A 72,089-nucleotide genomic window follows, 5' to 3' on the forward strand; every position below is an offset into this window, starting at 1 on the left:
ACCATGTTCAAATGCACGGCAGTAAAATGACCTGAGTGTGATGGCATTATCCCGTCCTGGATGTTAGCTTCTGTGAAGATGATGATTGCTGACATTTTCTGAGTCTGTTATTTATCCTGTGACATTTTCCTGTATGTCTGTAGACATTCCTTGTGCTGAGGTGCTTGAAACTGATGTGAGGTTTGACAACACTGAACCTGAAAGAAGGAAGGAGAATTGGAATGTGCCATTAAATTCTCGTGTTCGGCATAATGTGTAAGATATTTCTAGCATAAATCGATTGAATGTGGAAACCTATGGTGATCATGAAACCTCTTTTCCTTCCAAATCTATCCTTTGGTGGAGAGGAGCCCTCTTACGTTATGTGCAAATGACCCCTCTGGACCACGCTTGGCATGGCACTGCCACGCACAGAGGAGCTGTGCCAAACCCACTACACTTAAACTGTTCCCCTTCACACCAGCATGTATAAAAATAGGGAGCAGAAGAACCCTTAAGTGTACTCATGACTAAAATAAAATCAAACTGTATCACTGAAAGTAGTTCTCTTGTGGATTAGTCCCAGGTAGCTTTTTTCCATCAATGCATTTCTGTGAATCTCATTTCTTGGCTTACCCACACACCATCTGCCTTGTGCTATAGTTGTCTGATGGATATGGAGTTCCAACTCACATGCTGAGTGGGCAAAAAAGGAAGACAAAGGAGTTTAAAAATCGGAGTGAGGTACTCACTGTCCAATGTAATTCTAGTCTGAACATAACATTTTTGTTTATTGGGTCAGTTGGGTCAGTTCTTAATTGTCATAATAGAATGGAGCAATCCAGGGGTTTCAGGCACTCAGTTCTATCTGCCCTTGCTTTTACACAGAAAGTTGACAATATATTCTTTCTTTTGTCCTACCTCTTTCTGCTCTAAGAGTAGAGTGGATTTTAACCCTGAGAGGCAACAAAATCTTATGTGAACACTAAGAAGAAAAAAAATTTTGGTCAACAGAATCTGCATATTAGTGGAAGAACCATGTAGTTCAGCTATAGTAAATGGTTCAGTGGCAAGCTGCTGTTAGTGATGATAATTTGAAATGATAATGTGTCATGCTTTCCCTCACAGGATATTAAATTACTGTGTACTTTAACTGCTGAAATATCGCATCCCCTTGCTGGTAAAAGTAAAGTATGTTTTGACCATTTCTCAGCTACAGAAAAAAAGTAATTTTTTTTTTTCAGTAGGGCAGAATTGTAATTTCCAAAGACTCAACACCTCTAAATAGTGAGGCTGAAAGACTGAGGAGGTCCACACCTAGAGCTCAAGCTTTCTGGGCACATGGCTCGTGTGTTGATACAGGCTAACTTACATTTTTTTCTATTCTGAGTACAGTATTCCTCTATGTCAGCTCTCTGTTACCATGCAAGTCCATGATTGTTTAACATGTGCTTTATTCTTTTTTTTTCCTACTGAAATATTGACCAGTAATACTAAGCAATAAGCTACCTTTCATCTTTCCTTAAAGAAAGCTGAACTTTGAGGCTTTCTGATGAAAACAGCTGTGACCTATCGTACTTGTCACTGACACAGGCCACATAGAAGAGAAACTCTTTAGTCCTTTACCGATTTTTGCATCTGATTAGGGCTTCTGGACTTCATGTGGTAGTGGAGTCTTGTGATTTTGAAACCTGTTTATTCCCAACAGGCAATAACATCACATGGATAAGCTTGATTGACAACGCTATTGTTTCAACTGTTGGTCTGGTTTCACCTTAATGAATTTTTATTTGTTGTACTGATGATTTTCTCTCTTCTGGGTATCAGTGTATTCAGATGTGATGGCCATACAATCCTCTTTTTTTTGAGACTCATTCTCGACAGGCAACCTTATGAATCCTATTAGAAGAGTTCTTGTATGTAATAAACACTGATGGTTTGGGTTATCATTCAAACTACGCCTACAAAAACTGTTGCACAGTTATTCTGACCAATTGTTTAGAATCAATTTATAAGTAAAAGGATATTTTATAGATTTACTTAGGGAAAGCGGGAATTGAGCTCAAAGTAGGTTTAAAAATTCTAGCAATAAGAAGTCTATTAATGTAACCTGAAAGAAAGACATTCCGCAATGTCACTATTATTTGAATAAATATAGAAACAATGAGCAAGCTCTTATCCGGGGGGGGAGGGGGGGGAAAAGCCTTGAGGGAAGTTGAAGGAGAATTGTGGGGTTAAGCTTAGTTTGATAGCTACTGACTGAATGAGTCAATATCATTTCCAGGTAGATGACTAATAAAAAGTCCTGTTTTACCCAGCAGTGTCAATAACAGCACTATTTTTATTTGGCAGATGAGAGGTCAAATTCATAGATTTTTGTGAAATGTTAGAAAGTGAAAAATGGACCTCATATGGATGTCTGCTTGCAATTTTAATCTCCCTTCATATAAAAGAAATACTTACTTATAAAATGTCTGTTATATTGATGTTCATTACTATTATTTTCTTCTGAATCTTGACGTTGCCAGAGTTGCCATATTTGTAAAAAACAGATGTTTCATGCTGCTACAGATGATATACTATAGCATCTGACTGCCTTGTTATAATTTAAAATGCCTTGATAAATGGTACATGTACAAAAGGAAAGAAAAGGAAAAGGGAAAGAAAAAACAAGGGAACAAATAATAGATTGCCCCTGGTAGAAACGTGTTAACAATTTCCTAAAGATTTTGTAGGCAAGCTACTTTTTAACAATGATTCCAAAAAATAATAGTCAGCATTTTATGCAAATAGTTCATACATAATTTAATGAACCTCCTTAAATGTTTTGGATAAATAGTAAAAATATTTTCTCTGAAGGAGAAAACATACACCTCTGTGACACTAGCAGGAACAGCTTGTGTACCCACCCACCTTAACAGCAGTTTTGGTTTGCATTTACATCAATCTTGCGTTATATTCAGGGATCATATCACACAACAAGGACTATCAAAATAGAATACTTAAACTAGAAACTTTTTCTGTTGTAGACAGGCATAGGCAGTCTATTTCGGGTGGTTCTGGGTTTTATTCTTGTCAGCTCCACTGAGGCATAATAGAAAGCAAATACCCTCAGGGATTCAGTGCCACCCCAGCTTCATGGCAGTGATTTAATGAGTAGTTCTGATGAAGGGCTGTCAGTGGAGAATTGCTTATAGAGAACATATAAGCTGCAGAAAAAGTTCTTTCCATTCTTCTCACCCATAAGCTGATGTTGTGACCAGTTGTATTGGATACCACAAAGTTGGCTAAGAAGCAAAGGAAGTTCCTCTGACACCAATCGTTTATACTTCAATTCTCTATGTATTATTTAGACTTCCAGGATAATCAGAAGTTCAGCTGTATTATATCACACGTATGTTAGTGCTGCTGCTGGTAATGAGAGGCAGGCACACTGCTAAGAATAGCTACAATGAGTCAGAGCAAGATTAATATCACCTTTGGCAATGGGTAAGAGAGGATACCTAACAGACTATAAGAACAGATTAATAATATGCTGATCCTGGTCCTAAATATGCTTCCAAACTCCACCAATGTGCAGCCGAGGGTGTGCCTGGGCTAGAGGAGCTTTTGAACATCCTCAACAAATTTCTCTTCTCAAGTTTGTCTGGTTTCCACTTGAACCATTTAAAGTTTTAATATCCACAGCCTTCTGTGGCAAGGAGACCCACAACTTAGCTACCTAATACATGAAGAAGTTCCTTTTGTTTGCTTTAAAATTGCATGTATGTTGTTAGCCCCTTTGGATGCCTTCTGGTTCATATCTTGGAAAAGACAATGAACAAATACTCCCTCTTTGCCTTTGTCATGCCACTTGTCATTTTGCAGATGTCACAGCTGGTATATGCCTCTCGTAGTGTCTTTCCCTTACTCATGAATATTAGTCTGTTTAATCATTCCTTCCATGGGGACTGACCTACAGCTTTTGCCATCCTTGCTGCCCTTCTCCAAAGCTACTCCAGTTTTAGTAAGTACTTTTTGAGAGGGACTGAACAGGATTCTACACAATATCCACACTTTGGATCCACACTGTGGCATAATTATATTTGTTATTTGTTTATCAGTAATTCCTAACATTGTTTTCTCTTCTGACTCTTTCTCAGACTCACAGAATCACAAAATCAGAATCACAGAATCCCAGGTTGGAAGGGACCTCAGGGATCATCTAGTCCAACCTTTCTGGGAAGAGCACAGTCTAGACAAGATGGCCCAGCGCCCTGTCCAGACGACTCTTGAAAGTGTCCAATGTGGCTGAGACATCCACTTCCCTGGGGAGATTATTCCAATGGTGACTGTTCTCACTGTGAAAAATTTTCCTCTGGTGTTCAATTGGAATCTCCCCAAGAGCAACTTGTGTTTATTCCCCTTGTCCTCTCCATGTGACTCCCTGTAAAAAGGGAGTCTCCATCTTCTTTGTAGCTACCCCTTAAGTACTGGTACATGGTGATGAGATCCCCTCTGAGCCTCCTTTTCTCAAGGCTGAACAAACCCAGCTCTCCCAGCCTACCCTTGTATGGCAGGCTTCCCAGTCCTCTGATCATCCTGGTGGCCCTTCTCTGGACCCCTTCCAGCCTCTCCACATCCTTTCTGTATATCGGGGACCAGAACTGTACACAGTACTCCAGGCGTGGCCTGACAAGGGCTGAGTAGAGCAGGATGATGACTTCTTTATCTCTGCGGGTGATGTCCTTTTTGATGTAACTCCCACAATGCTTTCACAGAAAGATATATTGAAAGTCCAGAGAGACACAGAAAGGTCAGAGATAAATCGATATTGCATTTTCTTGATTTTGTGATGTCTCCTCACTTAGTATATATTTTTGCCTCCATCCTCTACCTAGCTAAACTTACCAGAGTGCAAGAAAAATGGTTTTATGAACAGGGTACAAGAAACAGTAAAATGGAAGTCAGATAGTTTGGCCTCCAGAAATGAACTAAACGTTTCAGAGATGTCACTATATTTTATTTGAACCTTTATAATGAAATTTTTTTTTTTCAAATGGATAAAAGCTGACCTTTAAACAAAAAAATAAAAGTATTTTATTTTGATTCAAAACACGTAATAGTATTTTTGCTAAGAGGTACTGCTGCTTCTTCAGAAGGTTGTAGTTTCATATTTTTAAAACTTAGAAAGTCTAAATCATTATAGTTGAGTGGTCCTGTTCTGCAGAAGACAAGGTTGTGAAAAATGAGAACCACATTTCAAACTAGCTAGACAGAAATCATGAAAACATTTTGAAACTCTGGAAAATTTCACTTAAAAAGTATCACAGAGCATTAAAATAACGGGTAGGAGTAAATCCAAAATATGCCTCCAGAGAGAAGAGCATAATGAACTCATTCCTTCGTGGAGTACTCACACCTTTTGCATATTTGTACTGTACTTTCCTATAGGCATTAATAGATTTTATTGACAAAAACTTTGTGTCATCATTCCATATGGCTGTGAAAGTCAGTGCCACTGTGTCTGCCTGCCTCTTGCTTGACAAAAAGGTGCTTACTTTGAGACGTCTTCTTGCATTCTGTGAAATGCAGCTGTATGAGTTTCACAGTGGATTTTTAGTTACCATTTTGTAAATAAAACACCTTAATGAACACACTTGAAAAGGTAATAATCTATAACATTGCTTAGAGAATGTATTCATTTTTTTGGCTTGCAAATTATGTCCTCTGGTTTCTAAACTTAAAACAAGTACTCATAACTGCCGTTATTGAAATCACCAACTTTGGAAAAAAAACAACTTTATTTTTATTGGCACCAACTACTTTTTTTTGTGTTTGGAATTGACTCAAGTCACCTTAAAAACAACCATGATTTACCATGTGTTTTTGTGGGGTTTGGGTTGTTGTTTTTTTTGGTTTGGTTTTTTTTTTTTTTTTTTCATTCTATATGATGAATCTTCCTTATAATAATATACTCATTATTATTCTGGAAGGGAACTTCCTATTTGTACCATCACTCTTTCTGATAGTGCTTCACTGGCTCTTAGAGATCTCATTTCCATCCTCTAGGGCTCATATCAGTGACAATTGTCTGACTCCTGGCTGTAACATTAGAAAGCAAAGTAAAGCCCATAGTTATAATGATATCAAAGCAATTAATGACACTTTTCCAATAAAAAGCCCCCAGAGTGGGATGAGAAAATGGACACCACATTTTTAGCTAAATTTGCTGTCACTAGAATGATGATTGCAGCTGGGCTTATGGGGTAAAATTTAGCAATATTCTTGACAACAGCTGAGGACAAATCATCTTGTCACATTCAGAGAGAGACGGAGGCTTTTTTAGATTATTTAGTGATGCCAGATTTAAAACACATTGTATCAGTCTTCTTCATGGATTTGTGAAAAGTGTAGAATTCTGACAGTCAGAGAAAAGCTAGGTCACTCTCTTAACGCTGCAAGCTTATTTTCAGCAAAACAAATGTTCTCAAAATGCTGAAAAATATGTTGAGCTGCCAGAATGGATCATTTAAAGCCTGTTTGCATGGTTTTAATGGTATGAAATATTCTTTGTAACCCATCACACTGGTGTAAGAGTCATTGGTTGCCCTAGTGAATCATTAAACTGAAAGTAAATCTATGAAGAAAGGCAACCCTAACAGTTGTTAAACAGCATTTCACCTAATAGTTTCAATTGCCTAATTTAGTTTTCCTTGGTAAATTAGCATACTTTGCGTGCCTGCTTAGATGTTTTCATCATTATTCTGGTATTCAGTTGCAATGACTTCTCAAGGACTAGCCCATAGTGGAAATATAGTTGGATTCAGATTCAAGAATATGTAATTATCAATAAGCTCCCTACTGTGCTTGGTTTTTTTCAGTTTTAACAATTTGGCAGTTGGCAAGAGTTAAAGAAAAAGCTTTAACTGGTTTTAATATTTTGCACTTATTATAGATAAAATCAGAGATTAAAAGTGTAAATGGGTGTAAAAATGTAAAAAATGTAGATGAAAATCATGTTAGCCTTCAATGTTATGTAAAGCACTATAATTTCATTGGGTTGTCATAATTTCATTTTATCAATAATCTCTTTTTCACAAAAAAAGCGCTTTTATGCTTGAAATGTCCCAGCCGTCTACCTAATGCAACTCTTGGTGCTTAATTGAATCTGACTATGTCACAGATTAGCAACCAAAAACTGCAAAACCTAAGAAAGTAACCAAAGCAATGTTGTACTTAATATTTTCTCAAATCTGAAAATAGAACAGGCTACTGAGAGCACACCTCCATGGTATGTGTCACATTTGTACCACTTCTAATAAATATTTGATCACAATTTGTGCTATATTTTGTTTGTATGGTATCTCCTACAGTTTTTATATCAAAGAAATACTGTTTATTTAAGATCTATTGTGTGAAAGAACACACTTTTAAAGACAAGCAGATCCATGCATCAGCTATGATGAATAACATTGAACAGTCCTTTAGAGATCTATGGTTCAATAACGTTAGGATCAATTTTATAAGATCATTTTGAATAGCAGTGTTCCTGCATGTTGAAAATAACACCTTACTCTGAGCATGAATTTTCAGATTTTTTGAGCATTTTGAAACTCTGGTTTAGGAATTATTTCACATACTGGTTGTTCATCGTTTTGGGGGAAGAACATGTGTCTAACATGAATTTAGGTATAAAATTTCTAGTGAAAACAGGCAACTGTGTAATAGAACCCTTTAGAATACATTAAATTTTTAATAAACTTCGTTTTTGATTTTTAAACCAGGAAAGATTCACAAATTAATGCTTAGATTTTTCTTTAAATTGCCATTAAATGCATAGTAAATAGCTCATGTTAAGATGTTATTTGCTGCTGACAACATTCAAGGTAATTTAATAACTGAAACTTGGCCGAGATACTCTGATGCACTTCAGCACTGTTTTGGGTCTTTTTTTTTTTAAACAACAGTTTCAGCATGCTCTAAACTTTGCTAAGCACACCAGAATATCCTACCAGAACAGTAAGAACAAGTAGTATTATAAATAGTGTTTGCAATTTAGAAGATCCATAGTTATCATTATTAAACTATTGAAAAGCTTTGTACGTGTTTGTAATGAATAAACGAAGACAAAAATTTCAGAGTCTGTGTGTTTTCAAATTTATTGATTAAAAAACAAATAACCAAAAAAGGTAGTACAGTACTAGAAAATGACTGGCAGCCTGCTGGGCAATAGCTATGCTTTCTACATCAAAGGTATTATTTCTCAGCTCCCCTTGTAGTTTAGCCTTAGAGGAGGAGTATGAGGCCCATAAGGGCTTTTAAGGCTTTTACATGGAACTAAGGGGTCCCAGCTATTTCTTGAGGATAGCCATGTTACATTGCTAACATTTTTGTGCAAATGACGTTAAGGAAAGCTTTATGCTTTGCCAATGACAATGGAAAACACTTAGAGAGAACATTCGCTCCAAATCGCACCTCACCTACATGACAGTTCTAGTTTGTCTTGTCTCTGGTACTACACAACAAACAGCTTTGGTCATTTGCAGCATTTCCCCTTTTCTCTTCTGGCTTTGTATTCTGTTTCCCAAGGACTATTTTTGAAGTTGTCAGCCAAGCCTGAAGAGAATAGAGAGAAACTAGATTAACTTTAGGCAAGCTACCAGTGCTGTGTACCTCTGCAGCTTGAGTGATCATGAGTCATCATGCGATTCCTGGATGACTGTCACATTTATGCTCAGTCCGTTGATTATGCCATGATTTATTTATATTGTATTTTATACAATGGCAAAAATGGTTTTCCTGTTCTTTGTGCTGTTCCAAAAAGAGTTTAGAAAATAAATTTAAAAAGAACATCTGGTAATAAAGGAAAGGTATCTAATGTAAAAGACTGTTTATGTATCTTCTGCAGAGGAAGTGGAAAAAGGAAAGCAAGAAAAATCTTTAAGGTCAATAGGTGTGTTTCCCATGCTTTTACAAGTACTTGTCTCAATATTTTCTGACAATAAATTTTGATGTGATACCACTGGAAACTTAGATTGTTGTGGTATGAGAGCCATCCTGCAGGTGGTTTCTGTGACCCTGCCAAGCTGCTCTCCATCCATGACTACTTATTTGGTGGAGGTTTTGCTATGTGGATTGTATCTATGCTATTTATATGGAACAAATATATCTGAAAGATGGTAGGCTGAGAGGAGAAAGGAGACCAAGACAAAAGTAAAACAAGGGTATTCCTTCTTTGTGGTATGTTAAAGTGAAGTTGGACAGTTTACTTTGAGCCTGAACCAAATTCTGCAACCAAATTTAATCTTTAATAACTTGAACTGAATACAAATTTGAAGTTGTAAGCCATAAGACTGAGTGTATAGCTCATTGTCTGCGAAAGAAATTAAAATGGGATCCTCCTTTTAAAGATCTTCTGCTGAACATGTAATGACAGCTCATCCCCGTGATCTGTATTAATCTGGTCTCCACCCCAACAGATTATCTTTATGTCATAACTTGCATTCTCTTTGTTTCAGTTACTCCTTTACACCGTCTAGGATCACTTGAGCATATTTTCTTTTTTCTAGGGAAAAGTACTGCAGAGCTGACCGTATTTTGAGCAGAGGGTTGGACCTGATGCACTCCTTTCCAGCTTAAATTATTTTCTGACTCAAGGCACAAAGATGTAGACTATACCTGAAGTATTTTGCTGTAAAAAAATTCTGGTTTTTATCTTTTCTTATCCAGTATAAATACACTTACCTTTCTTGAGCCACCTTTCCCACTTTCTTTCCTTCTTCACCTTTCTTTCCTCCTACCCCACACATAAAGAAATATTGCTGATGGAATAAAAATTCTGCATACATATGGGCAAAGCTGGCATTTGTTCATTTGGCAAAATTAGTGAGTTAGCCAACCTTAATGAAAACCTTGTATTTGGGCATATCATCGCTACCACACTTCTACTCTGTTTTAACCAGGTTACTGAAAAGCATTAGCAAATATGTCAATTCTTGTACTAATTGTTAGGACTTCTTAAAGATTTTTTTCTTTCTTTCAATTATGTATTAATATGTAAACCTCTGTAGTTTTATTTATTTCTTTACTGTGTTACTTGCTGGATTTTAAATTTGTTTCATTTTCATGTCAATTATTCTCTTACTCTTTCTGCTTTATTTTAAAAATCTCTGTTTCTGTGTCCATCCCACTGAACTCACAACAGCATGTCAGTTCTCAGGTCTGGGTAGTACAGTTCCCATTGAGTTGGACTATGTCTATGTAGAGGCAAAAGTATACCACTGCTCTGGTTTTAGGACGTTGCTTTGAAAGTAGTACCATATTGAGGTACCTGACCTACAATGTAAATATAGATGGATAGTCACATAAAGCCGTTTGAAGTGAACTTTATTGAAAACGTGGGTATTAAAAGAAAGATCGCTGTGAAAATCTTGATTTTTACTGAACACAGCTTCTTTTTGACTCTTTTCTCTCGACTAATTATCTTTTCTTCATTTCAGCACAAATAAACTCTTTGATGTATTTTCCACAAAAATCAAAGTATTTCCATTGTGTTAGGAGTTGCTTTTTTCTTTTTTTTTTTTTTCAGAAACACTGGTGCAACACGTGTAATTAGTTGTTACCTGTTGAGATTTTTAAGCCATTTTTATCTTAAGGATTTTTTTTTCTGATATTAATTTCATCCTTTACACTCCAATTTTGATTTTAATTCACTGAACTATATTATCCTTATCTTGGTGTGATTTCTTCGTAATGCTAGTTAGAGATGGTTCTTTTAAAAACAAGTTTGCAAGTTTCTCTTCAATTATCTTTGTCTCATGTAATTTTTTATTTTTCAGTAAATGAATGACACGATCATTGATCACAAATGCACTGCAATGTTTCAATTTTTTTTTAATGAGAATCTGAACATTACTACCAAAAATTGTTCTTGACTATATTTAGGTTCAAATTTCTTCCCCCCCCCCCGCCTCGCTGGAAAAAGTAAGGCTTCTTTTTAAATCAAAGTGGAAAGTTACTCTTTCATGCTTTTTGGAAAAGATTAATGTGTATTTTCAGATATCCTTTCCAGATTTGAAAATAAGGGATGGAATTTAACCATAGTTCCAAGCTCTTAATACTTTCATCAGCCTTTTTGAGAACCCTAAAGTGAACATAAAGACTAAGCAGCCTTCTAAATTTTCTTCATAATGTCCCAGAGACTATACACACTTAGTGTACCATATAAGTCAAAATGGTTGAAAAAATATGTCTGATTTGGTAAAAATGCATATTGGAATATTTGTATCAGACTGTGTACACAGAAGGTTATCAAACCCTGACAACCAAGAAAAGCAAATTTTTCTATTAAAGTCTATAGCTTTGTGGAAACACAGGGACAAAACCAATTGCTTTTCAGAATTCTTTCAAATTATACAAACTAGCTGTTGCATGAAACCTTAGTATCATATAACTCTTAAGGAATGAACTGGGTATCAATTTTAGAAAAATAATGGTTCTCATTCTCATGCCTCTAAGGCACCAGGTACAGAAGACATCTATTAGGTAATTTAACATATTCTTCATTGACCTTTGGAAATTGTTCTGCAAGACAGTAAAAAGACATTTTTGGAGGTTCTGACTATTTTATGTCTCTTTTCTTTACAACCATTTAGAGTCCTTAATGATATTCCCCACATAAACCATTCCTGTTCCTGCCTTTCTATAAATAGTAAACTATGGCTACAGCTAAACAAGGGGACCCATGAGTGCTTCTCATGTCCTGAGTACAGGTGAGTGCCTTAGCTGCATCCCACCTTATCTCAGAGTGATATCTGGGAAAAAGAGTTTAGCCCCTCTTCATATCTTTTTTTCTGATCAAGTGTGTGGACTGGAAGGGAGCCATAACATACTACAGCCATGTCCCCACCTGGACATCTACTAAAGTCGTTTTTAGCTGTCATCTTGATCAGCTACACATACTTACCTAACTACCAGACATGAAATTTTCCAGCTCCCAAGAGATTTGCACAGTCTCAAGCCTGCCCGAAGACAGTTTTTCATTTTATATTTCTAGCTGCAAATGGGTAAACTGCTCCAGTCATTGTGGCACCACAACTGTTGTTAGTGGGACTATTTTAATCCATGTTCACTTAGGTGATTTTTTGCAAAAGAGCCCTGAAATGCACTGGCCAAGGGTCTTTTGCCTAATTACTTGACAAACTAAGGACTAATTTGACATCACTTCTAAACTGGGGTTAATGTCAAAATCGATTCCTCTACAATAACTAGCTCCTATTTGTTTTTCACAGAACATGTTTCTAATCTTTGTCAGCTCCCTGTGTCATTTCATTGTCTAGATGGGTGCTTAATTTCCAGTGTTAAGGACACAAAAGTCCTTGTTTAATTTTTCTTCTCTCTCCAAATATTGCACATTCTATTGAAATATTACATTTCTATTTCTATGGACTTATGGTAGTAGCAAAGAAAGGCTTTGATTTTTCTGTTTCATTAAAAAAATATGGAATACAATATTGCCTTGTCAGCCATGCAGTATGACCAGAGAACTGCTGTTGTAATAGTAGAGTTACGCTTCATGACTTTTACTCTGCTTACATAAATATGATATTTTCAATGGAATTTAATGAACAACAGGAAAAACACATGTCCATACATCTGCGTAAGTCACAGATGAAACAGGGAATATATACAGTCTGACTTTTTGACCTTTCACTACAAGTTAGAACAAATCTTGGTTTACATTTTCTTCTGCTTAAGAAATGTACACTTAGTTATTGAAAAACCAACTAGGTTACGGAGCTAAAGAATTTCCCTTTTTAACACAGCCTTTTGGATGGTGGTAAATGCAACCACTTGAGAAAATATTTCCTAGGGATTTAAGTAATTTTACTCTGTCATTCCCCTTCTCACCTTGAAAACTATATTAAGTGCATGTAACCAGGAAAAAGAAATTCTTAATCCACACATGATCTATAGTACATCAAATACCTTATGATTTCTTTCAGTAAAGTAACAGCTACAATTTTAAGTGTGATCTTGGTTCTATGGGATGCTAGCAAAATAAGGAAAGGAAAGAATCTAACAATTATGCAGCCTACTTTTTTTAAGAAAGTAAAAGCACACTGAATGTCAGAAACTGATGTATAATATGAGGAGCATAGTTAAATATTTATTTATTTCTGTTTAGTGCTATGCAATCTAAATCTCTGGGCAGCCAGGAAGAAACCTGTGACAGTTTTAAAAATCACAAATAGAATTTCTCCTGTTAGATATGAAATAAGAACCTTACTCAGTTTACATGACATGTTCTTCCTTTAGAGTCCCAGGCAGCAATATTTGCATATATCTTCTATCATAGCTAGCTATTACATTCTCTCATTATTGTCCCTTTCTTCTTTTGGAATAAGAAGAGAAGTACAGGGACTGAAATTTATTGTATTACCTACCATTTGCAGTGAATGATATTGTATAAGCAGTAGTTCCAAATCTTATCAAATTGAAGCTGGTTTCGCATATCAAAGGTGATCGTGCTAAGGGCAAAAAGTCACAATAAAGATATTCCTTAATCTCTAGACCATGCCACAGTACAGATTTCTTTCCTGTCAGCCTGGGAGGCTCACAGCTTCTGCCTACCTCAAGCCTACAGAGGGTTCTCACTGGGAAGTTGGAAGCTGATCCTGTAGCTGGATTGCAAATAATACTATTAGCTCAGTACAGGAAAAATCGCTTTTATCATGTGTCTGAAGCTGTCAAGAATGTGTTGAAAAATTTGGATCACATTTCTGGTATCTGAGTTTCATGAAAAATTTGTTGTGCTTCTTTGTAAAGAGCTGAGAATTGGAAGCATGAACACCCTAGCAGGGAAAGTATATTGGTGTGGGATGACTTTGAAGTATGAAATTTTTCCTGCTTTCTCAGGTGCTTATGTCACTGTCACAGTTATAGCACAACATACTAACACGGCAATGAAACAGAACTTGTTATTTAATGAAAATAAAGTATGCATGTGAACAAGATGAAAACGTTAATGTGACTTTACATCAGGTTAAAAGGAATTATAGTTACTACTGAATGATGTGGTCCATTAAATAATGGCCTCACTCGTCATCACAAGTCAAAGTCTGCCTTTGCCTAACAGTAACATGCAACTAATGTTACCCCCTTGCATCAGTGAGCTGCATATTTCCCTCATCCGTGTAACATCCACATGTACATTGACACACCTGCTCTTTGCTTATGGCTTCAGCATTTCAGTATGAAATGCTTATCTTAAATCTCAAAGATGTTTCAATTTATTTAACTTCCAATAGTATTTATTTTGTATTTTGCCACATGTTGTGAGTTTGAAGGCAAAAGGCGATGAAGAGGAAGAAGAGACGGCATGTGTGAAGAAGCAAAATATAATGCAAATCATATAAATAACCTGAAAAAGCTTTCAGGGCACAAATTTTTGTGAGATCAGCTGTGAGGTTTAGCCATTCAAAGCTGAATCTTAGGGGGTCCAGAAAGAGGAATATAAGCACTTTCTTCAGCTGTAATTTACGTATTCTTAATTTCTTTTTTGGTTCCTTCTTTTTGGCGGCCCAATTATTTTTTACAATTGGCCTGTGAGTTAGACCTTTCAACACAGTTGGATTCCAGGAGTCATATCAGAGGTATTGTGAAATGAAATGTAATTATGTGTCAGTAAGTGGGTGTGAGCCTAAGGGAGTCTGACTGAAGCTAAATGAATAATTGAGTCTGTGAAAGTTGGAGCAAGTGTGATGTGCATTCAAAACTCTCCAAAAGGAGATTTTACAACTTTCAGTCCCTTCTGCCTTTAGCAGGCCATGGTATGGGCAGGATGTTTTCGTCTGTTTGTTCAGTGATGTACTATTTTAGTTCTAAAAGCTAAACATAAAACGACATTTGACTACCAAATGCAAACCCATACATTTAGTGAGAAACTGCAGAACTTCATAAGATACAAACTCAAATTGAAATCCAGTTGTTGAAGTGTTTAAGTTTACAAAAAAAAAAAAAATTTCTCCTACAGAGTATACAGAACTGTATGAAAAGAATGGGAAAAAATGTATGACAAATAGGGAATGGTTTTGGTAAGGTGACATTCAAGATCTGAAAAGTCTTGGGACCTGTGCTAAACCAGATTATTATATGATAAATAAAACATCTAGAATAACAATATTGGAGACAAAGTGTTTTCTGGATTAAAAGAATTCTCTATTTCCACCACTCTGGAAATATAGTACAGGGTAATCCTGTAAAAAGATGCCTGTGTTACAGTACAAGATGCATAATTTACTCATTATATTTTGCTACATATCAGATCCTTTGATTGGTCTAGTTACGGTATTACATTAAGTATGTACATGTATGCATATGTTGAGAATCTAAAAGGTGTTCATTTCAGCAGTAATCAGAACAAGCAATGATTAAAGCATTAGTGATGAACAAATAAAGCCAGACCACAAGAAAAATTATGAGCTTTAGAACTGTTTTGAAACTTATGACATATCCCAAAAAGAATGAAAAAAGTCTTTTCCATGAAGTACTGTTTTAATCTGACTGAGGAACACATCTTTTAAATACCTCCAAGGATGGCAACTCCACCACCTCCCTGGGCAGCCTGTTCCAGTGCCTGACCACTCTTTCACTAAAGAACTTTTTCCTAACTTCCAATCTAAACCTCCCCTGACGCAGCCTGAAGCTGTTTCCTCCCATTCTATCACTAGTGTCCTGGGAGACGAGACCAACACCCACCTCACTGCAACCTCTTTTCAGGTAGTTGTAGAGAGCGATAAGGTCTCCCCTCAGCCTCCTCTTCTCCAGACTAAACAACCCCAGTTCCCTGAACGTCTCCTCATAATACTTGTTCTCTAGACCCTTCACCAGCTTTGTTGCCCTTCTCTGGACACGCTCCAGCAACTCAATGTCCTTCTTGTAGTGAGGGGCCCAAAACTGCACACAGTACTCGAGGTGCGGCCTCACCAGTGCCAAGTACAGGGGCACTATCACCTCCCTACTCCTGCTGGCCACACTATTCCTGATACAAGCCAGGATGCCACTGGCCTTCTTGGCCACCAGGGCACACTGCTGGCTCATGTTCAGGCGGCTGTCAACCAACACCCCCCAGGTCCTTCTCCACCGGGCAGCTCTCCTACTACTCTTCCCCAAGCCTGTAGCATAACGGTATCCCAGCATTCAGTTGAACTCAGCTGGAAGTCAGAGTGTCACAGGCCTAATTCAAATGGTCACTTCCCTCCTATGATAGGTGTAAACAAGCCAAGAATCCATGAGGCACGATATACGATCGATGTATATCGTGTAGATGAAAAATGCTTAGATTTGTTTTCTGGCCAATTAGCCACCGTGTAGTGATTTTTATTGGAAAGCAATGTTCTGTGTTTAGGAAGCTGTAGTTAGCATCTTTGGTTCCCAGCTGTTGGACAGTTTGTCCAGCAGTGTCTCAGTACTCTGCCTCACTGTGTGTTATACTGCCTCATTAGAGGAAACTTAAGCAATGAATTTGGTGTTAATCTGAGTCTGTGGTTAGGGAGGTCAGGAATCCCCAGCTAATAGGAATGACAAACCTTCAAGGAAGAGCAAGCAATTGATTAGCTATAGTTTGAGTCATGGTGTCAAAGCTTCCATAACAATTGTGAGCTGATACTAAGAACGGAAATTATACCTTTGACTTCAGTAGGGTCAAGACTATACACTGTGCTGCTACCTAAGCACAGCCAGTCATACTATTTTTGAGTGGAATTTGGCCATTTCTGCATTCCTGGTACGTAACATTCTGAAACTATTTATTTCTACCATGTATAATACTTCTCTGCAGAAACTAAAATTTCTGTATGGAACAGTAGCTGTATTCTTAATCATAGATTTATCTTTTGGATTGAGTTTAGTATTTACCAGTTAATTTCTGGTTCTTTTAAGAAGACAGAGAAATGTTATTACCTTTATCAGTCCCTGTTCTTCCATCAGTGATTACTCTGTAACTCATTTGGTGATTCATTTTCACTGTTATTTTTCATTGCCTTTCTTTGAATTTTATTTTTTGCTTTAGGGCAGAGAGTTAAGGCAAAGTAATCATAAAATACAATGAAGACTTTTCTCTCCCAACTTCTTTCAGTAGAGATTAAACAATCTGTGTTGACTGACAGAATGGATTTTTCACTGAGTGCAATGTGTTTTTTCTTGAAACTACTTTTAAACCCAGAATATTTTTATGTTATCAAAGTAATGATGTCAACTGCAAGCACGCTTCAGAACTTTGCAACAAAAGGAATAATATTTAATGAGTTTAGTTTCATAAAAGTATATAAAATAGTTTAATGGATTCCAAAATATGCACATGTTATTCCTCTAGATTTCTCCCAGGATTTTAAATGTACAGTTTTGCAAATTTATGTTCACCAATGAAGAATACTTTGCCTGGATAAATACTTTTCCATAATCATAATAATTTTCTTGTACATTCATGTGAAAGATGTTAACCTTTATTCTGGTCTTTTTTCTGAAATTAAACAATCTTAGCTTGTATAATACATCAGCAAAAAAGGATACTTGGAAATCTAAACCACTTGAGCTAGAAAGAAAAATAAATCCCCGTTGATTTATTAAAAACTCACTTTTACAGCCAGATCCTCAGCTGAATTGGGAGTCTCAGTAGAGTTACATCACTTTACTACAGCAGTAGATTGTGTCTATGCCTGGAAATTTGACCAGACTCCTTGAGCTAGAAATATCTAAAATCTGAACACAGGCTTAATTATATAGAGAGAGTATTTTTATACACAGCTAAGCAGGTACCAGAGCTTTGCTCTCAGACCTACTGGATGATCTCTGCTGCTATTCAAATGCAGTCTTTCTCTTCCTCTCTCTTCCATTTATTATTTTGATAGTTTGTGGAAAACAGAATGCTTCATCTGGGCATTAAAGAGTTTCAGAATAGCCTACAAGGAGTGGCCTGGATGCTTTTAAATGAAATAGTACTTCCTAGAAAGACCTTGATAGGATCAAGTACAACACACTGAAGTTCATTATTAACAGAGATAGCTTGAGACTTTAAATTGGAAATGTGATCCTACTACTTTCTAAACTGATTTTTCCAGATTCAGTGAAGTATGATACAGAAATTGGGTAACTGAAGAGGACAGCAAAAAGAAATGTCAAAAAAAAAAAAGTCAGTAATGAATGGCATTAGGGAAGAAGAGGAAAACAAATAGATTGGAAGAGGGGACATGGATAACAGAACTATTAATGTAAGGACATGGCTTTTCATTGGTTGAATGATACACAGTAGTTGGAGGTATAGACGATTTTTAGCTGTCCAAATATTTCCTAGAAAAGAATACCACTGAAGAAAAAACATCTCCAATAGGTTCCTGTGATTCACTGATTAGTCTTTTTGATAAACAAGATATAATTGAGTAAGTAAGATATAAATAAGGGCCCTATTCAAAGGAAAAAAAATTATTTAAGGAGAAAAAAATCACATTCCCAGGCTTTAGGAAAAATGGACTATTAGGAAATATATTTGAAATAAAATTGAAGGAGCAAAATTGGACTACTAGACTGCAGGAAGACAGACCTTATTAAACTTAGAGAATTTATAAAGAAATTTGAGAGGCAAGTCTCAGGAAACAGGGGTTTAAGAAGATTTGGGATTTCTTTGAAGAATCAGTAGCAAGGGTGCACGTACAAACTGACACACTGGTGATAAAAGGTCAGAATGGTGCTGAGAACAGTTTGACCATGAAATGATCACTGACCTCACGTTCAAGAACAAAGCATGCAGGGAAGTAAAAACATTGCTCTACTAGCAGCAGAGGAGAAAACTATCAGCAGATGATACCAAGAAAATCACAGTGTTCAGTGCCATTTTTCACAACTTTACAGGAAAATACAAAACACTATCACGTGGCCAATGAAACTGCTACCACTGACTTACTAGGAAGATTTCATACAGGAATAGTATACAAACAGGAAAAAGAACATGTAGACAAAATCTATGTTTTAGATTGCTGGGGTCTGAATACATTTTCTCTAAATGCTGAAAGAAGAAGATGAAAGATCCTTAGATTTCTTAATGTTTGCATTTGAATGCTTAGATTCTGTTCTGCAGAACACCTGCTTACTTTCCTGTTCTTCATTTATGTAGTTGATTTACATGTGGAATTTCCCTCTTATTCTATTGCACTGTGTTTTGAGTTCAGTTTGCCCTAAAAGAGGGGCAATGATTTACAAAAATGGCTGGTGGAGGATGAACATAATGCCTATTTTCAGAAAGGGGAGAAAATAAAAAGAATAGTGAGCTAATTATAGATTGGATATTCAGCTTAATTCCTAGAAAATGGAAAAGAACAATCTATAAGCACCTAAAAGAAAACAGCTTAGATGAGTAACAGCTAACATGGACTTGTCAAGAAGAATTTGTGCTGAACCGGCCTAATTTTCTTGTTTAAGAAGGTACCAGAGCTGTACAAAAAAGAATAATAACGTGACTTTAGTAAGGATTTTGCCCATCACACTCCCACATAACATTATCATAAGTAAACTGGGGAAGCTTTGAGCAGTAATAAGCCAGTACAGAAAAACTAATCTCAAAGACATGACTGGTTGGAAAACTACTCAGAGGTATTAATGGGTTACAGTGAAAATGAAAGTGTAAAGAATTGACTTAATCAGAGTTCACCTCTGACTCTATTACCACTAATATTTTCATTAATAAACTAAGCTAGAGGACAGAGAGTATGTTCATTGTATTTACAAAATACATCAAGATACTGTTGGGAAGAATAGGAAGACAAATTTCTGGACAAGAACTCAAAGCAATTTTAAATTGGAAAGGAGCTGAAACTCTAAAATAGGACAAATGGAAAACTGTACATTTAAACTGGAGTAATTAACTATGTAAACAGAGACTACAGAACTAAATAAATCATTAGTCTTTAGAACAAAATCTGAATGTGGTTGATTCCAGTCTGAACATAAATACAGAATGTTGTGTTATTTCCAATAGAGGACGTACACCTTACTTTTCCCTTTAACGAACAGAGTAACCAATACAATATATGCCGGAAATATCATATTCTACTTAGCTTTGATAAAGCTTCAGTGAATATTTTGTCCAGGTTCTGACACTGCACATCAGAAAAAAGGTGTGGACTAAATAATAAAACCATAGGACAGACCATAAGACTGTTTTGAAAGAGGTGGTGTATGAGGAAAGTCTACAGGCATTGCTTAGCTGTGAGAACAGAAGCTTCAAAGGTGATATTGTAACCTTCTTTAAATATTCAAAAGATAACCGCAAAGAGACAGAAAATAAATTCCTGAGCAGATGAAAGGTGATAGAACAGGCAGAAGATTCAAACTAAACAAGTAAGAGTCAAGAAAGATAAGAAAAATGTCCAATATTATGGATACTGAAGCATCAAAATTGATTGCCTGACGGGCATGGAGTCTGCATCACTGGAAGTCTTAGACAAGTATCTGTCAAGAACAATACTTATATCACAACCCAAACATAAAAACAAAATGGTGTGCTATTTCCACTCTGTACACATGCATTGATGCCGCACTGGGGAAAGAACATTGACTCTGTGACCTTTGGAAGAACATTCCAACCAACATTTTTTCGTTATACTGAGACATTTTATTGGAATGACAAGAAATAAAAGAGGAAAAGGAAGCTTTTATTGCCATTTGTCCACAAATACTTTCAAATATTTATATATATAATAATGTAAAATATTAGTTTATAATACTAATGGCATATGATGTTGAAAATTCAGTAGCAAGGATTTTTCAAAGAACCTGTCAACATCTTCTGCCTGTAGAACAGCAAAAAACAAAAACGTGAAAGTCCCATTAGTTTGATCTTACTACTACACAAGACTTTAAAGCAGATTCTGAAGGGAAGCTCAATGAAGGATGTGATGATAAAAAGCAAACGGGATAAGATGCAACAAAGTTCTATTACAGGTAGATTGTGTCAGACCAATTTAAATGAACTTAAATTTATTGAACCTAAAATATCTGTAGTCTACCTGTGAAAGTGTCTGATATGGAGATCCAGGAGAAAATATTATTTCAGATGAAGTACATATACAAGAAAAGTAAGATGGCTATAACTTGCCCTCCATACTGTTGATTATATTGGCATTGGAATTACCAGCCTTTTAATTCTCCCCACAAAAAAAAAAAAAAAAAAAACAAAACCAAAAAAAAAAGATAAATGCTGACATGTTAGGGGTACTATATTTGATAAGAATGGAAATCTTTCTTATGTCCTATTCATCAAAATAAAAGAAAATGCTCATGAAGCTTGAAAATAATTTTTGAAAATTTTATAACAAGATGCATGTTAAGGATATCATCAACTCACTCAGAAGCTGTATTTTAAAAAACAGATAAACAGTAGAATAAAATTTTATGTATTCCAGTCCAGTTTCCAACAATTTAAAGTTGTAGGGTTTCTGTGTCTAATAAATTGCCTATGTGGGACAAGACTCTTCAGAGAACTTGAAGGAGGGAAAGAGGTGAAAAGTAAAGGTTGCAATAAATATTTAGGTGCTAGACAGATAGCATAAAGAAATATTGGTAGAACTAATAAGTTAAGCTTTTTCTCTGAAGGTATCGTGTGGAATTGATTATTTTTTTTACATTTAGGGAAACTGAGTTGACTGATATGCATTTCCTACTTTCATATCATGAGAAACTTAAAAAAAATTTCTGGGGAGATGTAAGTGATGCTCTTAACACAGAAATACATCTGTCTTTCTGTCCTGGTTTCAGCTGGGATAGAGTTAATTTTCTTCATAGTAGCTAGTATGGGGCTGTGTTTTGGATTTGTGCTGAAAACAGTGTTGATGATGTGGAGTTTTAGCTGTTGCTAAGTAGTGCTTACACTAGTCAAGGACTTTTCCAGCCTCCCATGCTCTCCCAGGGGCACAAGAAGCCAGGAGGGGAGGGGGCACAGCCAAGGCAGCTGATCCAAACTGGCCAAAGGGATATTCCACACCATATAATGTCATGCCCAGTATATTAACTGGGGGAGTTGACCAGGGGAAGCAGCAATGCCAGTTCAGGGACTGGCAGCATCGGTCAGTGGGTGGTGAGTGGTTGTATCACTTGTTGTTTGGTTCCCTCACCCTGAGGTTTTTCCTCTCTCTCACACACTCTCATTTTTTTCCTTTTCATTATATTATTATTGTTAGTATTATTATTACTAATACTATTACTGTTACTGTTTTATTGTAATTATTAAACTGTTCTTATCTGAACCCACAAGTTTTCTTACTTTGGCCCTTCTGATTGTCTCCCCCATCCCACTGGGGTGGGGCAAGTGTGTGAGCGGCTGTGTGGGGCTTAGTTGCTGCCTGGGGATAAACCATGACACAGGTAATGCTAAAACAAAGTTTAGACAGGTAAAATAAATGTTTTTGTGTTCTGGTGACTCCATACTCTGCATTTTTAGTTTTCAGGCAGGTAAACTCTATGCAGTCTTCCCACCAGTTTAAGCAAGGTTAGATAAGGTTAAAATGAGTTCTGGAATTTCACTTAGTGGAAGCTGAAGAGACAGGCTGAGCAAGAGATACTTTTGCTCTCTACTTCCTACGTCTTGTGCTACAGGGGGCTGCTTCCAGTAGATCACAATTTTTTTTTCTTCCAGGAACACTTTCTGCGGGGTTGTGTGTATCTTCATGGAGAAGGTATTGGGGAAGCACCCCAGGTTTCCGGTTTCTAAGTTGTAGGTCCTCATGTTCCCAGAAATTTGAGCCTTTTAGGTTACAGACTCAGGGTTTCCAGGCTAATTGCTCTGTATCACCAAGGCAGCAAGCATACCAAGGAAACAGGTAACTCAGTGGCTGCAAATTCTCACCTCCCCAGTTTTTCAGCATGTCATCTGGGAACAGCTGAGTTGACCATCCCAGATCCATTGGGATGACTATGTCATCCCCATGTGACCTCCACAGGAAACTATTTAATGCTTCTGAAGAAAAATATTCTGATATTTTACTCATTCTAAAAGCAAAAACCCAATAATAACAAAAAGTTGGATCTAGGCTTTTTTTTCATAATTCAGAATACCCTTTATCTGAGGGAGACCTCACTCTTTGTAGAACTCATATTTAGTTTCCTGAACAGAGTGAAGCGATTCCACCTCTCCGAAACACTCAGCATCCTCAGGTGGCAGAGGCTCAGAAAGAAACCGCGAGGGACCTGAACGTAACAGCGTTTTCCACACCGGCTGAGAACCAACAGCAGGCACAGAGATGGAGCTTAGAGACTTCCGCTCCAGGGCTGTTAATAGTTTCTTTGGCTGAGTCAAAGAGGACATACCACAACCAGGGTATAGACAAACAAGAAAATTTACACAGCCTGGAGCTCTGGGTTAGGGAAAAGAAACAAACCTATTACTGCAAAATCACACTTCTCAAAGAGAGAAGAGTGGGGGAAGAAATCTCTAGGACAGTAGGGCCAAGTCTCTTTTAGAAATACACCATATAATAATTCATTTTCAAAGGCTGTAGGTAGAATGAAATAGATATCATACCTATTAGCGGGGCATGTCCAATGGTCATGGTTCTGAAGATGTTGTTTTGACTGTGTTTGTTGACTGAATATAATTTGTAGCTCAGTTTTATTTTTGTCAGAAAAGGATCTTACAAAAGCCAATCATAGGTTTAGTACTAATGTATTGTCAGGTGGAATATAAATTCCTAATTAGCACTTCAAATAACATAAACATACTTTACCACATTTCATAGAGTAAAGCAAATGAAAAATTGCTTGATTTACAAATTTGGAATCAGTCTCATGTACAGTGTATATTAAATCATGTGCATCTTGTACAGGTTGCAAGTATGCAAGTTGCAACACATCCCCCCAAACAGAGATGAGAGAAAAGAAAAAATGAAGACTGGAATTTAATCACACTCCACTATTCAGCTCATTTCCACTTTTTTTTTTTTTTTTATTAGAATGCTAGAAGCAAGCCTTGACAAGCTACCTGACCACTATTGCTGATCCTATTTTATGCCTTTCTTTTGATTAATCTTCCTCTTCACAGTAGTAACTGAATTTGTCACATTTGGACTCTGAAATCTACTGCAATATTTGAGCAATATTACTGGTTTCTGTTGCCATACCAGTGGGAATTTTCACCAATCAAGTAAAATTTTGCTTTTGATGAAAGAGCATGACGTAAATGAACAGCTTATCAACTACAGAATGAATTAATCATCCTTTTCTTCCCTTTATTCCCCATGCCAAGATTGTGACCAAAGCTCCGAAGATATTTTAAAGTCCATATCTGTTGTGTCTCTGGAAAATGAAACCAATAGTTTTCCCTGGAGGGGTAAGCCTGTATGTCCTGTGGAGCCTGTTCAGCTCCCCATACTGACCTCCCGTGAATGCAGGCCCTGCTGTGGCTCTCTTTGCACTACCTTGTTTGGCACCATACTGAGCAGCTGTTGCAGAACATCTTTTCATTCCTGAGCTCTGCATACATCACTGCTGTCTGTAACCCTTAGCGAGCTCCCTTTTCAAGTTTCCTTTTCTTCAGTCCTCTTCAATTATATCGTCTTCAACTCTTCATTTCACAGATATCTCTGCCTTATTCTGGGATGCCTCTTTGACCACCTCGTTCACCAGTTTATTAGACTTTGATCTTGTTTAATACGCATTTATTTTTTAAGATCCAGTTAAACTACCTATCTAATTTATAAGAAGAATCTTACCATTTTCAAACAAAATAGGAAATAGGCAAGCTGTAGCCATCATCTCCCATTTCCCCCTTGTTCTCTTTTCAAGTTCATTTCTGTTTATGCAGTATTATAGCAGTTCTGATTTTTGTGCTCTTCTGTGCAGCAAACACCTTTCCAGAAAGTGCCTGACTCACTATAGGTCAATTGACAAATAGCAGCTATAGGATATTCCTATAGGATATTCCTATATAATATTCCAGAGAACCAAATTGTCCTAAAATATGGATATTCTTAGGCATGATTCCTGAGTCACTGTTGTTACTCTCTAGGGTGTGAGCCATAGCTGGCAGAAATTATTAAGACTCTTTTGCTGTTGAAAGTGATCTGAGCATCAGGCCAGACAAAGCCCCCTATACTTCTGTTCACATTTAGGAAAAAATTAATCAAATTAGGTTTTGACTGTGCATATGTCTCAGAAAGAAAAGTCCTGACATAGTTAAATGACATTGTTTTTCTTACTATTTACTGAGATGGCCATTAAAAGCTATCTTCATGAAGACTAATTCACTTTCACACTCTGTGTTCTGAAAATCTGCAGTTTACAATTATGTTTTATTTGTCACAAAGTCTGAATGACGTACATTTTAAAAAATAAATAGAATTAAACTGGCATTTCTTTCAGTAATGCTTATATTAGGATGGCTTTGTGCTATGACATCAGCTTCAGAAAAAAACACACAATAATTTAATTTTAAAACAGAAATGCTTGGGGACTGAGGTTAAAAAACAAGTATTATGCATGATCATTTTTCTATTCATACTTCATATGCATGATCATTATGGGTAGAAAGTATTGTAAAACATTTAAATTTTTTAAATATTCAAATTCATAATGAGCTGTATAAAATGCATCCCCTTATGCCATTAATTCTCTAATTCCCATTGACACAGTAGACCTTTCCAATCATATCCATTTTTAAATACTCAGGCTAAGATGATAGATCTATGCAGGTCAGTCTGTCACATGTGCCTGGAATAAAAATTTGTAATCACCTGCTTTTGTGGATTAAGAAAGATGGAAAGACTGCATGCCAAAGACTAGGCAAGTATCTTTGGTACACTTCTGTTAACCTCTCAAATTCCTTCAGCTTTTCTGCCTTTTAAAGTGATTTAGGAAAGTATGCAACTTTTAAGAAGAGATCTGAAGTCCCATCTCTTTTCCTGCTGCTTGTCTTTCTTTGGATTTAAATGCCAGCAGTTCACAACAGTTTGCTTCCATATTGTCACACAAAAACATATTGATCCTTCCCAAGTTCCTAATGGAAGTTTTTCCTTTCTAAACTGCTGGTCTAGCTAAAGCCTTTGCATCCTACTGTTCAAATATGACAGATCTGGGAAAAAAAACACCAAAAACAAAACCAAAAACAAACAACCAAACCCAAGAAAAAAAGAGAATTCCTAGTTTCTTGCTCTCTGCCTGTATTAAACCGTGTAGTCATCCTGACAAGTATATTGTTATTGACTATTTCTGCAGAAGTTATATTGAGCTCTCTATGCTTTTTTTTCTCTTGAGTGATATTTGGGTTTCTGAGAGAAAAAGCACAATCATTCTTTAATACTCTTCTTCAAAATTCCATGTCTCAGAGGAGCTGATAGTTTCAAAGAAGATTTGCAATAGCTCTTCTGTCTCCTACAGACTTATATTTAGGAAACTGAACAATGTGTTGCATATTTTGCCCTGGATTGTTTGACAGCACAGTAGGCTCTAAGTGTTCAGTGTTCATACTGTTCTACAGGAAAAGGAAATATTAAGGGTAGATTTTAAAGGCATCTTGGCAGCAAGATTTCCTCTAGCAGTGATGACTTCTTAAGTAAAATTTGAAAGGGCATTTTTGTTTTTCAGATGTCATTGTTTCTTTCCCACTAGCTTGCCTGTGACTTTTTCATTTTCATTTAGTATTGTATATTTTGGAAACAAGGTAAGTACCACTTGAATGTTTTTGATATGTTAAATTCCAGATTATGACATGAAGCTCTATCTTTCTAGACAGGTCCTTAGCCAGTGCTAATTGTACTTGCTTGCAATGTTCCCTGAAAAGGCACTCCAGCAGAACTCTAATAATGGTTCTGTGCCACACAAAGCATTAGTCAAATGTTTTTGAAGTGAAATAGAAACAAGGTGATTCAAAATTGGGTTGTTGAAAGGTTCAAAATGTTCAGAGGAACCGTCCTGTCCCCAAATGATCTTCAAACAATATTATTTTTATTCACGGCATGAGTTCAACATAGAGCAAGAGGAATACCGGCATGACTAGGAAGATCAAGAATTGGCCCTATGTGGAGCTTCCCTGATGCAAAAGCTAAAGTCTTTTATACAACACTGATAATGAACTTAATATAAACTTGCAACTGTACATGCAAACTTTTAACAAGGAGCTTACCTTGAATGAGTCTAGTTGTTAAAATACATTAAATAATTGGTACAGTAGTAGAAGAGAGTTTGCAAGCATAAACAGAAAACTTTTATGATGTTAAGACTTAATGATGCAACCCCTGATCATTTTAATGAATATTTAGCCATGTAAGTCTTTCCAAAGTGGCCTGTGGAATTCTTTGTGTTAAGTAGCAATAATAAATACGCATAGCACCATGCAGGAGTATAAAATTCACAGTAAAGTGTTGAAAGATAAAGGTCTTAATATTTCCAGGTCTCAGCATAGTTCCTCTAGAGATTACCTGCTTGTTTCTATACAGTAATGCACTGTGATATGTAAGCATAACCTGAATGCCTGGCAACAGGAGTACAAATTGCATGACTGAGTTCAAACGGTATGTTGCTGAAGTCATTATTATAATGAGAAAAAATTACTTTCTATAACATTAGGGAAAATGAAAGAAGAAATATTCAGACATTTTCTGCCTGTAGTTAAGCTATTAAATTCATATTTAGCCTCTTAAATCCTAACGCCTTAGTTTTTAAAATTCTGAGTACCAGTTTCTCAGTGAATATCACTGAGATCACTAAATTATTGACATCTCTGGAAATCAAGCCCTCTATTTAAGTGCCAGGAGCGCATGAGCTTCCTAAGTCTACATGCAAGATATAAAGGAAGTCTGAGTCTGTGTGATATCTGAAGCTTGTGACTACACATGAGCTCAGAGTCTCATGATTAGAGTATTTCAATGCCAAGATGTGGTTACATGCAGGTTTGAGAATGTCTGAGCTTAATGGGTCCACTCGGGCTGCGGTGTGGATGGGAACAATGACTATCCTGTCCTAGTCAAGTCCTCCTCACCCCTCAAAACTTATTTGTCTTTTGCTGACATCATAGGGTCACCATTAGGCAGGTACGGTCCTTCCTAAAGCATCTTATGTCATGTAAAGCAAGAACGAGTGGCCTCTGTGGGCTGACATACTGCTGTCACTGCAGATGAAAGGAGAGTGGGTCAAGGATCACTGCTTACTTCAGCCCACTCCTTGACTCTGGCAATCTGTGACTGTATTGACATAGCCTGGTAGTTCATTTAAGCTCCTGCATGTGGAATGTCACTTTTCAGCTTAACTCCTGATTTTAATTGGTGTTTGGTATCTCAGGCTGGCCATGGTGAGAAACATGTATCACATTCTTAGAAGTAAATCTGATTTAAATAATTGCTTTTAATGGTCATGGCCTTATGTTACTACAGTAGGCAAAACAGCAGTATAAGCTTAGAAGTTTTCAAACTGAATAACATTTTCAACTTTTTGTGCATGCCAATCACAAATGTCACCTGAAGAACAATAAATGAGACTTAATCATAATGTTTGGTTTAAGCAGGGGAAGTTATTCCTGTTGGTATCATTAAAACATACAGCTACAATATTGATTTTTGATCCTTTAAATATATCCGTGAAAAGTACTTACATAATCCTTCAAGAAGAAGGAGAAAGGATGTATTCTGTTTATAACATACTAAGTAGGCAGATGTCTCTAGATTCCACTTCAATGTAAGACTTTGTGATACCAATTAGAAAGCATATGCCATATTGCCTCGACATCCTGTTACCAAATGCTGATGAATGTTTATGATCATAAATGAGATATGTGAAGTAGCACTGAAAATAGTCTTTCATCTTAAAAGTGTTAAAATATATACTGTGCAGAATGTCTACCAGGTGTTCTGCAATGCAGGGTCTCAGGGATGTATTTCTCTGGGGGTTTGTGGAGTCCAGTAATAGATTTCAATGCTGCCTCAAGTACTGAGGTACGTACACTTTAATGTATTAGCTGTGAACACAAATACAAACACTAGATGTTCAACAAGTTACAGTAAAAGATATTGAGAGGTATAGTGGAATTTGTTAGCAAAGCTGTGGTTGCACCATGGTAAAAAACAGATTTTGAAGCAGAAACCCCAACGAGATTTGAGTTCAGGCATGTTTTGCAGCCACCTTTATTCCTGGTTATTGAAATTTCTGCTGATGCTGCAGCTTCCTTCCTGCTCCTGTCATAGGTGGGAGCCACAGGGACCTGACACATACGGTCAGGGCCTACGATCACTGACCATGTCTGAACCTGACATGGGTATGGGATAGCAATTTGGCATGTAATGAAATCCAGAAGCTGGGAATGTGCTTCACTTCCACAATTTAGATGTAGGCAGAAAGGCTGCCATTAAACTGCTGAATTTCCCAGGAATGGAATGGTGACTAATGTATTATATATGCTGCATATTAACAGCAAGCCATTGCATTTGATACAGGGATTATTAACTGCAATTTGATGTTCTCTGTTGTGCTGCATATGTATAATAATATATTATTATATGTATATATATGTAATATGTATTACATATATATATGTAATATATTATATATATAATATATTTTATATATATGTATAATAATAAAATATTATTGCAATATTTTTGTTTGTTTACTAAGCTGTAAACCTTATATATCAAGACTAAAAAGGTTTATTGGAACACCTAGTCTAATGCATTGCATAATATGGACAATCAAATTTCAGAGCTTTTCTCCTTCACTGAGACCAATAACTAGTGTTTTCAGAAGGGCTCAGAGTCTGAGTCTGAAGACAGTCAGACAGAAAATCCATCTCACTTGTTCTGATGGTTATTCATATTCCGTCATAAGAATAGCAATATTCCAGTTTCAGTGTGCTTCACTAAAATCCCCACCATCTTTGGTTCTCTCTTTAAACTCTAAAGAATTAATGCCTTATCTAGCAAAGCTAAGTATATAGTGTGAGCAAGTCAACTCATAGTTTTAATTTCAGTGTTCTAAATAGGCAGAGCGCATAAAGCTAAATTTTCTTTAGCCCTTAAAACATTCTTATGGCATTTTCATGCACCATTTCCATTTCCATTTCATTCACTTCAATTCCAGCTTTTTGAAGTACGTATATAACAGAAGTGCTCTCCATACTTTAGTATATCTTTGAACAATGTTGAATTCAGAGATACATCTTTTATCACATCCATTTTTAAATCAGCATTGCTCGTTTTTTATTCTTCTGTCACTGCTAGCACCTACTAGCTCAGTTCAAACATGGTTCCCCACTTCTGAGGAGCTAGTTGACTAGTTATTAATTAATTTGTCTGAATTTTACTGGTCTTGTACTGTGATTTTTTTGGATTAATATGCCAGGGAGCAGTAAACTAAATTTATTAAGCAGAATGAAGTTGATGTTCAGAAATACTCCTGTCCTTTACTAATGTACTTCTTTCTCAGCTTCTCAGTTACTTCACCTGGAATTGATACCATAATAACCAATTTATTATCAACACTGTGAGCCTACTTTAGAAGCTGGCAACGGGAAGAGAATTTTCAGTCTGTTGGGAATTCTGGCAAGCAGCTTTCTTCCTTTTCTCCCTTCCTCCCTTCTTTCCCTCTTTCCATCCTCCCCTGTTCAGAACAAAAATTTAAAAGGTATTGAAAATAAATGTTTCATAATTGTTATTTTTCAAAATCTCAGAGATACCATGTAAAACAAAGATGCCATGTAATAACTTCACATTCATGCATCCCAGAAAATATTTTGGTTTTGATGAATCACACCGAGAGATCAGATGGTGAGTAATTCCTTATCTTCACCAGGTTAAAGCATAAATTGTCACATCTTTCAATATACTGAAGTATTCACTGAACTTGTTTTACTTTTTATCATTTTTATGTATTTTATCACATCCATTTTATAATGAAGATATGTCAATTGGGGCATTTATTACATCTGTAATATGCTTGACCTGATGGATCCTGCCAGAAAATGTACACCTGATGCCTTTGTTTCTTTTCAATTTTCCAGATCCGTTTTGTTTTTGTTTATACTGCCTCTTTTTTCTGCTTCCTCCGAACACTTCACATTTCCTGTACTTTGCTGTATAAAGCTCTCTTTTTCTTTTCTTTCACCACATTGCTGTTAAACCCATTTGTTCCAAACTAGTTTCTGCAATTTTTTTCTCCTGTTTCTTCTTACTTATTATAGATTATCTTTGGTATTCATGAAAAGACCTTACAAAACAAGTTGTTTCTATACAAATTGTTCTCTTTACTGTTGACTTGAATGAGAAATGTATGTAGAAATTGTAGACTTTTAAAGAATTGTAGGTTGAAAGACACTTAAGATTACAGAGAAAGAACATGAAAAAATAAAAACAGCAGGTTACCTCATGCTAATTACAACACAATCTAGTCTTAGTCTGCATATGCTGACACCCCACCCACCCCCCTTGAAGTGTTGTTACTTTCCCAAACCTGAATAAGCTTCCTGTTTGGGATGTAAAAACATAAGGTGTGGAAATGTTATTTTTCCAACAAATTGTGTCAATCAATCAGGAACTGAAGGGTTTTGATAGGTTCTTGCCCTTCAATAGGCAGAAAAAGGAAATACAGTAGTTATATGATTACCTAAATGCAAATATAAATTGATATTATTGTTTTAAGTGCTATGCACTTCATCGAGTGAACATTGATATTGCTGAATGTATGTACTCATATATTTATTTAATCTATTTTGAAGTCTGTTATTCTGAATGACTGATAAAATTTGTCTGTCCTTGGTTTTTCATCTACATTCTGAAAGCATTAATTCAATTTCTGTGTATCACAGTCACGATTAAAAAAAAAAACTTTAATAATATTCAAAAACATTGCAGTTTGTCTCAGGTTATACAGTTCTCTTCAACAAAGTTCTCTTCTACAGGTCTCTTCCCCTGCCCTCCCCCCGCCCCATCTCTTTCCTGCTTCTCTTGAAGACTAGAGTCCTTTGGATTCTATAAGTTAGTGGTGGGAGACTTCTGAGACTACCCTTGGAAAACAGTGAATTAAACATGAATGCTTAGTGGGTAGACTGAACCAGATAGATGAACATCTAGGAGGAAGGCCTGCAGATATAGTTGTTTACTGTGGGTTTTATTATATGTAATGATTTCATGAACTTAAGAGCTGTGTACTTTCATTACAATTCTTTACAAGCCTCAGATATTCCTAGAACATGCAGGAGTTTGTGCTTTCCTGTATCATGAAACATATATGATGTCATATATTTACTATAAATACTTTCTTGTCCATTATCTCAACAAGTATTATGTAATCATTGTTTTCTCTGAAAAACTTACATAGTGTGGAAAATATACACATCGTTTTATAAAAAGAGTTTTTAATTCTCCTAGGCTGAGGCTGGTGCAAGGCTGAGGCTGATGCAAAGCTGAGGCTGATGCAAGGCTGAGGCCAGCAAAAGTCAGAGAAGCTAAGGATTGGCTTGATGTCACACCATTTGAGGAGGAATGCAAGGAAGCCAAAATCCATGAGGTCTGGCGTATGCTTTCCCTCATTTATTTATCTTCTACCAGCTGCATGGAGCCAATTCTGTCAAGACAGCAGGAGAGATTTTCTTCCCATGGAGGAAAGTCTCCTGGTGTCTGCTAACAGAATCTAGTCCAATGACAGGGTACAAACAACTGATGTTAAACCACTCTAAGTTCCAAGACTCCCACTACTAAGTGTTTTCCATAATTACAAATAAAGAGAAGAAAGGCATCTTTTTAATCAGAACAAACCACTAGAATACCCTGTCCAACTGCTAGAATAAAGGAGATATGAAATATAGAATCCTGCTTGAAGTTTCTAATAGATATCATCACCCAATCTAATTTACCTGTTCAGTACTTAAATAATAAATCTGTAAGCAGCTGAAAAAATGCAGAACATGTTTATTAAAAAAATAGCTGATTGGTTAACTCTGCTGTAATGGAAACTTAGGTTTTTCCTAATTCCATTCAGGTAATAAAGACTTCAGGGAGTCACAGAATGCTTCAGCTAGCAAAACGTAAATTACATACTGGTATACATTATCAACTCTTGTATCCTACAATTTCTGGACTAGCCTTATTGTGCCCATAAACATCTCTCACAGTAAGTTATGTACAATGGGGTCGTATACAGTGTTTGCCAATAAATCTCCACAATTTACCCACAGTTAGTAGTCAATGAACTGCTGAGTTTCTTCTTCATATTTTCCAGGTCTTAGTGTATCAAGCTACATTGGTAGGCAATAGAAGAAAAATTTTTACAGTATTGCTGATAAAGGCAATCACATTTTGGGTGTTCAGTTCCAAATAGCATAAGAGTGCTTCCTTGCTTTCCTCTATACACCACCTTTCCAGATCCTGCCTGACTGTGAACTGAATGCCTTGACCTTTTCATTCCTGTTACTGTAAATTTATTTACCATTTTTCTAGAGAATGTGAACCATCATATAAGCAATTCTGATGGAACACAAGAGTATATTCTGATTTACAGTAGTAGACTGATGGAAGACAAAGCTTGGCTAGGTAGCTTGCTGATGCATTTGCTCTCTGCTCTTATTTTGAATGTTGTTCTTACAGGACTAATAATACCCTCTCACATGCAGTTACACAGTAGCACTTTGTATTGACCTGGTTGGCTTTGTATTGCTTGTGTGTTCTCCCGAATTGGCATTGCTCTGGTGGCCACTGCTATTTCATGGCAGTGTTGTGGGAGTATCACCAGGCATTATGGTGCAGAAGGGCTCAGTATCTCAGTATGAGACAGAGGGAGGGAGCCACAAAGAGAGGGGAGGCTCTTTGGGACACAATATTACCACTGAGAAGCCTCAATAATCTCTAAGAGGAGACAATTTGCAAGTTTTAAGATCTGAGCTAGAGGGAGCAGGGCATTGTGATCCTTCTGTAGAGGCAGGTCACTCACTCTCTGGTCCTCCTCACTGCTTCTGGAAGAGTGTTAGGTGTAACCACACCACCCAAGGAGCAATTAGTCACCCAGGTTTCCTAGTCATGTGATGGCAGCCTAGCCAGATCCTGTTCTTAGGAAGCTTTCATTTCCTAGCTCCCTCTGTAGAGGTCTTTAATATTTACTATATTGTGAGTTAAAGATCTAAAGAACACTTGTTCCCTGAAGGTACAACACAGAACGGAATGACCAGCAATATGACCTACAACATGCATTTTCCATCCCTATGTGTTTCATCCAAACAGGTAATAAAGTAGCACCACCATTATTTTCTGTTAGTGAAATAAGCCATCTTCCTTTCTTAAAAGGACTTTGTCAATGAGAAGTTAGAACTACATAAAAAGCTTGGACTAAGGTCAGTGCCAGCAGAATAGCATCAGTAGAAAAAACAACTTTTCAGTTATTTAGATTTTTTTTAAACTGATTTCCAGTCTTGTCTCATTCTTCATAACAATGTTCTAGCAAACAGCAGTTGTTAATCCAAAACTCTGTCAATCATCTACCAAGTGGAACAAAACTCACAGGATATTAAGCTGCAAAACAAAATAATAAAAATCAAAACATGGAAAATTTACAGATATACCTCTGCAAATCAATGTTAAAAAACCCCACAGAGAATATTGTCAAGCAAGTCTTGCCTATAAAATAAATCTTGTGAAATGCTGAACCAAAGGTTGTTAGGACTTCTGCTAGAAGTTATTTACCCTTAGGGCACTAGTTTACCCCTAATCTAGAAAAAAAAAAATTAAGTGCTGGCTCCCTGTGTTAATATGCTAATGGTCTTTTTCCCACTACGTTTTTTCTTGGTTCCTTCTAGTTAATAAATTTTGTCAAAGACTTCTGTGAGTGAAAGGCTAGAAACCACATGAAAGACTGTTGTTTCAAGCACAAAACTGGAAATAAGCAAATATATTTGGGCATCAACAGGAGGCAAATACCTATAAAGTCAGACCTACAAACCAGTGCAGTAGTGAATTATCATACTGAGGGCAGAGCACGTATTGGGCTCAGTTTCAGGGGAAAGTTAGAAGTGTGCATATTGGACACTGCTACAGTCATTTGGTCAGCAAGAGCTATCATTTAACATTAATTTTGTTTCATAAAACAGCTGGGGAGGAATGTAACATGATAGAGAAGAATAACAGTGACCCTAATGTCTTAATTAAACATTTGTGCAAGTAACATCCTTCTCCCTCCAGCCCCATTTCCAGCCTGGTCCAGCAGACCTGCCTGACTCCCATCTGAAGGGCAGGCACCACTTTAATTTCTGTTTCTGTTTTCCCACATACTGCTGGGCTGGAAATACAGTTACTCCTAAATTGGAGTCTCCATGGCAACCTTCACAGAGGTGCACATTGGAGCCAGCTGCTGGGAGAAGACGGTCGTATAATACAAACTGAGAGGATTTCTACTTTTCACTTTTTCCACCCTGAAATAGATAGACAGACAGACGGAATGTAAATAATGTAAAACTCTCGTACAACTGGTTAAAAGTGGATGATACCACAATGCTATTTAAAATAATTTACAAAGGCGAGAAGTGAGGTTGTATAAACCACTTACTTGTAATTGTTTTTAGTATTTAAAAGCAATGACTTGCACCAAGCCATGTTGAGAAAGTAGGGGGATGGCAACATCAGCCGTATGTCACTTTACCACCAGCTAAATCTAATTTCTGTGCCGATCAGGTGATGTCGGAGGTAGATCAGGACTCTCATGTCTGATGATGCAGTGCAGAAAATACTCAGAATGGAGAGATTTTAAATAATAACATGTTGGTTTTCCCAGAGTAACTGCAAGGAAATGAGTCTGAAAGGTCAGAACAGAGACTGGGTTTAGGTATGGAGCTGAGGAGGGAATAAATACAGATAAGACTTGGGAGAAACTAGAGGGACCAGCTGACCTGCCATCATATTGGGAAGGACAACACTAAGGATACCATTATTTAAAATAAGAAAATTAGCTGTAAGACCCTTTGGCAGCAGAAAGTGCATAAGTCTCCTGTGAAGCTTCCCTTTCCACAGACTATATCTTTTTCTGAACTTAGGACACACATCTGTATTGCAGTCAATAGTTATTTACTTCTCCAGGAATAATTTTGTCACTTCTTTGGCCATGACTGGGTATCTCCATACTAACAGAAATAACATTCATCTTGATGTCAATGGAGTCACAAAAACCCAGAATGTCCCCCAGGACTTCTCAGGGAGTAGGGAAGAGTAATAGAGAGTGTCTAGGTAATCTTGAAATTCATATAAGGACTAATTTTTTTTTCTCTTCAGAAGTAACTGAATAAAAGAAATGTTTACTTATGTGGTATCTTAGATTTCAGGCCTTATATTTTACTTAGCTTCATTTACAAAGCATGCATATTTATTTTTCACCCAGAAACCCAGTCTCCAGAATGCTTCTGCTAGACAGCAATATTTTTTGGGACAACTGCACACCCATCCACCATCCACATTGGTATTTTATCATTCAGAAGACTCAGACTACAATGCTAATATACAACAGCTGGGTCTCAACAGCCATCCATGATGACATATTTGTGATTCCTTCTCATGTCAAGAGGATATAGTTCAAGAAAAACAACAGAAGAAGTAGTGAGTCTTCTTGCCTTAGCTCACCCTGTTTCCTCTGTTTATTCTCAGAAGGGATTTCCACACCTTGGCACACATTCATGTCACACAACAGGTGAAGGCTTAATTTCTTCGGCGTTTTAAAGAAAAAAAAAAAAAAAAGCAGAAGGCTGGCACTGACTCTGTCTCTGCAGCTGAGCTGAAACATGGAGTTTGGGTAATATAGCCCCAGGACAGCATGGCTACTTTGGGGTTTACCTGTCTGTTTAAATCTTACCATGGCTATGCTCCTATCACACCCTTTCAAAAAATGTCTTCAGTTTCTCCTTACAAGCTTTCTTTGACTTCATGAGCACCTCTTATGCTGCGACGATATTTTGTAAAAACACTGAAAATGTGAATTTCAGAATGTACATCATGGGGAGTTACAATCTTTCTCTACAGCCCCACAGGCATTACCACATTGCTTAATTTAATTTTTGTCAAGTAGAAAGATGTACAGGTGGAATGGTTGGAACTCAGCTTCTTACTCTTGATAATGTACCACATGAAGTTGAAAAGTAATTCTGAGAGAGAGGCTTCAGACAGAAAATATGTAGGCATAAATGCTCGCCTGAAATTTATGTGAAATTCAAACTAAAGCCCATTACCTCATCTTCTGCAGATTATTTTCAGCAGAACTTCAGAAATATGTAGGCAAGTCAGTAGACCTGACCAGAAATTGGAATTTCTGGCTCCTCAGAAGTTCTGACATTTCAGTTTAGTTCTTTTTCAAATTTAGTCAGCAAAGGCAGGGAGCAGATGTACTGGAAGTGGAGGTTAAAGGAGCAAACATGAATCCTGAAAATCTTTAGAAATAAATCTAGAAATATACAAATACACTCAAAATAAATAAACATCTACAAATTAAATGTGAAAAAATCAGTGCTTAGTAAATGCTAATTTGCATTAAAAAGTATTTAAGGAAGTTCTGTCTTGAGTAAAAAGTGTTCACCATTAAATTCTTTAGCAAATATAGAAAAATAAGTTACCAGAACAAGATTATTTTTAATTGAAACTGAATTTGGTCAATAGCCACAGTCAAAAACAGTATAAAATTTTGGAATTACTTTGGCTAAAATTTTTATTGATATAATGCTTTCACTTACTACATTTTTTTCACTTAGAAATTTATTTAAAGAAAAATGAAAGAAAATATGGACAGGAAATATAAAATAATCCAAAAGGAAATATTTCACTTTGTTTGCAAAATACGCTTCTGGCAGACCCAGGAGGATGATCTTCTCTTTTTTCCCCCCTATTTTGAGAAGAAGAAACTAAAAAGCTGCATCAAAACCAATCCTTTTTTTTTATCTATAACTAAACTTTTTCCTACATGTTCTTCAGTTTAGCCGCTAAGCTGAAAGAATCCTGTATTCTCCATGTTTTTTTCAGCAGCATTGTATAAGTAAAAGACCAGAGAATAACTGTAAGCATTTCTCCATCTCCTGAATAGCTTTGCAATCCTTTGTGGCATTAGGAAGAGATTTCTCATCCAAGCTAGATTTTGACATTTGAGACCCCAAGCGGCAAATCACACAGCCAGCCGGGAAGACAAAGGCGCCAGGGATATTTCACAACACCACGTTGCCCATGGGGTACATGAACAGCCTTGCTTTTCCCAGTGGGACCCATGGGGACCAAACCCCCAGCAGAAGGACAACTTCCAGCACAGCACACAACAGTGCCATGCTCTAGTGCTTTGCCTAGTCTGACATTTTATACACCAAGAGGATATGGACGCCATAGGCAGACTTCTTCCTGCAAATATGTGATGTGTTGGTACCACAGTGGGTGATGAACAGAGGGAAGGGGAATGGGAGCCCGAGACATGGCAGGGTGAAAGACTTGCATTGGTGATATGAACTGTAACAAATCTGCATGGTGGCTCAGCGATGCCTGTTAAGATCATGAGCTTCTGTTACTTTTGTTTACTTCCAAGACATAATTATTATGCTGCTAGACTTCACCTGCAATACGTCAGCTCAGCTGACCGGTGCAGGCAGCAGGGAGCATGCAGGGGAAGTATCTGCCACAGAGAGCGCTTTAAGGAGTGAATTTTTTCACCTCTTGTATAGTCTCATGTTCATACAGTTGAATCACAGCATAACTAAAATTACATCTGAATGGCAATGTTTAAGCACCCTGCTGGAACAGTGAAAGTAAAATTTACCTGCCTTGTGTTAGCTCGGTGAAATCACAGTAAATATCTCATGCTGGGGGAAGGAAACTTAGTGGGAGATCTGTCAAAGTCAGAACTGGAGGGAGGGCATCAGGCTGCCATTTTTGCTTTTGGCAGTCTCCCCCACTGAATTTCAGCACATTAAAAATTCCTTGCACATTAGGCATTCGTGCAGATTTTCTTTCCAAAGGCTACAGCGTGTACCTTCCTAAGCAGCAATCCTCAAAAAGTCTCAAGTGAAGCATTCCTACTGAAAGTGATTTAATTTTATCTAACACAAACCAGGAGCAATTTATCATGCCTTTAGCTCTTAGGTTGCCTCCCCCCTCTCTGACTGTCAGTGTTTAAACCAAACTCAAGATTGATACGCAGACAGCAATTTTGCCAATAGCTAGTCTCAGAACTCTGCACACTGGCATCTCTTTATCCACATTTTTACCTTCAGGATGGATTTCCAATGCTAAAGAAATTGCAGATGTTCGTTGAATGTTTTTTATTATCTTTACATTAAACCTTCTTTTTCTTATTGCTGCATCTTGTTTGCAGATACTGTTTACCATCTTCCCTTACAACTATCTATGGGTTTTTCAATGTAACTTTTTATATTTAGGTTAATTTGAACAGTGCCACTTCCTGGCAATTGCAAGTAAAAAAGCAACAGCTTGTGTGGTAAGACCCATATTCCATTTCTGAACTGGAATTGATCTTCCTATTTTGTTTTGTTTGTAACGAGCAAAAAACCTGTCTCCAGAGTACCCTGCTTCCACCTACCACTCTAAACTAAAAGCCATTCTGTTCAAGTGAAATAAATATGCTAGAAACATTTTAAAAACATTCTATCATACAGGAAAGAGTAAACATGAAAATCTCAACTACGTCTTTTGATCTATCTATTTACTTATGTGTTTACCTTTGTCTCACAATTGCTGGTAGAGCCATGGAGGAATGAGCATGAACAGAAGCTCCAGCAAAGTCCTGAAATATCTTTGGTTTTGCTCTTGATATATATCCTTCCTCCAAATCCCTGTTTTGGGAAGGCTTGAGATTCATTGGAAGCATTCTGTTCACTTCACCTCTGAACATAGTTTATTATATGTCCAATAGGGAATATCTACTTTTAGGTAAACCTTTACAGAGGACCTCCAGAGACAGGGAGGGAAAGGACCACGCTACCTATAAGGGACTTGGCCTCCTGTTTTTCCATTTATGTATTTATTGTTATATATGGGCAATTTCAATATGTCAGGAAAGAGTACCTCATTAAAAGCTCACTAAATAGATTAATAAAATATATCCAAACATATTCAGGGAAAAATCTCCATCTCAGAAATAAATTAAGCACCTTATGTTTATCAGGGAAATACTTTGTAGATCTGTTTTACCTAAATTTATCAGGGTTAAACTCAGGTATGAACCACAGAATGTCACACTACTCTGAAGATTAAGTGCAATGATGCCATTGCCTACTCTTCAAACCAGGAGAGCAGCCACAGGCCTGGCTTTCTGCTAGGGGTTATCCAGGAGGAACAAGGTGCCAGCTGTAAATTATTCACTAGTGTCTGAACTTCTCGCTGTGAGCAGGAACATAATAACCACAAAGTAATGTACAAATACATATTACAGAAACAATGCAAGGTTTTGAACAGGTCTGTTCTAATTATCTAGGCAGATTGGTAGCTACTTCTTTTAGTCCAGTATGTACCATAATGTATCGTAATTACTCTAACGAATGTAATTTATTTGGATACTTCATAGGATGTAGCAAAATTGTGTATTACATCAGTTTCCTATATCAATTTCAAAGTCAGTTCCTTTAGGTACGTAGTCAGCAGAGGTATGGCCATAATTTTAATGAAAAAATAGCTTTTATTCTTGACAGGTGATGTTGGTGTTCTCCTATTTTCTTGAATAATTTCCTGAAGAAAAATGCCTCCATTATATCCTTAGTGCAGTCTTGAATGTATTACACCACTGAGGAATGGTAAGCTGAATTGTGTTGTTTCTGAGTTGCTGTTTGGGTTTGCTTTCACATAGCTGGTTGCTGGAAGAATCACAGCGTGCTTTGGATGCTGGCCAAAAAGAACTTAAATAGCATGAGATATGCAATTTGATGGCTACTAGCATTGGCCATACTTTGCGGTTATAACAGCATTAGTATCGAGTGATTAATGCAACGTAATTGCTACTTGTTGTAATTAATCAAATGTCATTCAACATTGAGGAGTTATTGACATCACACATACACACACAAATGCATACAAAGAAATCCCTTACCCAAGAAACAATGACACAAGTGCAAACATGCTAGTTTACATTTCCTTTGGAGAACAGCAACGTTACTTTCTGCTTTGTATGGAAAGGCAGGGCTCCATGTGCTCTGAGACTAACCACGTGACACTGGCAAAATTTGCACTTCAGCTTCCATCAGCAATCCTAATTCAACACATTTTCAGGGTCTTCAGCAGTGCTGAGGTATACTAACTGCCCAACGTAACAGGGAATATGACAGCCAGGTATTTTGTCTGCTTGACATAATTGTTGCAAACACATATAAGATCAGTGATAAGGTTTTATGGTGGAGTACAAACTGATAACAGCTGCTGTTCTGTTAATCTAGGAAATGGAAGTTATAGGCTTACTTAATATGAAATTGCTAATATTGCTGGTATCACAAGTAACTTGAATGTATGAATAACATTGAGAAGTCCTTCCCTTACTTATTCACTTGCTTTCAAGGTTTTGGATGTGTGAAACAAGTACTGAAGCTAAATGTAGCTTTGGTTGTTAGCAGCAGAGTTTTGAAGTAACTGCAGAAAATCTTTAGCAATATTTGCTGATATTTTTTTTCTCTACTTCTGCTAAGTATATGCTGCTTTTGTATTGGCGCTCTGCAAGCATTCAAGAGTTAGCTGGAGTATTTGTAGAATATTTTTAATTATTTCTGGATATTACTGCAACAGTTTCTATATAGTGGCATGAGAAAGTCTGAACAAGAACTTCTTGTTTGCATTCAGGGACTAAAACCCATTCTGTGTGATAGCTGAAAACCTTTCAGTACTCTGCCCCAAAGTCCTAAGAGCCCATTCTTAAGCAAACGGTTGCTGACCATTGTATAAGGTTAATGACGCTGACGCTGACAGCATGGATTAGGTATACTGGGAAGGAGGAGGACAAAGACAGACATTTTTATTAGTTGATAACATAAAGGCCAGCAGCCACCATTAGGATTCAAAGGCCAAGCAGTTATAACTAGTGTGTAATGCAGGCATGCACTGATTATGAATAGAAACAGTACGACAACTATGCAACAAGTAATCCTAATCACTTGCTCAGATGGAGACAACAAGTGCCAGTAAGAGAAGCAGAGCAGATGTATTGGATGAGATGTGTCCTTCACAAAACAGACCCAGGCAGCTCTGGGAAAAGATGCCTAATCCTCTGAAAAGCTCCATCTGGCTCTTCTGGAAGCTTCTTTCCCTCTTGGTGTCAGCATCAGGTTACTTGCACTATCCCTCTACAGAAAGTAATCTCGTATAAAACCTGCTGCAGCAGGCGAGAGCTGACCAGTTTGGATCTTGTTTGGCTTGTTTTCAACCATTGCCCAGAGCAAGCAACTAATCACAGTTTAATGGCAAACTGGCAAGATCCTCTTTGTTTTCTTTCTTGGCCAAAATCAGAAAGAAATAACATACTTAGCATAGAAAGAGCATTTGACACTTTATAAATTATGCATTTCTCATTATTATGGATTTTGAAAGATTAAAATGAAGAATTACACTCTCTGCTCTTCTCTATTCTCTTATGTAACTAAGCACTTAGGTAGAAGATGAAGTTTTGTAAACACTATTTAGTAAAGCTTTTCAATTATTTAGTATTTAAACATATCAGTAATTTGTTCCAGCTTATTAATTGGTTCAAGATGCGCGGTGAGAGGGATAATAGCCTCACAACATACAACGTGTCAATCACTATAGGGTGTCACTTGGACTCTGAGTACTTTGTTGTTTGAAGATGCTATAAATCAACAGAACTCATTTCTTTCTACAGCTGGAAATTAACCATTAATCCACTAAATACACTTGCAACATCATAATTTCCCTATGCCATCCCTCGTGATCATTTTACCCACAATATATGCCAACAAGATATTGCTCCAGGGAGCATCTTCAGATGCAAGATTTTAAAATTATTTTCAGTTCTTCTTCCCCTATTGCCAAGAGATGGAATTAAAGAAATCATTATTCCAAACTTTTCTAATTTTTTCAGCTAATACCAACAGAGATGAATGAAGGAGATCCGTAAGGGTATCATATATATACATATAGACATGTCATATGTGTCTATATAGACGCAGTGTCATTCTGTGTGATTGCATCAGGTTTTTGGCATAGGCAATGTTCTGCCAAACAGCTCTGTGATCAAGCAGAATCTCCTCCAACCACTTCATGTGCTGTGTATTTTCATTACACATTTCAAATACAGTGTTTTCAAACTAACAACTAAGTACCATGGCTTCTCGGTAAACTTGACCACTGAACTTGGGAATAGTGTACTTCAGGCATGTTTTTCTTTCAAATGATCAGAAATTAAGTGACTAACTAGAAATTTTTTTTTCTTTGAAACAAATCCAAATCAAGGTTGTGTTACTCTGTTCTGCCTTTCTAGCTACCTCACGGGGCATGACAAAAAGACTATTGAAGTCAGTTTCCTTATTTATAGCTCTCTTGCTTGCGCTTTCTGATATTAGTGACAAGTCAAGGCCAATTTCTGCCCAAACACTCAATATTTGCTTCCTGATCTGCGTTATTAAAATGGCCTTTTTTCGTTGTTGTAATGGGACATAATCCGACTTTTGACTCACATGCTTATCTCTGGCTCTCACCAATCTTTTTCTTCCCTGTCACCACAGTGACAAAATCCCACTTCAGAGATCTTGTGGGTATATTCCCTCTCTCTCTGAAAATTTTCAGCTAACTAGAAGCACAGACACCAGGAAAAGCAGGCAGATGTACACCCCCTAATTCAGTCACCTCTACTAAAAAATCCTAGAGTGCATTCAGTGAACATACAGCAACATGTGGACAAACAGATAAAACAAATGCCTTTTCTATCACAGAGGACCTATCTATCATGTATGGTCAATAACAATAGGGTATTTTCTTGTGGAACCCCTGGCATACCTGGCACTAGTTTATTTTACAAGTTTGTATACAATGAGACATATGAAGGTGAGGCAATGCAAGTTTTATTTATATTTCTTTGTATTGGTGGATTTTTGTGAATACCTTTTTCTCTCCAGACCATCAAAACATGTCTTACAATCCGCATTTTTCTATGGGGTGCTGTCACCACTCTGAAATACATTCTAACATTGTGGAAGCCAAAGGACATCTCTAAGAGAAAAAGCCAGGAAGGAGCAGGCCCACCAGTTCAAGGAGAACAAATGGCAGACGACAGCAAAACCACCAAAGCCGTTTGTGCCTCCAAAAGCCTGGAATAAGGCTATCCTTGAAACAGAAAGCCTATTCTTGAACAGGGGGAAGGAGGTAAGAAATGATAAAGTAATTAATGAATTACCACAAATGACTGTAGTTCACCTGCAGCAGGGAATGTAGGTCTGCTGATCTTCAGCTTACAGTTTGAAGTATCAAAAATGAAATTGCAAGTGATAGGTACACTATGAAAAGGAGAAAATGTGAAGCTGAAAACAGCTTTACAAATGCTAGAAATACCTCTTACAATCTGAAGTAACAAAATAACTGGGATCGGAGGGTCTGAGAACTAATCACAGCTTCTATTCCCTCTTCGTGCACCTCTGCCTGAAGAATTGAGAGAGCAATGCTTTGAAGTGTGCCAATTTTCTCTGCTTCTGAAGAGTCTCAAAGAGGACAAATGAACAAATTACAGTTATCAGCTTTTCATCTGGTCCCTCATGTCTCGGAAGTTCTCATGGAGTATTTAAATTTTTTAATGACTGGCTTAAAAATATTATTTTTTTAGCAGTAACTGAGTATGTGTTTAGAACTGTTCTTGCACGGTATATCTAAAATAAGATCCACAGCTTTTGTTTGTGTTATGAATTCTTGCGGTAACAGCAAATGGTGTGTTTTCAGCTGCGCTCCCAGCTTATTGTATTGTGAAATAATACAAATTTTATTAAAGGGTTCAAATAAAATATTTCTTTTTTCCTCTCATAACTCATCCAACTCCACATTTCACAATTTCAATTTGAATATATATGTAAGATATATGACTATATTAACTATATTGATTTCGTATGACTATGAAAGCAATTATGTTTACGTTGAATTCTCTAATTCCAATCATTATGTATGGGTCATCTTTCAAAACAAAATATGGTTGTGTTGTGGGAACAGCATGGAAAGTTTTACCTGATACATTGGACATTAATGTTTTCAGTCACATGCATTAGTTTATGTGATAAAAGCTCATCTACACACCTACAAAGAAGCACAGAGAGAAAATGGCTGTCGAGGGGAGGCAAAATATGAGTGTGCGTATATATATTCTCACTAGCAGACCTTCCATCCTGCACAGCCAGAGTGGAGGAGGATGAGGCCATTGGTGCTGTCTGTGCTCATGTGAGTGTTCTGAGTGTCTGTGTGGCTTGTGTGGCTGGCTGTGTATATGTGTATATATATGTTCTATGTGTGTATATATGTATTGTGTATGCGTGGTCTGTGTGCATGAGCTTACTGCGAATAGATCATCAGCCTCGCTACAAACTGGACCTGGGGGCAAGGAGCTGCAACAGCCTTGCCTCTCTCAAGCTGTTGATCCAGTACAATATACTTTCCTCTAACAAAATGTTCATTCAAGACATTGCCTGCTTCATCCAAGGCATAAAATGATTCAAGGCAAAAGATGTCTGAACATATATAAATTGTCAATTATTTTTTTCATTTCTTGAGAGTAATTTGATAACATAAGCTTAAATCAGGAATGCATCTCTGTATTTAAAGAATCTCGGTTACTAAAGCATAACACATTTTACTTTTATTTTGTTCACCATAAATGAAAATGTGTGTTTAAATTTTAAGTACTTTTATTGGGATAAGGTAAAAGTCTCTTGAATATGGCACTTCATTTGTGATGAAACTATTAATTCTGTCTAAGACTTTAGCTGAGTGAGGCACTGTCATCCATTTTGTTCTACATCCTATGTTAAGGATTCTCATCTGCTTTGTCAAGTCCGTCTTTCTTCTGTTTTCTTTGGTAATGTGACATTTCAGACTGAGTGGGTCAGAATGTCAGCAGGCATAATCATCACAAATTCATCATTTTTATTTTTTCCAGTATAGGATCTGACCCATACTAATTCTTTCTATTATTTTTTTTTTCTTTTGTGCCTGGTAATCTAAATTGTTTTTAATACAAAGTTAAGAAGGTAGTCACAAAAAAATGAGAATAAATTAAAAATACTTATAATAGTATGAAATAATATAGAAGAACTGGATGATATCTAAGATGTAGTCCTGGTGTGCTCAGACCTGAGGAACCAGGTGGAGCCCATACATCCTCTATGGCAATGTGTCATTCCTTAGGCTTTGGTAAGTTATCTATCCATCACACTCAGCAGGATGCTTATATTCATTGGCTAAATCAACATCCACAAAGAGTGCAGTGCCATAGGGGAAGATGTGCAAGGTGGGAAGGCTGGTGCTGAGGGCTCGATGTAGCCTCCACAGGCATTTCAGCAGTTTTACCTCAGACTAGCTCTAGCAGGATCCTGTGGATGAAAGAGCCAGCAGTCGCTAAGTGCTGGGTTTGGTTTGTCTTGTCCAAAAGGAATCCAGTTTGTGCTCTTCCATACTGCCCCATGACATCACCCAAAATGTGAAAATGTGGAGGGTGAGATTGCATTAAAAACCCCACTTCTAAACTGAAACAGTGCTGTAAATTAATCCACTGTTTTCTCTGATGCTGTTCAGCAGATCTGTGTCTTCTCCATGTCTTGCATAAGAAAGAGATCTTGTGCATCTATAAACAGAATGTTGGAGTTTGTTTTTTTTTCAAGTGGCACGTAAGTACCAATGTTTAAAGGATTCTCAGATACTCAGGATAATAATGCTATAAGGGGCCAAGTTATGTTAGGTCTCTCTCCTTTGAAGATTAAATTCTTATGAATTGTTAGAATACCTAACCACTGAGTGTCAGATCAACTAAGGTGCTTTAAACTGAATACCAGAGTTACTAAAAGTTTACAAATTGCTTTACCAGATATGTTAATCTATTAACCATGTGGGTTACAATAATATTTCTAAAATACGTCTCCCTTTTTAAAATTACAAATACCAGATAAAATCTTCTCTAACAAAATACAACCCTTCATTTTACATTTTATAATATTACAATATTTACAAATTTATTTCAAAGGTTTCTTGAAATATTTAGTTAGTACAATTTTATCTGTCTTCCTATGCAGAAAGAGAGAGAGAGATGGAGAGAGGGAGGGAGGACTGAGAGACAGGGCGATAGACAGATAGCTGGGTAGATAAGGGGACAGATTCAGTCTTGATTGGCACTGATATATACGTGAAGTAAGTTTACTGAGCTCGGTATGATCACTCTCGCCTGACACCTGTGGAAATGAGAGCAGAATGTGACACTTAAATTTGAAACCAAAAAACTCTGTAGGAGTTATTTCACTGATGTTCTTAAAACTAATTAATATTCTTGAATGCAGTATTTCTCTTCATATAGCTATGAGTTCCGCCATCTGGTGAACTGGTCAACTGCCAGTTCAAATACCAGTCACTCAGTAATACTCTATATAAACAGATGTGACGATGATAGGATTATCGTTAAAATGTGAAACCTAAAAATAACTTTGTGTTTATGAACACACTTGGAGAAAACTTTATCCCACTGGTAATAGTAAGATGTACATGATTAGTGATGGTCTGAGAGAAATATAGACTTATTTGGTGGTGTTTTTATATGGAATTATTAAAGAAAATTCCATACATGCATGTCAAATATGTGCATATTTGACTGGATCCATATCCTCTACTTCTAGTACACTAATAGCTCATGGAGGCCTGGATCCTGCAAACACATTTGTGCTTAATTTTACTTATGCAAATAACACGATTGACCACAAATACTCTAAATATACAAATATGTTGTTTTCAAACATGCTTATATTTCATCTAGAATAACACAGCTACAAGACTGACTGAAATATCACTTGTTGCAGTAGCTGCAATAATAATAATAATAAAATTAGAGTCAATACTAGCTAATACTCCATTATGTATGTGTATATACATGTATATATCAAGTAATAAACTAACACCAGAAAAACTACTGTAATCAACAACATGCAATAAATTATGTTACTTTTAATACTGTAATCATACTGGGAAAATTGAGGACAGCATATTATTTTCTTCTAATTGCATTTCATAAGTGCAAGAGTGGTAACAAAACAGCAGATGCTAGGCATCACTAGAGATGTGAATCTTTGATTTGTTTTTATAGCTGCTCTGACATTTAGGCTGTGGGTTTTAAGAGGAGATTCCGAGGCAAATGTTTTCATCATCATCTGACTCATTTTTGCTTGAAGGAAATACCAATTTTTTAAAAAAAAAAAAGGTAAATAAGGAGCAGCATAGGATTATTGTTAGTCACAATTTCCTCCACTGATTCTGTTTTGTTTATAATGACATGTCTGAACACTAACTTTCACCAAGCATTACACACTTTCTTACACTCACACGCTACATTTAACTTGAATTGTCTGTGTCTGTGTCTGTGCACAAAGGTTCACACAGTCCTTACAAATCTTCTCGCTTGTCTAATACTGGCCTTATGGGTAAATTACATGTTCACTGGAAGACTGTAGCAACTAATAGAAGAAGCCAGCAAAGAAAATATGTGCAAAATAATCCCTCCCACACAACTCACAAGCAGAATGTCACTGAGTTCAATTACCCTGCCCAGCAATATAAGCACATGATGGTGTGTGCATGTAGTGATGAATATAGCATGTGATTAACACAGAATGTAAAGGCATGCACTGCCAAGGGGAAAGTGTTCATCTTCTATAATAAATTCACTACTAGATTTTGAGAAGATACCATGGACCCTATATTCTGAGGGCCCAAACGAGGATCAGAATCAGTCCTTATTTAACTACCTTCCAGGTTACACTTTGATTTTTTAACAATTGCCAGTGCTGGATCTTCAATTACTGATTTTCTTATATCTGTACTTTTCACTGGAGCATAACAAAAAGACTTTTGAGGTAACGGTTCTTTCTCTGAAGTTTCCAGATCAGTTTATCAAAGAGTATGAAATTTTCTTTGAAGTTAGATTTTAAGTGATAATGATTTCATACTAAATGGTGGACATTCATTAAATATGGCTGTGTAGTGTAAATCAGTTCTGAGTAAAGAAACATATTAGTACCCTCTCATAAATATGTAAGTTGAAAGTTTGAATTTGGAGTTGAATATTTTCACCTTTTAGAGGAAGAAAGATCTGAAATGGTTTTCTGGAGAAACTGCAGTCAGAGGTCTTGTCCAAATCTAGCTCACTGACTGGGTCCAACCGTTAAGACAGGACATATGACCAGGTGCTTATATATTCCTTGCTGACTGTGGCATGAACATACTTTGAGTCTTCAGATCTCTGCAGCATGAACATAATTATTCAAGACATAGAAAATTGAGTCTTTCAGCTGAAGAAACTGCTTCATTTAGTGATCAACAGGGAGTCTTTAAGTGGAGAAGTAGATGTGATTATTAATAGATCAGCTGTATTTAATTTTTTAATTAATGTCAGTGTTTTCTTAAGCATTACAACATCAGAAAGTACTAAAAATAAGGTTTTCTTGGGGTCTTGAGTAAAAAGGCTACAGAATAGTTGCTAAGGACAGCAGTAAAGTAAGGTCTGGACCAGGTAAAGGTTCAGACATGAAAGGATTAAAATGTCATCACAGATTTGATACTTTGATTTATTGGGGTATAGTGCAAAGCTGACAGTCAGAGAACAGAACCTGCTTTCTACAGGGTTATGTTGGATAATATTTAGCTCCAAGTGGAATTAGTTAACTGGTGTACAGTGATGTTAGGATTTAAAATCTAGTTTAGGGTTCAAGACACTACAGGCTGCATTTTGCAGAGTCATAAGAACTACAGTAAAAGCCAACAATGAGAGCAATTATTTTATGTACCTGTCTTACACTAGATAATGCAACAGGCACATTTGGGGGGAGAACAGCTAGAGTTACATCATTTGTGTTTAATTCTTTGGTGGAGAGAGGTACCTACACTGAGATTATGTATGGGGATGGATTAAGGCTTGCAACAGTGTAGATAATTTTTTTCCTGCATCAGTAAGAAAATACATCTTTAAAAATAAACCCATCATGTCTACCCACACCAGCTTGAAACTGTTTCCTCCTACTGGATTCCTGATTTGTCTGAATCTTGTGATCTTTCAGGATCCTGAAACAACTTTAGATCTTCTGCCTTGCTGTCCCATTTTCAGTAGATCTGAGAGGGCAGATCTACACGTGTTCTAGGTTGGATCAATGTTTAGTATGCTTTTAAAACAAATCTCCCAACTGATCCCACTTACTATGCATCAGCTCATAGTATTGAGCTGCCTTAGGCTGCCTGAACTGGATTTCTGTCTGAAAACCTACGCAGCAGATATGCCCCAGGAGCTCGCCCAATGCACTCCAGCTGCAAACGGGCATTCAGCCCTTGCAGACAGACTAGAGCTACCCCCCAAAACAAAGTAAAACAGAACAAAAAAACTTGATGCATATATACTGTGGATGTCAGGTTTTCAACACAAGTTATTTTACTGTACAAAGCTGCTCCCACTTATTTGCACTGCTATGCAGGTTATAGAGTGTAGGTCATACAGATGGTGCTGCACTGGATCAGGGCTGCCTGTTCTTTTCCTTGGCAATCCCAGGGGTACCAGCTGAGGTATGGTAACTACGGGAGTCAGTTGCGAGGAACTGGACTGGAAAAGAGTCCCTCCCTCATCCTGTGGCGGTAACTCCACATGCAGCACACAAGAATTGAGAAGCTGATGAGGTGGACATTGCTGAAGTTATCTGGTTGTGCCCCAGGGTGCAATTCAGGGGTGCAAAGAACCTCTGTTAGAAGTTAGAATACAAGATTTTGAGGAATGGTTAAATTTCACTGGGCAAAAGCAGTTTGAAATGTTTAGATTTCGTAAATCTGTAAATGGGAGTTCAGCAGCCTAGGCACACCATAGAAGGCAACACATATCTGACAGGCTGAGTGACAAATTATTACATAAACAAAGGAGAGATCAGATCCAAAAGGTTTGTGAATTGCAGTAAACCGCATTAAACCACACAGCCTGAACTTCTCAATGATAAAGATCATACTCTTTCATCTAGTTAGTGGTAATCTGGTAAATTCTGTTCAGTTAATGTCTGTTTTTTCCTAAAAAAAACCCCATCTTTTCATCTTCTGTTAGTGTGATAGCTTCAAATATGAAAAATCTATTATTTCTCATGATGGTTAGTTAAATATTGCACAGTTTTTTGGGATGTACACACAAAAGTTGTTGCTAGCTTGCTAGATTGCTGAGGTGGTATTGCAGGATCAATAACAATCTTACCTTTGGTGTTGTTGGATTTAGACTTCTAAGTCTAATTTTAAATTATTTGAATTCATCTCCATATTCTAGAGACAGTCTGGGCAAGTTTAGCTATTAACAACTTCATAGGTTAGTTAACATAACCATTACAAATGCACACTAGTAAAGCCTGGATATGTTCAAGCATCCAATAGAGTATAATCAGGACAAGGAGTAACACCAGACAGATCGATAGTTCATTAAACTATTCCTGTGTTGCTCTGGAACAACATGCAGTGAGCAGAGTTATAGAAAATTCTGATGTAATGTAATGTACCTGGGAGACTGCTTTGCTTTAAAATCTTTACTGCAAGCTCCAAAATCAATGGTATGGATCCAGAATGATATTTATGTTATAGCACAGAGCAAACTGGGAAAATGTAGATGCTTGGGCTGTGCCGGAAGAGTAAAATAAATTATGCTATAGGGAGTGATGATGTATGTATGCAATAGCATGCAACAACAATGGGCTGGCATGCTTTGTCTTTGTTTCTAGCTTTTCTAATATTTGGGACCTTCCTTGTAAGAGTAAAATTTTTGTAAAGAATAGGTGAGACTGATTTGGGTGTTGACCATAATCTGGTGGGGTACACTTGCTTACTTTTGTGAGAGATGGATGTGAGGTACCCAGTACATACCACTGCTCTCGTTGATCTCTGTGGACTTAGAAGAGCATCACATTCTGTTATCATTGTATAAAACGTAGTGTTCTAGTCATGCATGCTTGTATTTACTCAATGTTCTGGACAGATCTACTAGGCATGTGTAGGAGAAGCCTGCAGGCCTCGTTTAAGCTTGTACAAATTTGTCCTTGGAGTGAATGCTTCATCTGTTCCCTGTCATGGTGTTTCTGAGGAGTGTGATGTGTGCTAGGCTTGGCTGGAGAATCCTACCAGCTAACAAAAACTGAGCTCTTCTCAAGGAGCACCTCACCAGCCCCAGTGCAATGGCCCTGCCCAGCAATATCAAGGTTGGGCCAAGGGCAAAACTGCATTATAGCAGAGAGTATAGGAGCAAGTGTGAGGTGACTACTAAGTAGCAGTCAGCTCCAGAGCAGTGTGCCTGAAGTAGGGCACACAGGTGCCTTGTCCCTGCCAGACCTGACTTTCCTGGTTTGCATTTGTACAGGCGTACCAGAATAATCTGCTGAAATTGCTTCACTAACAAGTTGAACTGCAATTATATGAAATATGAATTTGATGTTGGACTGGACAACTATATTTGATTATAGTCAGCTCTGATGGTCTGATACACGCTGTAGTGGATTGACCCTGGCTGGACACCAGGTGCCCACCAACGCCACTCTCTCAATCCCCTCCTCAGCAGGTCAGGAGAGACAAAATATAACAAAGGCTCATGGGTTGAGATAAGGACAGGGAGAGATCATTCAGCAATTACTCTCATAGGCAAAACAGACTTGACTAGGGGAAAATTAATTTTATTTATTATCAATCAAATCAGATTAGGATAAAAAGAAAATAAAAACTAAATCTCAAACCACCTTGCCCTCCACCCTTCCTTTCTTCCCAGGCTTAACTTTACTCCTGATTTCTCCACCTCCTCCCCTCCAGTGGCACAGGGGGAAGGGAAATGGGGGTTGCAGTCAGTTTGTCAGAGTTCTTTTCTGCTGCTTCTTCCTCCGCAGGGGGAGGACTCCTCACACTCTTCCTCTGCCACAGTGTGGGGTCCCTGACATGGGAGACAGTCCTCCACAAATTTCTCCAATGTGAGTCATTCCCATGAGCTGCAGTTCTTCGAGAACTGCTCCAGCTTGGGTCCCTTCCACAGGGTGAAGTCCTTCAGGAAGAGCCTGCTTCAGCATGGGTCCTCCACGGGGTCACAAGTCCTGCCAGAAAACCTGACCCAGTGTGGGTTCCTCTCTCCACACGTTCACAGGTCCTGCCAGGAGCCTGCTCCAGTGTGGGCTTCCCACGGGGTCACAGCCTCCTTCAGGCACATCCACCTGGTCCAGTGTGGGGTCTTCCACAGGCTGCAGGTGGATGGATATCTGCTGCACCATTAACCTCCATGGGCTGCAGGGGGACAACCTACTTCACCATGGTCTTCACCACGGGCTGCAGGGGAATCTCTGCTCCGGCACCTGGAGCACCTCCTGACGCTCCTTCTTCACTGACCTGGGTGTCTGCAGGGCTGATTCTCTCACATGTTCTCACTCCTCTCTCTGGCTGATGTTGCGCAGTTGTTTCCCCCCCCCCCCCCCCCCTTCTTAAATGTGTTATACCAGAGGCACTACCTCTATCACTGATGGGCTCGGCCTCAGCCAGCGGCAGGTCTATCTTGGAGCCGACTGGCATTGGCTCTAACATACACAGGGGAAGCTTCTAGCGGCTTCTCACAGAAGCCACCTCTGTATCCCTGCCACTACCAAAATCTTGCCATACAAACCCAATACTGATGTATCTCTAATATCGGCCAGTTTTCTATCCTGCTTACTTCAAGAGTGTGACAAACAATATGTGGTAACTACAATTTTGAGAGTCCATAATGGTTAGAATTTCTCCTTGCAGTTAAGACCGAATATGCCAAAATGGCTATTCCACGCCTTTGGGAATGTTGACTGTACATGTCTGCATAGCCACACCTGCAGTCTGTTCTTTGGGGGCTTGAAGCAGAATCAAAGCCACAGAGATCTATAGGCTTCTTGAGATCTCTTCCTCTTTTGTCACCTGCAGGAACTGGACCTCTTGGCTCTTTGTTTGAAATTTGAATTAATTTATCTTTTTCACATGAAGACCTTCCAAAAACAGAGCAGAAATTAGTTCAGTACCTGCAGTGCTGTGAGATAAACTGAAGTTAAATAAGCCAGACTTCAGATGTTGTTATCCCTTTCTTAAAAGAAACAATCCATCTGAATTAATTTTATTCAATATATGAAGTAATAAATCTACTAGCTGATCCAGACAAACAAGTAGTCTAGAAATAAACAGAGGAAATTATCTTTTGTTGTTTTGTTTTGTTTTGGATTTGGGGTTTTTTTTGTTCGTCTGGTTGGCGTTTTTTGGTCTTTTAACATGTTTTGTCAACAATTTCACTATAAAACTCAGAAGAAAATTCTGAGTGACATAAGGATATGTAGAGCTCTTTACCTCAAAAAGACATGTATTAACATGCAGAATGAAAACTGGCAGCATTTGTGCAAAATGAACAGAGTTTTACAGTAAAGGTCATTTATGGAACTGTAAATAGTTGAGGGCACAAACTCTTTGAATTCTCTCTGAAGAGGTCCAACAAGGAACCATAACTTTAAATCCCTGTTTATAGCATTTAAAATCAAGCCTACAGGCTGGTAATAATAATTGCTTTCTGAAAGTTTGTCAGCATCCAAATCCATTTGAATGGAGAATGTTTACAAGACGGGTTTGAGCTCTGATTTTCCAAAGTTGTACAAGAACTATTGTTAAAAAAAAAAAAAAAACAAAAAACAAAACTTCAGGAGCCTGCTATTCCTCCAAAAATGGTTTTCTTTCTTTTATTATTAAAAATACTAATAACATGCACGTACATCCTGTTTACTCTCCTGGAACTTTGAACTGTGAAATTACAGGCTTATGCAAATTGGAAAAGTAACCATATTTACATAGATTAGAAATATGCCCAGGTAGATAAAGGAATAAAAAATACTGATGAACATTACAAATAATAATAAAAGGAGAGTATGCATCCTGTAGGAAAGAATATGAATGCAATCAGTTCTAATGCTTTTTTGGAGCACCTGCAATAATAGAGGTTTTCTTATTCACATTCTCATTTGAGTATGGTGAGATTTGAATTTTGCTCTCCAGATAATTTTTAATATACAGCCTCTTTCTTTGTTGATTTGATATTTGCTTGTTTTTCAGTGGCTTACAATTATGAAAAAGAATTACATATTTTCAAGAAGAATGAATCTCTGAAATAGTATGATGACAGCAGTGGAAATTGATAGTTGGTTTGATTCTCCATTGTCAAGCATTGTGTGTAGTCATTTACAGAGTGTGTTCAAATTGCATACAGACACTATAATTTGGATTTGGTAGCATTTTATACCTGCTTGCATAGCTGTAAATAACTTAACATTCTAGCCAGTGAAGAATCAAGCTCATTATCTTTGGTAGATCCATTCATTTCTTGCTTTTATATGCATACCTTTTGTCTCTCCTTCAAACCAGTATCAGAGTTTGTTTCTCTTCATTTTTAAGGATATCTTTTTGTAGGTATTTCCCAGATAAATAATTGGGGGTGGGTGGGTGGAGGAGGGGTGGGCAGGGAGGGGGGAGAACGATAATCCCTCAAAATGAATGGAGTTTTAGATGGTTCCAGGCTGCTGTGGGGGGCAGCTTGTGAGTATATTACTGTTGCAGTGATAGTGGTTAAATAAGCGATCTCTAGAGCAGTGAGAGATGGAGCAACTTTCATCTTTATGGGGTTCTATAAGGCACTGAATTTCTGGAAACATCTTTAAGGTGTTTCTCCCTCCAAGCAAATCTCCATGTTGATTCTCATTCTTCTGCAACACCTTACTCTACAATAGGCACACTTATTATAAAGTGAATTTTGAGGCATTCATTCACCTTTGTGACTTCAGGTGTCAGAGAAACCGAAGATCAACAGAATGGATGAAGTCTCACATCATATGTGGTAATGTGGTTTGCTGGGTTTTGCAATGTTAACTCACCAAATTACATCACTGTCTGTTGACTTTCTGTGGGAATATCCTTGCTGTCAAATCTCTGTATTTTCAGTGTTACTGCAGATTGGGACAATATCTTAAAAATTAAAGAGTTACATTCAAAGCAAATATTATTACTGCTGTAAAGTCTTTAGCAAGTAGCCAGACTTTGTAGGTTTGTAGCTTTTAATGTTAGAGACACCATACAGACACACACTGGGTTCAAATATAATCCCCACCTTTCTGTGCTCCAACTGGCATAAAGAATTGCTATCTTGGCCATGCTTGCCTCATGCAATCCTAAATTTGCAACCCTTACACCTGAATCATGAGGTCCGCAGAATCTGTTGCAGCTCATGCTCATGCCCTTTGCCTACATACAGCTTTGGCTGGCCAACATGGCAGTGGTTGTCCATGTTGGGCACATGGGCTATGTCCCCTTCACCTGCAGTGCAGATGCATCAAGGTGGATATGCACAGACAAAAAAGTTGATGCTGAAGACTTCATACCCTCATGCATATTTCCAATGGGTTTTATTCTTGACTAGCTCTAATTTGGTCCTCAGACTGAATGCTTGCATCTGGAGAGCATTAGATATATTCCTGGAGCATGTTTATCGTCATCTGAAAGAAAGCCAGTGCATTGAGACCACTCCACAATATAAACCAAATATCTTTGCAGTAAGTAGGGATTCACTGCAAAAGCATGTGCCTGACCACACTGAAGTGCTAACATAGCTACAATACGGTACATGTCCTGCAGTGATTAACTATATAAGCTCATGACCGCACCAGTTTTCAGTGTAAAAATGCTGCAACCAAGCAAAATTTAAGAAAAAGGGTACATTGCTCACCTGAGGATATGATTACGAGCCATGTGTGGCAGGGACCATAAATCAGTTTCATCTGTTCCAGTGTTTGTTCTGAAGTAATGATTACACCCCTCAGACTCCTCGGTTTTGTCACTTCCCCAAAACCAAAGAAAACATTCTCTTGGAAACTTGGTACCCATTCATCATCACCTTCTTGGTTTTTTTGATTATTATTTTTTTAGGTGGAATATTTTCTGTTAGGAAAGGATTGCAATAATGAAACTATAAACTGTATTTCTGCATTGCCCAGCATTAAAAAACCACAAGTCAGACCTCTGGAGACTGGATTAAAATTCAGCTGATTAAATAATAATTATGGGGGTGGAATGGCAGAAGTGTCACTGATCTTATTGTAATTAATTTTGTAGGGTTCATGTTATGAACTTTTCCTTATTGCTTTCAGAGCTAAAAATGAGAAAATCTGGAAATCTCATGCAGTATTAGGCTCTCAGCAGCTGGGGATTTTATTGGGAAAACACCAAATACAATTACTTTCATTATTAACTTATGAAAAATTGACTTTTATGTTGCTGATGACCTTAGTACTATCACTGATGAATTTTTTTTTCTATTTCTTAGAATAATGGTGAAGGCACTGAACAATAAACACTACTTTTAGTGTTTCTCTAACTACCATACATTGCTTTTAAACCTTCAGCTACTTGAGGTGTCAAACTGTAGATGTAAAATTTCAGGTGAAAATCAATAACTAATTTTTATTTATATGAGAAAAATTGCATTTTTGCTATAAAGCTTATTTGTGTTTTTGGAAGCTGCATGAGAAGGAAAAAAGACAACAACCTGTTGTGGTTAAGGAAGGTGAATTATATGAAAAGTAATGCTTGAACATTCTTGTGTTAGTGTTGCTACATGACTTCAAAACAGCACATGGATGAGTATTTTCAACTATTTAATATGAAAACACGGTAAATAATCTATCGTCTCATTTCAAATCCATTGGAACTGCATTTAGTAAAAACTTTACTGATATAAAATACTTGAATTCAAGTCATTCAGTAGACCATATTCCTCTTTTTATCTTGCAAAATATTATTCAAAGGCTGAGTTATGTTTTGTTGATATGGTTTTTTTAATGCCTTCACATAGACATATTTATCCATCATACATGGTGGTCTATCAGGCTGTTTTCTTTCATTATCTTTTACTATTTGATTCCAGTGTAAGATAGTGGCTATTAAGTTGGAAGAACAGCTCTTCATTCCTGCAAAGAACGTGCCTCAGAGAATTCATGTCCTGCGATGTGAACTTACCCTGGAATTCCTTGTTGGTGTCTCGAAAAACCAATGAATAAAAATCACAGTGCAAGACTTCTTTTGTCAAATAAATTAGCACCTCTTTCCATTTCCTTCTGTCAGCTGTGCACTGGATAGCTCATTCCTATGGATGACTGAGAACTGAATATCATAGATTTTGAATCCAATCCTTCTAAAGCCACAGTTGTAAAAATGAAGAGTAATAATAGCAATAGCAACAACAGTAAATGTAAAACAGACCAGCATATATTATTATTTTTTCTCTGTTCCCTCTGCTCCAAGAAATAAGTCCTGCAACATCAGCTAAATTAGATCACCCTACATGGCTTCTAGAAACCTTGATTTCATCCTCAATTCCAAGACATACATTTGGGATCTTAAGCTGAATTGGGCAACAAAGGTTTTTCCCCTCAAATATGTCTTTTTCATTATAGGATCCAAAACAGTGGGATGTCTTCCTTCTGAGTCATCACCAGTAATAAATAGATATACATTACCTTTCATCTTTCAGGTCACCACAGCTGTACAGCTCTAAAATGCTCAAAACTGTGTAGAGTCTTAACATATCCTTTTCATTTCATTGCAGCTGATTTGGGGGGCACCTTGTCTTCAAAAAAATAACCCAAACTGAGAGGGATTTTTTTTATTGCTCTTTTTTTTCAGTGATATATCTCAGTTTGTCTTGGAGCTTTCTAAGTTAAGATTTTCTCTTCTTGTCTGATCATCTCTCAGTTACACCAAGACTTCTAGAATTTACTTTCATACCTTTGTGGAGTCTCCAAGTCTTCTTTTAATTCCCTTTGCCTAACAAAGGGCTAGCACAAAGGGTATCAACACTACCACAATTGTTTTCAGCTTGTTTAAAGGGGAATGACATCTCACTGTGCCTTTCTTCTCACTCTTTGAAAATAGATCTGAGTTTCTAATTACTTTTAAGCCTAGAGACTAGTACAAAATAGAGAGTTTTGAGATGCTACAATTACAAGGAATGGTAATGAAGAAATTTACTTTTTCCCAATACAATCTCTCTTATTTAAAATATGTGTAGAAAAGGTTTCATATCCCTGGACACAAAAGTAGTGGTCAGTTAGGTATTTGCAGCTCAGCACACCTTTCAGCAAACAGCCTCCACTCCACCTAAATTTCAACTTATATCATATGTAGGTGTCCAAAAAGTCCCAAATACTGAATCTGTTGATAATATCATCCAGGGCTTAGCAGTAAAGGTGACTACATGAGACATTTGCCAGTTAAGTTCCTGGCTACCTACTTTATAGTTACACACACATTATCAAAACTTGCAGTTTTATGCAGGTAGGACAGAGTTTCTTGCCTAGTGCTCAGTTGCACTCATTTAGGTGGAGAGCTCAAATTACATCAAAATTGGTTGGTCGTTACAACAATAGTCATTGTTGTTCACTGCTTGCAATGCTTTTGTGGCATGCGGTCAAGCAATCTGTGGTCTGATTTCTAACATCTATTCATCTGGACAGACATTGAATTTATAGAATATTAAATTAAAAATAATTTCCTAGGAAGGGCAATCAAGCCCAAAATTATCATTAATATTTTTAGAAATACTGCCTTCTGCAAGATTCATTTAAAACAAAACTTTTAATAATTTCTTCCGGTTTCTTTTAAAACACCTAGAATGTTGTCACTACTCTTCATCAAAACTAAAAATTTTAAATCTTGAGTCAAAACTACATGGCTACAAGAAATGGAGAGTCAAATCTTAGTTTTCAGTGAACTCACTGGATGTCAATACCTGCATATATGAGTGGGTTAATGGCACCCTGACTATTGCAGTCATACATTTGAAGAAAGTAAACAGTTCAGGCATTACTCATTTGCATGTATGAACAAAAAAGTATAACTAGTGGTAGGGGGAAGCATAGCATCTAATTATAGCTTTAATATTCTGCATACAAAATAACTAGCATTAGTGTTGTGGTTTTACCCAGCCGGCAACTAAGCACCACACAGCTGCTCACTCACTCCCCCCTCGTGGGATGGGGGAGAGAACTGGAAGAGTAAAAGTGAGAAAACTCATGCATTGAGATAAAGACAGTTTAATAGGTAAAGCAAAAGCCACACACACAAGCAAAGCAAAACAAGGAATTCACTCAATACTCCCCTGGGCAGGCAGGTGTTCAGCCATCTCCAGGAAAGCAGGGCTTCATCACACATAACGGTTACTTGGGAAGACAAACGCCATCACTCCAAATGCCCCCCCCTTCCTTCTTCTTCCCCAGCTTTATATGCTGAGCATGATGTCATATGGTGTGGGTTGGAGTAGATGATCCCTGAGGTCCCTTCCAACGAATGATTCTGTGAATATCCCTTTGGTCAGTTGGGGTCAGCTGTCCCAGCTGTGTCCCCTCCCAACTTCTTGTGCACCCCCAGCCCACTCACTGGTGGGGTGGTGTGAGGAGCAGAAAAGGCCTTGATTCTGTGTAAGCCCTGCTCAGCAGTAATGAAATCATCCCTGTGTTATATAAAATATACTAGCTACTGTGAAGAAAATTAACTCTATCCCAGCCAAAACCAGCACAATTGGTTTACTAAACTGTGGAATTATTTCAATGCATTTTAATGACACAATTTTAATGCTGATGACACAAAACTTGGAGGAGCTGTTGACACTCTTGAGGGCAGAGAGGCACTGCAACAAGATGTAGACAAACTAGAGAGCTGGGCAATCACCAACTGCATGAAGTTTAACAAGGGCAAGTGCTGGATTTTGCTCCTGGGGCACGGCAACCCTGGATGTACAGACAGACTGGGGAATAAGAGGCTGGAGAGCAGCCCCGCAGGGAGGGACCTGGGGGTTCTGGTCAATGGCAAGCTGATCATGAGCCAACAGAGTGCCCTGGCAGCCAAGAGGGCCAACAGTGCCCTGGGGAGCACCAAGCCCTGCATTGCTGTTGGCCGAGGGCGGTGATTGTCCCGCTCTGCTCTGTGCTGGTGCGGCCTCACCTCGAGTGCTGTGTGCAGGTTTGGGTGCCACAGTACATTAAGGATATAAAGCTACTAGAGAGTGTCCAGAGGAGGGCCATGAAGTTGGTGAAGGGTTCAGAGAAGGAGCTGTGTGAGGAGCAACTAAAGTCACTCAGTCTGTGCAGCCCAGGGAAGAGGAGGCTGAGGGGAGACCTCATCGTGGCCTGCAGCTTCCTCACAAGGGGAGGAGGAGGGGCAGGCACTGATCTCTTCTCTCTGGTGAACAATGACAGGACCTGAGAGAAGGGCAGGAAGATGTACCAGGGGAGGTTTAGGTTGGATATTAGGAAAAGGTTCTTCCCCCAGAGGGTGGCAGAGCGCCGGAACAGGCTCCCCAGGGAGGCAGTCATGGCACCAAGCCTGACGCTATTCAAGAAGCGCTTGGACAACACCCTCAGACACATGGTGTGAATTTGGGGTTGTCCTGTGCAGGGACAGGAATTGGACTTGATGATCTTTGAGCTTCCCTTCCAACTCAGGACATTCTATGATTCTACAATCAATTCTTTTAATTTATGGCTCATGTCTAGATTAGGACAGTGAGTTAGGCAAGGGAAGAATTGCAGAACCATGAAGGGTTAGAACCTTCTGCCATATGGTTGTGTGGGTATTGCAGTAGACAGGCAGCCTGATTATAATGAGACATCGATTTAAAGCATTAACATACTAATTTTCTAACATATTTATGGGAACGTAGCTAAGTCCTAGAGGTATTTATAGCCATATTTATGCACACTGTTTAAAAGCACTATGGTCTAGTGCCCAGGGTAATTACACTTTATTGCCGTGAAAAGAGAATGGATAATGTAAAAGTTTAAAATATTGTCTTCCAATTGATAACAAATAAAACATTGTATACTAAGTCCATAAACATTCAGGGGATCAGCAACATTAAGTGCAATATATAACTTTTACAGAAAGACTTTTAAATTCAGTACTCTCCAATTTCTGTACTAAAGAGGGTGAAGTGTTTATTATTAATCCAGTGAGCATAAATGGCACTTTTAGGATAAGAAATGGATTTCAATATTCAACTCTATTTTCAAGATTAAATGGGACATTCTGAAAATGATGGTTTCTGTTGTTACTCTGTAATTATTTTCTCTCAATTTTAAGGCATTTGGAGAAAACATGGTGGCAAGGGAACTCAGCAAAAACACAAAGCTGGATTACATGCATTTTTCTTTCCTTTGCTTTGCTCTTCTAATACATTCTTGGATGGTAACAATTAAAGCACTATGAAAGATGTTCTTTTGGTATCTCCCCTACTACTCTGAATACAACCTATCTAATATGTAATACTTCATTTATTGCATGTTATTGTGTTGATGAACATGCAGGTATCATAATGTAATGAGATGCAAAACTTCCAGAAACTTTAAATTCTTTAATATATTAGTATGAGATTTAACAGTTAGATTCTTCATTACTTTATTCTTCCTCATTTGACATGTAAGAACAGCCTTTTCAGGTCTGTATTTATATGCATACGTCTTTCCTTATGTGTGAGTGGTAATGAATTCAAAGGCTAGTATTGCTACTTTCACCAACTCATTTCTCCAGCAGGACAAATAGGAGAACAAGCAGAAAATTATATACATTTTTCTACTTCACACTTGTTAGCATACTAATGATGTGAAGCTGTCAGAGCTACCAGCATCTCAACTTGCTAATGATTTCTTGTACCTGAGCTTGGACGAAAGGGATAAGCAGACAAGCTGAAACTCCTGTTTCCAAGGAGACAACCTTAGAAACATGTAAGAAATATCTAAGTAGGTATGGCATGTCTCCAAGAACTGGAGGTTTTTTTTCCTTGCACAGTGACATACATAAGCTATGTTGAGGAGGAATCTGTGCCCTCTGGACTCCATTCTGAAGCTGAAGTCTTGTGAGTTAGCATGGCTTGCAAACCACAAGGCTTGCACTTGGGAATAATGAGCTCCCTGGATTCTAGTGTTATGCTTCATATGGTTACCAGCCACAAGCACTGAGCAGAACTATGTTCTGTGCATATTTATCTATCCATCTAGCTCTCTGTCTAGCTATCTATGTATTCAATTTGCTGTTTTTATTTATGGCCACAAGAAAGTATGCCGCCTTCACTTAACCTATGTGAACCTCTCTGTGCTAAGCTATACTGTGCATGAAAATAGAATCAAATTGTAGAGGGATGTTGGAAGACATTTGATGAGGCTGGAGGAAAACAGCAGGTCCCTTAGGATTCTCTTTCCTCAACTCAAGATGTTGCATATAAGGAGTTTTTTTAGAGCACTAGATCCTGCTTTTCCATTCCCATGTTGCCATGACCATCTGTTGTTTCCTGCTAGCCTGCTGTAAAACTGGTGTTGCAAAATACATAGTCTCTAATAAAAACTTTCTGAACTATTCCCATACAAATGTTTTCCTAACTTTTGCCATGCTCAGGGGAGATTTAAAAAGGGGGAGTGTGACTTTCCTTCCCATTATTCAGTGAATGTGAAAAATAAATGGTGAAGGACTGATATGCTTAATTCACTTTTAAGCACCTGCATTGACATCAGTGCGTTAGGCACCTTTGTGGATCAGATTTTGTTCTCGCAGAGCTTAGTTCATATAAGCAGTTATACTGTAGTTACTTTTCCAGTATGTAAATATTTCAAGAAGTAAATACATGAAGCCTGTCTCTATTAGCCTCTTCCAGAGATTTTTTCATTTTTGACCTTGGATGCAGAAAACAACCAAAAAACTCTGACAATAGCCAAAAAAATAGCTAAATAGAAAATGCCACTGATCAAAGAAAAATCTTAGTGCAGAAACAGGAAAAAAGACTGTGAACTGTATAAGACTCCATTTCACAGAGCAATACTCACAAAGCAAACACATATGTCTTAATTACCACCAGCGTATGAGAAGTCTTTTTTTCAGCATATATTTTATTTGAAAGTTTCATTACAGCAATTGAAACAATATTTAATTTTAATACCTTAGAATGAAGGGGAGATGGAATGGCATTCAAAGAATATTGTGATTAATGGGTGTAAGAATGTAAATTTTAGTAAAAGACAGAATTAAATAGGTCTACATTAAGCACTTGGTTGGACCTGTTTGTTAGAGTTGCCTGGGAAATGGAAGATTAGTTCCACATAGAAAGCAAACAAGAAAAAGAAGACCTAAAAACTGGGAGTTGCTAGAGCTCAAGTACTCACGAAAAACTGTAAAATCATAGCTAGAATGTCTGTGATTTCTCACCAGAGAAAAGTACTAACTTTTCCTTTGAATTGTTCTCAGTATATGAGAAAGGTTTATCAGGGTTTATAATGAGGAAATGTTGCACAATATCTGTCCTGGTTTTGGCTGGGATAGAGTTAATTTTCTTCCTAGTAACTGGTATAGTGCTGTGGTTTGGATTTAGTATGAGAATAATGTTGATAACACACTGATTTTTTAGTTGTTGCTAAGTAGTGCTTACACTATTCAAAGGCTTTTCAGCTGCCCGTGCTCTGCCAGGTGCACAAGAAACTGGGAGGGGGCACAGCCAGGACAGCCCACCCAAACTGGCCAAAGGGATATTCCATCCTATCATGCTCAGTATATAAACTGGGGGGGAGTTGGCCAGGGGGCAGTGATCACAGCTCAGGGACTGGCTGGGCATTGGTTGGTGGGTGGTGAGCGGTTGCATCACTTGGTTTTTCCCTGGGTTTTGTTTCTTTCTCTCCCTCTCTCTTGTTGTTTTCATTACTACTACAACTACTGTGTTCTTATTTAACAACAATAATATTAATGATATTATTAATGATATTATTATTATTATTATTATTATTATTATTAAACAACTGTTCTTATCTCAACCATGAGCTTTCTTACTTTTGCTCTTCCTATTCTCTCCCCTATCCTGTTGGTGGGGTGGTGAGCAAGTGGCTGTGTGGTGTTTAGCTGCCTGCTGGGTTAAACCACAACAATATCTTGTCCAGCCAGCATAGATCTTTCTTAGCACTTTTCAACATAATAAATCAATATGGAAAATACTATCCTAATTATAGGGTCACTGATGGTGACGCTTAGTTTGCAGATGAGTAATCTAAACTTAGGTGTTTATATTTAGGTGGGGTAGGTATCTTTTTCTGAGTTCCCTATGGCCAATGGAGATCAAAGGCTTAATTTAGCTGCTCATCTACAGGCTTTTTACTGCATTTTGAGAAACCTTTCCCTTCAGCTGCTGCTCCAGAAGGGTAGATGTCTCCCAGAGGTTGTGTCCTAACATCCAATGTCTCATATACCCTTTAGATAACCCTAGACCTTGAAGGCATGGAGTCTTGAGAGCTATTCAGCTGAGCAGCCACTTGGGAACAGGATTCAATTTAAGCATAGATAACATTTGAAAAGCCCTACAATATATCATATGTTTGCACAGGGCTGACATTTGTGATACATGACAAACGACCAATAAAAAATAATTGCTTTCTGGACCAGATGTGAGAGGCCAAACTGGACAGTGTAAGTTATCTAAAATGATACCTAAACAACCAAATCCATCACTAGGTTAGGTGAATAGTTCTCCTAGCTCCCCTAACTGCTTTGCTTTTATCTCATTTGACTATGGTGGGAACTTAGACAACAACTCAAATGTAGCTACCTAACTTTAGGTGTTTTGATTTGAAATTGAATCCCTCCTTCAGTGCTGAATTTCACTAAGACATACAACAAGAGTTAAATATCGACCTAAAAAATTGTCTGTTGCTTAGACACTAATGGTCATTCTTTAGCCTGTATTACTTTGCAAGAAGACTTTGGTACTGAGAAAAAATATTTGTCTGTCTGTCTATCTATTTATTTTTAAAGACCTTTAAAGAGTTTACAGAAAGAAAAAAAAGGTTTTCTAAAGCCTAAAATAAACATAACTAATTGGGAACATCAATTTATATTAGAAAAGTTCAAATAAAAGGTAGGACATGTTCGTAGACTCCAATAACAAAATTCCAAAATACTGAGAAACTTATGCTGAGTAGTGGTCAAAAGCTTATATGAAAGCAAAAACAACAACAATAATACAAAGGGATGTACCAAAGGTTAAGGAAGTGGCATGTGCTGTAAGTTACAATCTAAGACATGTAGATGACTGATGAGGGAAGCTAAAAGAACAAACAAGTAACAGTAATGAATAGGGTTAAGGCTCTGTGTAATTTAAAACATGAATGTTGCAGTCAGGTAGAGGGCTATAGCTAAATGCTGATGAAAAAAATAGCAAAAGGTGACTAAGTGTAAAGGTTTGACAGATAGTTCTCCACATTTAGAAGAATGTAGGAAGGCACATTCACTCCATCTGATGAGGACAGAATTTACCAATTTTGACAAAGGAGGATGTGAGGAAAAGCATGTTAAAAATAAACATTTTCAAATCATTGAGCCCAAAGTACTTTCAAATCAGACCATTAAATGAACCAGTTGCACTAGCCATTGTGTTAATTTTTTGGAAAATCTTGGATAAATACTAAAGGACTGAAATGCTAAAATGGAAACAAACAATGACACAAAAAGAAGTCACCTGATAATGATGAAATACATATTCTTGAGTTCTATAAATAAATAAGCAAAAGACAAAACTCTACCAGATAGTTTGATGGAAGTCTGGTCTTGTCTGATAAAATAGTTTTCTTCCTTTTCATGAGATTACATGTTTGAATAATAAAGATTCACATGGCGTCATTGTACTTAGATTTCATCAAGATATTTTCCATAGGGTCATGCAGCACACATTTTAAAGTAGATTGTGTTTTAGGTGGGGAAGTAAAGTGATGATTTAAGCATTTTCTGGTTAAATTTACATATTTCAAAGGCTGATTTTTTTTTTATAAAGAAAAGGCAAGATATTATTACAAAGTGATGAAATTACCTTGCTAAATGGTCTCGGTGAACTAAAACGTGTTTTCATACATTCATACATTCTTAGAAGTTGAAGTGTTCTACAAGAGGATGGACAAATTCTGACAATCACTAGCCCTGTTTCTCGTGGGGGACTTCAACTTACCAGACGTCTGCTGGAAATACAACACAGCAGAGAGAAAGCAGTCTAAGAGTTTCCTGGAGTGTGTGGAAGATAACTTCCTGACACAGCAGGTAATCAAGCCAGCCAGGGGAGATGCCTCACTTGACCTGCTGTTCACAAACAGAGAAGGACTGGTGGGAGATGTGGCAGCTGGAGGCTGTCTTGGGCTCAGCAACCATGATGTGACTGAGTTCTCGATTCTTGGAGAAGTAAGAAGAGGGGTCAGCAGAACGACTACCATGGACTTCTGTAGGGTGGACTTTGGCCAGTTTGGGACACTGGTTGGGAGAGTCCCTTGGGAGGCAGTCCTGAAGAGCAAAGGGGTCCAGGAAGGCTGGGCTTTCTTCAAGAAGGAAGTCTTAAAGGTGGAGGAGCAGGCTGTATTCATGTGCTATAAGACAAACCGGCAGGGAAGATGACCGGCCTGGCTGAACAGGGAGATTCTGCTGATACTCAGGAAAAAAAGGAGAGTTTAACACTTTGGGAAGAATGGACAGGCATTTCAAGAAGAGTATAGGGATGTCGTCAGGTCATGCAGATGAAAAAGTAGATAAGCAGAAGCCCAGCTAGAACTCAACCTGGCCACTGTTGTAAGAGATAACAAAAAATGTTTTTAAAATACATTAACAACAAAAAGGCAGCAAAGGAGAACCTCCACCTCTTACTGGATGTGGGGAGTGGGGGAATATTGTCACTGAGGATGAGGAAAAAGCTGAGGTACTTAATGCCTTCTTTGCCTCAGTCTTTAATAGTCAGACCAGTTATCCCCAGGGTATTCAGTCCCTAAGCTGGAAGGCATGGACGGGGAGCAAATACACCCTCCATAATCCACAAGGAAGCAGTTCATGACCTGCTGAGCTACCTGGACACTCACAAGTCTATGGGGCCAGATGGGATCCACCCAAGATCCACCCAAGGGAGCTGGCAGAGGAGCTCGCCAAGCCACTCTCCATCATTTATCAGTGGTCCTGGCTAACAGGGGAGGTCCCAGACAACTGGAGGCTTGCCAATATGATGCCCACTTACAAAAAGGGCCAGGAGGATCTGGGGAACTACAGGCCTGTCAGCATGACCTCAGTACCGGGGAAGGTTATGGAGCGATACATCTTGAGTGAGCTCACCAGGCAAGTGCAGGACAACCAGGGGTTCAGGCCCAGCCAGCATGGCTTCATGAAAGGCAGGTCCTGCCTGACAAACCTGATCTCCTTCTATGACAATGTGACCCACCTAGTGGATGAAGGAAAGCCTGTGGATGTTGTCTAACTGGACTTCAGTAAAGCCTTTGACACTGTCTCCCACAGCATCCTCCTAGAGAAGCTGGCAGCTCATGGCTTGGACGGGTGTACTCTTCGCTGAGTAAAAAACTGGCTGGATGGCTGAGGCCACAGGGTTGTGGTAAATGGAGCGAAATCCTGTTGGTGTTCCCCAGGGCTCAGTGTTGGGGCCAGTCTTGTTTTATATCTTTATCAATGATCGGATGAGGGGATCGAGTGCACCCTCAGTAAGTTTGCAGGCAACACCAAGTTAGGCAGCAGTGTTGATCTGCTTGAGGGTAGGAAGGCTCTGCAGAGAGACCTCGACAGGCTGGATGGATGGGCTGAGCCCAACTGTATGAGGTTTAACAAGGCCAAGTGCCGGATCCTGCACTTGGGTCACAAAAACCTCAGGAAATCCTACAGGCTTGGGGAGGAGTGGCTGGAGAGCTGCCTGGAGGAGAAGGACCTGGGGTGCTGGTTAGCACCCAGCTGAACATGAGCCAGCAGCGTGCTCAGGTAGCCAAGAAGGCCAACAGCATCCTGGCTTGTATCAGGAATAGTGTTGCCTGCACAAGCAGGGAGGTGATTGTCCCCCTGTACTCTGGTGAGGCCACACCTTGAATACTGTGTTCAGTTTTGGGCCCCTTGTACTCAATGTACAAGAAAGACATTGAGTTGCTGGAGCATGTCCAGAGAAGGGCAAGGGTCTGCAGAACAAGTCTTTTGAGTAGCAACTGAGGGAACTGGGGTTGTTCAGTCTGGAGAAGAGGAGGCTGAGGGGAGACCTTATCGCTCTCTACAACTACCTGAAAGGAGGTTGTAGTGAGGTGGGTGTTGGTCTTTTCTCCTAGTCACTAGCGATAGAACGAGAGGAAACTGCTTCAAGCTGCATCAGGGGATGTTTAGGTTGGAAATTAGGAAAAAATTCTTTAATGAAAGAGTAGTCAGACATTGGAACAGGCTGCCCAGGGAGGTGGTTGAGTCACCATCCCTGGAGGTATTGAAAAAAATGTGTAGACATGACACTTCAGGACATGGTTTAGGAGACATGGTGATGTTGGGTTGACGGCTGTACTTGATGATCATAGAGGTCTCTTCCAACCTTAATCATTCCATTCAGAGGCAAGGTAATAGTTCAGAGCTTCAATAATAAAAATTATATCATCAGGAGGTAAATTCAGTCTTTGAAAGGAAAGATCTGAGGAAAATCTAATATCAGCATTTATGACTAGCAGCAAATAAACTCTAATGTCAAAACCATTTCTGTGATCCTTTGGTATAGAAGGGGGCAGCAGAATAAGGAGATCTTGACTCTACATACCATTAGTAAAATTTACCTAGCATGCCTATTTCAAACACAGATATAGAAGAGCAAATTTCAGGGAAAGGTAATAAATGATCCAGGAGGCAGGAAAAAAAATTAAAAATCGCATTCAAATAGAAGGTTCAGCGATTACTTGATTGCTGTGCTTTGAAAGGCACCTAAACATGGAAAAGACACAAATTACTAAAAGGCTTTTCAGTCTTGTTTACAAATACATAAAATGTAAAACATGGTTAGAGAATTAATTTAAATAAGTGCAGTTTTAAAAACAGATGCAGTTTCCTGGCTGTGACAGCAATTACCATGGGGATAGGGAAAGAATTATTCACCTTAAAGTGATTGCCTTTAAAGTGAGGTCTGGTATTTGTAAACAGAGACCTGCTTTAACACAGTTTCACAAAGAAGTGTTAGCGTCTCTGTGCCTGTGGATTGAGTTGGATAAAAATGAGGATGGCAGCAAACCTTAGAATTTGTGACTTTTGGAAACTTTCTATTTGTTTCTTTCCTCCTTGGGTCATGGAAAGAAGAAAATTGGCTGTATTGTCCTCCATACACTAACGACCCTTGAATTTCCTGTTTTGGGCATTGACTGTAAATGAATCTAATCTTTCAGGACCTCAGCTGATCAGTTTCAATAATTAAGTAGAATTTTTTTCCATAGTGCACAGCTGATTATGCATGCTACTGTTCCTTTGTTTTTTTATTTTCTATTGAGCATCAGAAATAATTTGGCCTTAGCTAGTGATGATATATGAAACAGGGACACCAGGTACGTGTCCTGCTCACACGCTTGAGGGTTTAAGACATGTCACATTCAGGATTGGAAGACATTTTCCTGCAGAGTAGGCTGACATCTTTTTTTCTTACCTGTTCACCTATTGAATAGGACATAGGTCATGTCCTAGGATTATCAAAGCAGTTCTTTATCATTGCAAGAATTAAGACAGTGACATCTTAGTCACTCCTGTTCCCTGCCAAACTGCAGTTAGGTCACCTGAGGACTGGTACAGTTTGCTCTAAGTACAATCATTTGCCTCTCCATAAGGGGATCTCTCAGAAATTTATTATCCTGTGATAAACCAGAACAAATGATCTAATCAATTTTTGTGGTCTTCACTTTGGTTAAAAAAAAAAGTAGCTGTAAAATTTGATATAAGAATTTTTTTACATATAGGATGATTATTAGTTTGCTTTGCAGCAGTACTTGAATGACTGTGGTAGACACTTTACAGTATTACTATTTATGGGTGTTCCTATGCATAGAAAAGTTGTGTAGTACCAAACCATTTTTCATTCTTGTTAATAACAAAGGCATAACAAGATCCTGTGACTGGAAGTTAAAGTGTGTCGTTTTCAGTCTTGAAATTAAGATGGAGTTCCTAGCAGTTAGGTTAATTAAACATTGAACTAACTTACCAAGAGAGGTAGTAGACTCAGCAAAGTTCGCTGTTTTTTGAAAATGAGATTAGGTGTGTTCTTAAATGATGTATTTTTTAATACTGGGGAGTATTCTGAGGAGAGTCTGTGGTCAGGGGTTGTGTCCTCTGTCCCTGGTGTCTATGAGGTTTTTGCATTGCCTCATTCATTTTCCTTCTTCAAAGGCAGATGAAGGCAGAGGGGGAGGATGGAACAAGTGACAGCATTGTCAACTCTTTCTCTATCTATCAAGAGACAATGAGTACATTGTGAATGTGTTTATGACTGATTACTGGTATGATATTAAGATCCTGCTGTGCCAGGTGTCACTCAGCTATACAGCAGGACCTTCTTCTGCAGAGCTTGGAATTTAAAGGCAAAGGCTGGGGAAGAGAGTTACAGTTTAGTGAAGTGGAGGGCTGAAAGTGTCATCTTAAAGCCACCAATTATTGTTTGAGACCTTGATATTTCACTTAGAAATTCTGTAGTGAGAGGATTTGCTGAGCCAGGAACACAAAATATTGAGCTTGATCAGAGGAATAAAAAAGAGGGTGAGGATGTGAAGAGGGAGCTAGACCAAAAAACATGGAAGACTTTAAGTGAATGCTGCAGGTGAGGTGGGATCAGACTTGCAAAGTCCAATGTCTCTGGTTTTGTTGGCTTAAGCTTCCATTTGCCTGAATTAAACATGTTCCCTTCTGAGCTCATACAGGCAGTACTGATTAGGCCTTGAATCCCTGAAGTGGGTAAAACTCCCCAGTGTGAGGAAGGGTAGTGTGATCCTCATCAGCTCCCTGCTTGCTGTATCCAGCCACAGGACTGGCTTGAACAAGTCTTGCCAATAACTATCA

This window comes from Phalacrocorax carbo, chromosome 4, assembly GCF_963921805.1.
Source record: "Phalacrocorax carbo chromosome 4, bPhaCar2.1, whole genome shotgun sequence".
NCBI classification, from domain to species: domain Eukaryota; kingdom Metazoa; phylum Chordata; class Aves; order Suliformes; family Phalacrocoracidae; genus Phalacrocorax; species Phalacrocorax carbo.